The sequence below is a fragment of the Cloeon dipterum genome, chromosome 2, assembly GCF_949628265.1.
Source record: "Cloeon dipterum chromosome 2, ieCloDipt1.1, whole genome shotgun sequence".
Lineage (NCBI taxonomy): Eukaryota > Metazoa > Arthropoda > Insecta > Ephemeroptera > Baetidae > Cloeon > Cloeon dipterum.
The window spans coordinates 4478718-4547230 of record NC_088787.1 but is presented as its reverse complement, the minus strand read 5'-3'; the positions used below and the strand labels follow the sequence as shown (position 1 = coordinate 4547230).

At 39.6% G+C, this 68513-nt stretch overlaps 7 protein-coding genes across 7 annotated transcripts; 3 read left to right on the top strand and 4 right to left on the bottom strand.

Moving 5' to 3' along the window:
* The first annotated feature begins 23128 nt into the window (after positions 1-23128).
* LOC135937730 (E3 ubiquitin-protein ligase UHRF1-like) lies at positions 23129-28086 on the top strand. Its single transcript, XM_065480937.1, has 14 exons — positions 23129-23212; positions 23402-23441; positions 24637-24707; positions 24769-24884; positions 24945-25079; positions 25131-25324; positions 25470-25641; positions 25918-26116; positions 26160-26341; positions 26397-26540; positions 26597-26741; positions 27288-27461; positions 27520-27618; positions 27676-28086. Exons 2-14 carry the CDS (start codon positions 23402-23404, stop codon positions 27883-27885), a joined length of 1881 nt encoding a protein of 626 aa, XP_065337009.1. The 5' UTR covers positions 23129-23212; the 3' UTR covers positions 27886-28086.
* Positions 28087-34463: 6377 nt separating this feature from the next.
* LOC135936976 (protein yellow-like) lies at positions 34464-37048 on the bottom strand. Its single transcript, XM_065479999.1, has 4 exons — positions 36703-37048; positions 35224-35787; positions 34654-34789; positions 34464-34597 (listed from the first exon to the last, which is right to left on the bottom strand). Exons 1-4 carry the CDS (start codon positions 37024-37026, stop codon positions 34587-34589), a joined length of 1035 nt encoding a protein of 344 aa, XP_065336071.1. The 5' UTR covers positions 37027-37048; the 3' UTR covers positions 34464-34586.
* An 832-nt stretch (positions 37049-37880) lies between these two features.
* On the bottom strand, positions 37881-43563 carry LOC135937391 (uncharacterized). Its single transcript, XM_065480543.1, has 28 exons — positions 43480-43563; positions 43382-43427; positions 43216-43331; positions 43006-43156; positions 42616-42959; positions 42522-42569; positions 42445-42472; positions 42313-42374; positions 41791-41890; positions 41455-41741; positions 41364-41397; positions 41246-41310; positions 41075-41189; positions 40778-41022; positions 40654-40719; positions 40564-40597; positions 40449-40516; positions 40292-40394; positions 39536-39835; positions 39424-39488; positions 39337-39372; positions 39166-39283; positions 39016-39125; positions 38881-38955; positions 38794-38833; positions 38663-38736; positions 38508-38610; positions 37881-38451 (listed from the first exon to the last, which is right to left on the bottom strand). The coding sequence occupies exons 1-28, from the start codon at positions 43552-43554 to the stop codon at positions 38180-38182; spliced, it is 3180 nt and encodes a 1059-aa protein (XP_065336615.1). The 5' UTR covers positions 43555-43563; the 3' UTR covers positions 37881-38179.
* A 724-nt stretch (positions 43564-44287) lies between these two features.
* LOC135936975 (uncharacterized) lies at positions 44288-46845 on the top strand. The gene is made up of 7 exons (XM_065479998.1): positions 44288-44381; positions 44537-44685; positions 44747-44880; positions 44932-45142; positions 45193-45356; positions 45413-45829; positions 46027-46845. Exons 2-7 carry the CDS (start codon positions 44557-44559, stop codon positions 46394-46396), a joined length of 1425 nt encoding a protein of 474 aa, XP_065336070.1. The 5' UTR covers positions 44288-44381; positions 44537-44556; the 3' UTR covers positions 46397-46845.
* A 2-nt stretch (positions 46846-46847) lies between these two features.
* Positions 46848-48396, bottom strand: LOC135936977 (uncharacterized). The gene is made up of 6 exons (XM_065480000.1): positions 48321-48396; positions 48033-48148; positions 47830-47969; positions 47557-47770; positions 47338-47501; positions 46848-47277 (listed from the first exon to the last, which is right to left on the bottom strand). The coding sequence occupies exons 2-6, from the start codon at positions 48132-48134 to the stop codon at positions 47019-47021; spliced, it is 879 nt and encodes a 292-aa protein (XP_065336072.1). The 5' UTR covers positions 48135-48148; positions 48321-48396; the 3' UTR covers positions 46848-47018.
* Positions 48397-48641: 245 nt separating this feature from the next.
* Positions 48642-50329, top strand: LOC135937267 (uncharacterized). The gene is made up of 7 exons (XM_065480388.1): positions 48642-48904; positions 48956-49035; positions 49124-49175; positions 49233-49490; positions 49546-49658; positions 49719-49896; positions 50022-50329. The coding sequence occupies exons 1-6, from the start codon at positions 48717-48719 to the stop codon at positions 49865-49867; spliced, it is 840 nt and encodes a 279-aa protein (XP_065336460.1). The 5' UTR covers positions 48642-48716; the 3' UTR covers positions 49868-49896; positions 50022-50329.
* A 2603-nt stretch (positions 50330-52932) lies between these two features.
* Positions 52933-56756, bottom strand: LOC135936044 (E3 ubiquitin-protein ligase UHRF1-like). Its single transcript, XM_065478726.1, has 13 exons — positions 56647-56756; positions 56339-56449; positions 56159-56274; positions 55965-56099; positions 55720-55913; positions 55403-55574; positions 54925-55123; positions 54700-54881; positions 54501-54644; positions 54300-54444; positions 53574-53747; positions 53417-53515; positions 52933-53359 (listed from the first exon to the last, which is right to left on the bottom strand). Exons 2-13 carry the CDS (start codon positions 56447-56449, stop codon positions 53150-53152), a joined length of 1881 nt encoding a protein of 626 aa, XP_065334798.1. The 5' UTR covers positions 56647-56756; the 3' UTR covers positions 52933-53149.
* Positions 56757-68513: the final 11757 nt, after the last annotated feature.

Here is a 68513-nt window from a genome sequence, read left to right as displayed (position 1 = left end):
AAATTTGCTCAGTTTGCCATGAAGAAGTTACTTTACGCTATATTTGTGTCCACCTGAAAAAGCAGAAATGCCAACGCTGCAAAAGCAAATTTGACTGCTCAGGGTTATATCAAATGCACTGGAAAACGTGCAAAGAAACCCAGTTTAAGTGTGAAAAATGCGCAAAGACGTTCCAAAAGCTTTCCCTGCTGAAATACCACGTGAGAAGATCACACAGAAACAAATCGTGGCGTGGTTTGCAACACAAGAATCTCGGCTTCAAATGCAGTCCATGCAAAAAATACTTCAAAAGTGCTGTAACCCTGAAAAATCACCTGAAAAACACACACGGAGCAGCTAATTTGAAGCAATGCGCGCACTGTCCCAAAAGCTTTTCATTTCACAGCTCTTTGAAGTATCATTTGGCGATGAAACACAATTTGATCGAGGGTCAGTTTGAGTGTGATTTCTGTAAGAAGAAATTTGTCTGGAAAGGTCAACTTCCAGATCATATTCAACTATCCCATTTAAATCGCGCCCGTGGTAAATGTACATTATGCGGAAAGGAAATGCTCTTCAATTCTATGAAAAAACACCTTCGTCTTGTCCACGATAACCACTGAGCAACTTTTTCATTACAACTCTTTCAAAAATGTAATTGCTTTGAATTAAAATCTTTCACAAATATATTCACTGTTTTATTTTTATCTTTGTCAAAACTAGAAAGCAACTGACCACTAAAACGAGGTGAAAAAACATTTTCCAAAACTGATACCTGAACATTTTTCAGGTGTCCAATGATTTTTATTTAACAACTCTTTGCCACTTTAAAATTTCTTGCCATGCTGCCATGCTATGTTCAACTTCAATATTATTCATAGATAAAGCCGCTTTGGTACGATCGGCGCTGCGCTGACTGGCCCTCAGGCTTGTTGAGCTTGACGTAAATGGAAAAAAAACGAGTTGAATTAAACGACTTGTCTTTAGTCACGGCAATTAAGCAGCCGTGCTTTGGGTCAGCTGGTGCGCGGTGGGACAGATCACACGATATTTCTATAAATTTTTAAACCTATCTTCATAGGATTGAGCGTATATACAAATCGCTCTCATTATCTTCCCAGGTGTTTGAATTTTTGAGCGATTTACATCTCGCAAGAGCGCAGAGGGTGGCAAACATTGTTTGAAATGTCTATTATTTCGACGGATTGACAAATTTGAAATTAAGAGGTTTTTCGCACAGTCCTATGTTGGTTTTATCTCAGAAAATTTTGTCTTTTGAAAAATTGAAAGCATATGAAAAATTAAATTATTACATTTTTGCTTATAGTCAAGAAAAACTGTCTGAAATATCTCTTGGTCCAATTACACAGCGCCGTCCACCGTCGGACGCTCGCAAACGCGGCAGAGCGGCTTCAACAGCGGCATCACGCCGTGAATTCGAAATGGCGCGAATGAGATCAACACAGCTGCTGTTAGTCAGGGTAATCAGGTGGATTACAGGGTAAACTAAAAGGAGAAGGAATCACCGGATGACACTTAAGCAAATCTATCGTTTTTGAAGGTTAGCATTGAATAATGAAGATACTAATTTTCAATTTATTACGCATTTTTCAAATTTTTGTATTATAAATAAAAATTCATATTTAAAAAAAATTATTAGTGTTGAAGTTACTTCACCTCTCCTGACTATTCTCCCATAATAAAAAACACGGCCAGGTCGAAGGCAATAACACTCTCTCTTCTCTCTCTTTCAAACTCAATGGCGCGTCTGAGAATAGAATTGCAACGACGTTTGCCATTGGATAATTCTCCCACAACTCGCAAAATGTCACGTAACTTCTTGTTTAGTGATCTTGATTTAAATTTCAAACCCATGAAAATATAATATTTGCGGCTGAGGACTTCATAATTATTAAAACTATATATACCAAGCAAATTTGATAGAATTTTGTTGCGGTTTCCCTTGGTGTGGCTCTGCTTTTCCTTGACAGTGTTGAAATATTTGACACAATTATGATGATAGTCACACCTGATGGCGTTCTCGTGCATTTTTCTCACGTGTTTCCCAACGTTTGCGACAACCTTTCCACAGTAGTTCAAGTTCAAGTTCCACTGAATAAAAAATAAAAATAAATAAATATATCAGAGCGAATAAAATAGAAATCCACTCTGCGACCTTGATGCCATTTTTTCATCACCGTTTCGTAAATCATAGCTGCGTGGCCGACCGACGTGTTTCTTTTCGCGATTTTTTGCAGTTCCTCCGTATGAAATATTTCCCAAAGCAACCAACTCTGGATAAACATGATGATGGATGAAAAATCTCCGCCTTTTATAAGAAGTCTATGAGATAGCAATCAAGTGTAATGCGGACCACAGCCGCAAAACCAAAAGTTTCCACCTGCAGCTTTTGTTTTGCTCTTTAATTGGCAGCGGGAATAAACCAATACAACACCGGCAAAGATTATAAAAAATTTTTAGAGAAAAAGCAATGGACTAGAAAATAATAAGGCAAAAAATTCTATCCTGATTAAGTTTATTTTTAAAATGTCTGACAATTCCTAGCAAAAGCCAAGGAGAATAATTCGAGTTTATTATGGTTGTGGAGCTATGAAAGAGCATGCCAATATACCAGTGGCTGCATTTTTGGATTTTCAGGCTTGTTAAGAAAAATAATATTTTTTTAATTCTATTGTTGCTAAACATTCGTTTTTTCATACAAATTCAAGTGTTGATTGTATACATCTCAAACTTTTCATTTGCATATTTTTACGAATTGACCTAAAAAGAAAACATTTATTTTTAAACGTTTTTCTAGCAGATATACACTTACTGCTGCTATATATTCTTCTTTCAAAATAGCTGTACGAAGCTTTTTCTTCGTGGAATTTTAAAATCTATACAAATTCTAAAAGATGTTACACGTTTTATATTTCTAAATTACTTTCCAATTCATTCGTACTGCGCAAATTGGATTCTGGTTCAATTTACACCTTGGCGAGAGCATTACATTTTTTTCCAATCCGGCTTAACTGGATGTTTGTGATATTTCTTTTGATTGGATGTCATTTTTTGATTGCACACGCGGCATTCCCACTTAATGGCATGACATTTTGATATGTGTTGCTTCAGATTTTTCTCTGTCGCAAATAATTTTGTACAATGATCGCATTTTATTGTTTTTTCCAGAGCTGGAAAATGCTTGCTTGCGATGTGATATTCTAAATAACCCTTTAAGTATGTTGAGTATTGTGCACAAATATCGCACTCGTATATTTTCCCTGGCTTTTCCATCTGCCCATCGGTCTTTAGTACACGTACCAATGTTTTTACTCCGTTTTTATATTCAATCTTGTGTGTATAGTTTTTTTCGTCTTGGTCTTCCGATTTTTGTGCTCTATTCTTGTGAACCTTCAAGTGAACAAAAATGTTGGCATGTTCCCTGTCATTGCACTCCTGGCAGACGCCCTCATGACGATTTCGTTTCTTCTCCTGACTCTCATTTGCTTTCCTCTTCTTGGCTCTTGAGTTTTTCTTCGCCTCCGCTGAATCGGTATTCGCGTTCCTCTTTCGCTTTTGGCCTGAATATCGACTTTTAGAAGGCTCTGGAATGTGAAAATTTCACAAATTAAATTTTGAAGAACAGAATAAATGCTGTGAAAATGTGTTATTCTTTTTTGCCATCTACATATCAATTGAAGAGAGGCTTTCTATCTTTACTGACGAATAGAATATCACGAAAATATTTCTCACCAGGTTCAATCCTGCTGACTGAGCCTGTAGATTCAACTGTCGAATCCGTAATTTGACCTTTAATCGCAACACTTTGGCTCTCACAAATGCCCTCTAAAATATTATTTTCCCTTAAAAAGAATTCAATAAAATCATTCGAATGAGCTAACCTGAAGCACCAGAGTTAGAGGAACCAACCGAAGTTGATTCTTGTTCGAATATCTTTGGACATTCGGGCGGTAAAGCATTCGCGTCCTCCACGACAACCACGTTTTCATTCGCACGCGGAACCTGTCTTGCGGTCTGTTCGACTTGTGGCCAATTGACAGCCACGCTCACCGCTGCCCAAGTTTCGTTCTTCGACAGCTGGTCGTCCGTTTGCTCAGAATTCTGTTCATTCGAAGGTGGTGAATTATCCAAATTCAACTCGTGATCCCTGAAACATTAATATAATATCTGGAGTTAATTTACCTCATAAAGGCCCTGGATGATTCCTTACAGTATACATTGAGCGCATTCGTCACCGACTATCTTCACTCCTTTCAGACATTTAACGCATTTTCTTTCTGCTTCCATTTTAGCGAGCACAACTCGACGCATTTTCCTTCAAGCGTAGCCCGTCTGAGAATGAAAATCTTTGCGGGAGAATATCAGCTCACGGACTCAGGGGAAAGAGTGTTATTTGTATTTAGCTGAAAGATTCTCGGAAATTCTCAAACGTTTCACATTGTATGGCTCCAATTCCTGGAATTGTTCTCTACCACTAAAACCCTCTCTTTCTAAAGAAATACCTTCTTCCTGCTTTTTTGACACAATGATGGATCGAAATTTTTATCTTGATAAATTCTCTCGTCATTTCAAAAATTATAAAAGAAGTTATTTCTAATCATACCAATACGCTTGATGTGGTTATTATTCTCTAGTTGCGAAAAATCCGATTAAAGCGTCCACTACCTGCCCCAAAGAAATTCAAATCCTATAGCTGCCTTTTCATAGAGCCACGCGATCAAAGAGTTTCCCTTTTTTCTTAGATTCTTTCAGAGCGGAATTTTACGTTGCGTTTAACCAACTTTGGTTTTTTTCTACGACCAATAGCAGCCGAAATATTAATTTTTAAAAGCTAAAAACATGGTTTATCACATTTTAAACGTTGGTGTTTGGGGCCCAGGTAAGGCCCTGTGGGCCGTAGGGCGATGATCCCGTGCAAAACAGCTCTTCAAAAGTGCGGATCCTCTTCTGTGTTTGTTCTCAGGTCGGTGCTAAGAGCTTTTCGAAGGGCGAATGCAAGAAGCTGATGCGCGGGAGAGTTTCCATTCCAGCTTTGATGTGATTGAAATCGCAGACGAAATAAATAATTTAATTCTTTTATTGAACACAATCACTCAAAACGTAAAAAAGGACACGAAAGCCGGCCAATCGACGCCTTTCGGTGCGAAATGAAAGGTCGAGTAGTCAAAATCACCCTCCGGCCCAAAGGTGAAATAAAATAAAATTGAAAAGAAATGGTGTCTTTTAGCGCGGGTTTTGTAGGCTTAAGGAACATTGCGTTCTGGTCCCGGCAAAATTGCGCAACGTTCAACAAACACCCAAATTTTCACTGTCGAATTGATTGTTGACCTTTTCTTGCAAGAAGGAAATTCGCGTTTGGTTGTTGAAAGTTGCGCAATTTTGCCGGGACCAGGACGATTGCTTCAAATAGGAGCAGTGTTATCAATTCTTAATTTTCAAAGTTTTGGTTTTCAGGGTCCAGCCTGGTCCCTATTGGCCGCAGGGCAATGTTTCAGGCACCATTCAAATGCCCCATGCTAAGACAAAAGACAACCGTGTTCAGATTTTCAAAATTGGACCAATTTTAGAATTACGAGAATTACTAAGGATTTACAAACAGCCGATTTTGGACATTGACTTAATCCTGGCATGAATGAAAAAACAAGGATACAAACTCCTTTCCGCACTAACCAAATTCGTATCTACGCAATCTTTCCTAAACGCCTGCTCTTTCTCATTGGAATTTCATTCATTCAGTGGCGGCGCTGTCGACCTTCTTCTACCGCCCCCTCTTCCAAACCATTCATTGCCGCTGACGTCATTCCAGTCGCGTGCCACTTTTGTTGCGGGTTGCGTAAGCTGTACGATCTGATGACGTCAAACTGAACCGAAAATAGTTAATCAATTTTGCAAGTTTAGAGTGGTTATTATAAAGAAATTATACTATGTCTTTTTCACATACTTTTATTAGGAACTTTAGTTACTAACGCAGGAATTTACACTAATTAATTGATTTTGAAAATTGATACAAAGACAAAATATACAGAATTTCCCGAAACCTAGATTAAACAGCTAAAAATTGCTTGTCTACTTGATGAATGTGGAGAAAATAATAAAAAACGAAAGGATGGAATTACAAATATCAGTTCGGTAAAACAAATTTATGCTATTTAGCATTTTAATCATTTCTATACTTGATGTTATCGATTTTTCTACAGCCTTACAAAAATGGGCACAGCTAAGGATTTTATATGCCATGAATTGTCACTAAATGTATTTTCATACAGTTAGCAGTCATTGATTTTCCGCAAAACTCGCACATTTCCAGAGTTTTGTTTTTCAGATGTGAATATCTTTTATGGTGAGCCAGGAAATACGAGGAAACAAATTTTCTTTCACACTGGTCACATTCAAATTTGCGTTCAATCAAAAAATGTGTCATGGCCAAGTGGTTTTTTAAGTATTCAACACGAGTGAAGCTTTTGGGACAATGTGCGCAGTACTTCAAATTCAGTCTCTTGTGAAAGTGATTCAAGTGGATTTTCAGTTGTTTTTCACTTTTGTAGTACCTTTTGCACGGCTCGCACTTGAATCCAAGATTTTTGTACTTCAAGCCATACCAGAAATTGTTTCTGTGTTTCCTCTTCACGTGGTACTCCAACAAAGAAAGTATTTTAAATGCCTTTGGGCACTTGTCACATTTGAAAAGCAGAGATGATTTGCATGTTTTCAAGTGAGATTGGTAAAAACCTGAGCATTCAAATTCATTCTTGCAGCGCTTGCATATAATTATTTTCAAATGGCGACTCCATTCTCTAACAATAACATCAGAATTGCAAATTGAGCACATCCTAGACTTATGACTCTGTTTTACATGTATTGCCAGATTCTGCTTAGTAGAAAACATTTTGTGGCATTTGTCGCACTTGATCGTCTTTGGCAAATGCAAACAAGAAATGTGAAGTGACAATTCCCTTTTAGATTTAGATTTGCTCTCACAATGGTGGCAATTGTAGACTTTTGCCTCGTCTTCTTCCTTGTGAACAGCATCAAAGTGGTCCTTCATTTCAGGTTCAGATTTGAAATAACATAGGCAACCAAAGAATTTGCATCTGACGCGATACTCGGCATGAACACGACGAATATGCTTTCTGAATAGATCGGACCTTCGAAACTGTTTCTCGCAAAAATTGCACTTCAGATTCTTTGTCTGAGACTTTTCATGCACTTGCATGGTGTGGCTCTCTTTTTTCTCGACAGTCTGGAAATATGTGACACATTTATGATAGTCACACCTGATGGCATTCTCGTGCATATTTCTCATATGATCTCTAATTTTTGCGATTACTTGTCCACAGTAGAAACATTTCTTCTTGGTCTTTCCACCGTAAGACTTTGTCTCATGCTTTTCAAGTTCATCAGTCTCGCTTTTCGGCAACTCAATTTTCTCCAGCTGCACCCAGCACTGCTCTGCTCTTCCCTCTGCAACAATCCGAACCACATAGAAGTAAATTTTAGCCATTGATATTGATTTAATAAAAGACAATGAAACTATTGTTGCTTGCAATTAATTGAAAAGGATTAAAATTACCAAAATATTTTTCGCGTAATTCCTTCAGGGTGCCGTCCAGCTGCACATTTGTTGACCACCAAGCAAGATTATCAAATTCTGGTACGTTTCTAGCTAGAAACCTGGGGGAAAACAGTTAGTTGGGGAAAAATAATAGCAACTGAAACTCACTCTGCGTGCCAGATGCAGAAATTGCAAATCAGATCGTTACCCTGGATTTCCTCTGCCAATTCGTAGCCGCATACGTTCAAGAACCAAGTCTGCAGCTTCTCCTTGTCCAATTGGACAGCCTGGACAGCGCCGTCCGCCGTCGGACGCTCGCAAACGCGGCAGAGTGGCTTCACCAGCGGCATCACGGCAACTGAAATGGCGCGAATGAGATATCGAAACAGCTGCAGTTCGTCAGGTCGTCAGGTGGAATATATATGGCGAACTTAAAGGAGATGGATTTTCTTTGGCTAAAACTTGAGCAAAGTAATTGATTGCAAAGATTCAGTCATTGTTTATATGAAATTTTGTGCATTTAATATTTTAATCTTTCACACAATTTGAAATGGTTGTCAAAGTATTTGCTTTTGTTAACTTAGATTTAATCTCCCAATCTATATCTTCTATTATAGTTATGTGGCAAGCTTGAAGGCAACATGCAGTGCTCTCTTTTCTCTCTTTGAAACTGAATGGCGCGCAATTGAGAAAGTAAATAAGCCACGACGGTTAAACGGTGGTTATCGGGTGCACTGCGCAAAGCCCCGGTTGGCCGCAGCAAAATTGGCCGCAGAGACCAGACAAACACGAAAAGGGTCAATAGCGGTGGCTTGGGTGAATATTTTGGTTGCCATTAATTATAATTTAGGTCGCTCTATTCGTCTTAAATCTCATTTCCAAGGAACTAAAATATGGTTTTCATTGAACATTGAATTCAAAGATTTTTTTATTAAACGAATAGTTAAATTTTTAAATGTGTTATTATGAAATTGATATACATTTTTGGGCATTGCAAATGTTTTTAGTAAATTTTAAAAATCAATTTCCAAACAATTTTATTTGTCTTATTTTACATAAAAATCCCCTTGACCAGACACGTGTATCAATTGGCTTGTTATTTATTTCTGAACAACTAACTACATGATATTTCAATGAAAGGTCCTTGAAAATCTAATTTATTACGAAGTTTATAATATAATAAAAATTAACATCCTCTATGTGCTGAAAAATAGAGCTAAATTTTTTAATTTTGTTAGTTTTACCATAAGTAATAGAAGAAAGATTAATTATTATCGCTTCAAATGTTACAAAATTATATTTGAACTGTTTTTAGTTAAAACGTGTCACATTTTCTTAAAAGTAATGCAAAAATAGGTCTTTAGAATAACTCGTTTGCGAGTCAAAATCAATTTTTTATTCCAAATTTGTCCGCAACACGCCAACTTTTTACTCAATCAGTTTTCCACCTTCTGACTAAGAATGTCATTCATTCGTGGCGCATTTGGCTCTACCCCTCTTCCCCCTCCTCCAAGCCATTTTGCCGCTGACGTCATGACAGTCGCGTGCCACTTTAGTTGCGGGTTGCATAAGCTGCTCGAGACCTTCAATCTGAAGGCGGCAAAGCGCACCGATTGCTCATTTTTTCTTTTTTAAGCTGAATGTTTAGCATTTTTTCTTTGGCCACTTTTATTTGTGGTGAGACGTAAAATTAAGACGAGAATAGTGCTGAAGGAGAGAAAACGTGTCACACAGCATTGGCAAAATTTTGTTACAATCGTGGCGCTGTCAACCGCCTGTGAATTCCCCCTTTTCCATTCCATCCATTGCCTCTGACGTCACGCGAGTTGCATTCAATTCTTGCTGCGGGTTGCGTCAGCTGCTTGTTTTGCTGGCGAAAAAGTAGTTAGTCAGTTTAGAAAAAAATTACATTTGTTTTCGACTATTTTATTAGAAAGTGAAGTAGTTACAAACCAATTCAGAAACCAGATTTTACTCGTATTAATCGAAAGAAAAATTCAAAATTACAATTTAGTTACAGGATTGTACAAAGCTTTGCATTTGCATCACTTGTTAAAAAGTGCTTGTCTACTTAACGTATGAGGGAGAGAGATGATAAGAAAAAAGGACAGAATTACAAATATCAGTCTGGAAAAAAAACTAGGCTAATACGTCATTTAGATCGTATCTGCACTTGAAAAACGTAAACTCTTACATAGCCTTTTATAAAAAGGTGCAGTTAAGGATTGTCTATGCCATGAATTGTTTCTAAATGTCTTTTCATATAAATGCCAGTAATTGGTTTACCGCACAACTCGCATGTTTCCAAAGTTTTGTTTTCCACATGTGTTTGTCTTTTATGTTTAGCCAGGAAAGACAATGAAACGAATTTTCTTTCACACTGGTCACATTCAAATTTGCGTTCAATCAAAAAGTGCGTCATGGCCAAGTGGTTTTTCAAGATAGCAAAATTTCTGAAGCTTTTGGGACAGTGAGCGCAGTGCTTCAAATTCAGTCTCTTGTGAAAGTGATTCAAGTGTATTTCCAAATGTTTAGCACTTTTGTAGTACCTTTTGCACGGCTCGCACTTGAATCCAAGATTTTTGTACTGCGAACCACGCCAGCAATTGTTTCTGTGTTTCCTCTTCACGTGGTAATCCAACAAAGCAAGAAATTTAAATGTGTTTGGGCATTTGTTACATTTGAGAAGGGTAGTTTTGCATGTTTTCCAGTGTGATTGGTACAAACCTGAGCATTCAAATTCATTCTTGCAGCGCGTGCAGTTCTTTTTCTTCAAATGGCGACTCATCTCTCTCAGAATAATATCTGAATTGCAAATTGAGCACACCCGCGTCTCATGATTCATTCTTGCATGTGTTGCCAGATGCTGCTTGGTAGAAAACATTTTGTGGCATTTGTTGCACTTGATGATTTTTGGCAAATGCAAACGAGAAATGTGCAGCAACAATTCCCATTTAGATTTAGATTTGCTCTCACAATGGTGGCAATTGTAGACTTTTGCCTCGTCTTCTTCCTTGTGAGCAGCATCAAAGTGGACTCTCATTTCAGGTTTCGATTTGAAATAACAGAGGCAACCAAAGAATTTGCATCTAACACAAAACTCGGCATGAAGACGACGAATATGCTCTCTGACGTTATTTGACCATTGAAATTCTTTCTCGCAAAAACTGCACTTGATCAATTTCTTCGCTTTTGACTTTTTATGCATTTCCTTGGTGTGTTTCTCCTTTTCCTCGACAGTGTGGAAATATGTGACACATTTACGATAGTCACACCTGATGGCATTCGCATGCATATGTCTCACGTGACTACTAATGTTTGCGACAACTTGTCCACAGTAGAAACATATCTTAGTGCTCTCTTGCCTGTCATACTTTGCAACGTGCTCTGCATTTTCTTCCGTCACGCTTTTCGGCAACTCGATTTTCTCCAGCTGCACCCAGCACTGCTCTGTCTTTCCTTCTGCAACAATGCAAATTATAAAGAAGTCAAACTTAGGCAATTTTTTTATAAAAATAGAACCAGTGCAAATATTGTTTACTGCATTTAATTAAAGAAGCAAAATTACCAAAATAGTTTTTTCGTAACTCCTTGAAGGTGCTGCCCAGCTGCTCATTTGTTTGCCACCAAGCAAGATTTTCTAATTCAGGTACCTCTCTGGCCAGAAACCTAGGGAAAAGGTTAATATCGGGGGAAAAATTCGAACTTAATGATCTCACTCTGCGTGCCAGATACAGAAACTGCAAATCAGATCTTCATCTTCGATTTCCTCTGCCATTTCTTGGCCGCAAACATTTAAGAACCAAGTCTGCAGCTTCTCCTTGTCCAATTGGACAGCCTGGACAGCGCCGTCCACCGTCGGACGCTCGCAAACGCGGCAGAGTGGCTTCACCAGCGGCATCACAGCAACTCGAAATGGCGCGAATGAGACCTGAACAGCTGCAGTTAGTCAGGGTAGCCAGGTGGATTACCGGGTAAACGAAAAGGAGAAGGAATCGCCGGAGGAAACTTGAGCGAATCTATCGATTTGAGACGGTAGAATTAAATACGGAAGTGAAGATTTATCGATTTTTTAATATTTCTGTATTAATCATCAATTTTACATTGTGATTTTTATCAATTTTAAAAGTGTTTTGAAGTCAATTCAACTCCAGATCAATCTCCTATAAAAATAGAGCGGCAAGTACAAAAGTACTCCCTGCTCTTTCTCTTCTTTTCAAACTCAATGGCGCGTCTGAGGAAGCGAAGTGGCACGACCTTTGCCATTTGTTAATTTTATCTCAAGTCGTAATTCTCTCTGATGTTCATTATTTCCTAATTACCTTCATTGAAATTTCTAATCCACAAAAACTACATCCGTGGCTGGTTTATTAAAATTATTGAGCCGACAAATGAGGTTTAAATTTTTACTGTTTGCAATAGAGTTGCATTTGCGGTCATTTTTAAGAAAATACTTCTTCTGATAGATTCCTTCGCTAAATGTTAGAGAAAAACGTGGAATAAAAAATGTGATTACTGCTTTCCTCGAATAGTTATCTACAAAATACATTGGTAATTTTGAAATTTCAAATTGGCATTAGAACGATTTATTAATATTTTTCAACTTTAGGGTTTGTCTTTTCGCTCGCCCCCGAATTCAAATTTGCATTGCGGTAACAGAATTATTTTCTTCCCGAACGTCGAAAAAATAGCAATCATCGATTATCAAGTTTTAATCTTGCTGGAGAAGTCGTTCATTTCATTGGTGGCCGTCTTTCTCCTCCTCCTCCTCCTCCAAACCACTCATTGCCGCTGACTTCACTCGAGTCGCGTGCCGCTTCTTTAGAGAGTTTCATATGTATAAGCATGAGCTAACTATATATAGTGTTGCTGGCGGCAAACTAGTCAGCTAATTTTTCAAATATTAAGTGACTTTTATCATCAAGAATCATGAAAAATTAAATGTGAGCGTTTTCAAATATTTTATAAAGAAATGAAGTTGCAATCGACGCAGAAATAAGAAATTACGCTTCATATTTGATTCAGAAAAATGGAAAAAAATCGATATAGTTGGAGGATTGCCGGATAATTAGCAATTCACTTGCTATAAAGTGCTTTTCTGTTTAATAATTTAGATACAAATTAATAGAAACAATAATGCAGAATTATAAATAATATCCAACAAGACAATTCCTGATTTTTTATAATTTTGTCCAAAACAGCTAATAATGTCGGGATTAATCTCCTTGAAAATCAAGCGGAAGGGTATAGAGAGCATTTTGTGTTGCGCAAATAAAGGAGTCAGGTGAATAAACCGATTGCATCACGCGACTGGACAGGTGTGCAAGGCTAATATGATTATAAGCAATTATAATTATTGCTGGATTTGCCGATTAGTCAGAGCCAAAATGGAATTAGTTGGCTGATTTTGAGTCAAAATGTAAAAACAAAATTAAAGGGGGAAAAAGTCTTTAGACTTTTGTGCACTTCATAAAATAGTTAGCAGTTTGCGTATGCCTTATAAAATGCTTAGCTTCCAACTGGCTGGAATTGAGCCAGCCACCGCTTCAAAACTACGCGGCTGAGGCCTTTATTGCTTTATTGAGTGTCAAACCTCCACCCTCTGTTCCAAATTTCAACATAAAACCTAGAGATGGCGCCAAAATTTATTCCTGGCTCAGGAGATTTGGAAGAAACAGCTGTCTCTTTGCTACACAAGCTGAAAACTGGATATTTTGGGTAATATCCGTCCTAAAAACTAATTAAGTGCTAAAATAAAGTGTTTCGAAACGCTCAAATAACTCAATAGGCTGGTGAGCCTAGATTATAAAAAATCTTCAGAGAAAAAAGCATTAGGCTAGAAAAGAATAAGGCAAAAACGTCTATCCTGATTTAGTTTATTTTAAATATGTCAGACAGTTCCAAACGAAAGCCAAGAAGAATAATCATAAAAAATTGGGTCCCTGTGCGGCCTGGTGCGCCCATGTTATCCGTTCGCGGTGTTATTGGGACCCGGGTTTCAGCATTCGTGCTAGAGCAGTGCGCGCCCTTCCCGGTCCTCCGGTCCTCGGACAGGGATAAAAAGAGCAAAAAAAAAATTATTATGGTTATGGGAGTTATGAAAAGAGCACACCAAAATACCAGTGGCTGCATTTTCGGATTTTCAGGCTTGTTAAGAAAAAATAATTTTTTTCTATTGTTGCTAAACATTTATTTTTTTCATACAATTTCAAGTGTTGATTTTATACAGCACAAACTTTTCATTTGCATATTTTTACGTCCTAAAAATTCTCTAACTGATATACACATGGTTTGCTATATTTTACAGTTTCAAAATTGCTGTACAAAGCTTTCTTCATGGAATTTTAAAATCTTTAGCTAAATCTAAAAGTTTTTTGATTCCAAATTTCTTTTTGGTTCAATTTACACCTTGGCGAGAGTATCAAATTTTTTTCTAATTCGGCTTAGCTGGATGTTTATGAGATTTCTTTTGATTCGTTGTCATTTTTTGATTGCACACGCGGCATTCCCACGTAATGGCATGACATTTTGATATGTGTTGCCTCAGATTATTCTCTGTCGCAAATAAGTTTGGACAATAATCGCATTTGATTGTTTTTGGCGGAGCTGGAAAATGATTGCGTACGATGTGAGCTTCTAAATTACCCTTTAAGTATGCTGAGAACTGTGCACAAATATCGCACTCGAATTGTTTCACTGGCTTTTCCATCTGCACATCGGTCTTTGGTACACGTACCAATGTTTTCACTCCGTTTTTATTTTCAATCTTGTGTGTATAGTTTTTTTGTTTTGTTCTTTCGATTTTTGTGCTCTATTCTTGTGAACCTTCAAGTGAGCATAAATGCTGCTATGTTTCTTACTGTCATTGCACACCTGGCAGACGCCCTCCCAATATCTTTTTTATCCCGACTCCCGTTTGCTTTCCTCTTAATGGCTTTTGAGTGTTTCTTCGCGTCCGCTGAATCGGTATTCGCGTTCCTCTTCCGCATTTGGCCTGAATATCCACTTGTAGAAGGCTCTGCAATGTGAAAATTTCAAATTAAATTTTGAAAAACAAACAAATGGTTTGAAAATTTGTTATTCTTTTTTTTTGTCATCTGAATATCAATTGCAGAGGCTTTCTTTCTTTACTGACGAATATCACGAAAATATTTCTCACCAGGTTCACTCCTGCTGACTGAGACTGCAGATTCAACCGTTGAATCCGTAATTTGATCTTGAATCGCAACACTTTGGCTCTCACAAATGCCCTCTAAAATATTATTTTCACTTAAAAAGAATTCAACATGAAATTATTTGAATAAGCTAACCTGATGTAGGACAAACACTAAAGTTAGAGGAACCAACCCCGTTTTCATTCGCACGCGGAGCCTGTCTTGCGGTCTGTTCGACTTGCGGCTCATCGGCAGCAGCGTTCACTGCTGCCCAAGTTTCTTCCTTTCCTAGCTGGTCGTTCGCTTCCTTAGAGTTCTGTTCGTCTGGAGGTTGTGAATCCTCATTCAAGCTGAAACAATTATAAAATATCTGAATTCAATTTACCTGAATAAATGCAAGCAGCTGTTTAGCGGGAGAGTTTCCATTCCGGCTTTGATGTGATTGAAATCGCAGACGAAATAAATAATTTAATTCTTTTATTGAACACAATCACTCAAAACGCAAATACGGACACGAAAGCCGGCCAATCGACGCCTTTCGATGCGAAATGAAAGGTCGAGTAGTCAAAATCACCCTTCGGTCCAAAGGTGAAAGAAAATAAAGTTCAAAAGAAATGGTGTGTTTTAGCGCGGGTTTTGTAGTCTTAAGGAACATTTGGTTTTAGCCTCTGCGGCAAATAAAAGCCGCGTTATCAATTTTCAAAGTTTTGGTTTTCAGGGTCCAGCCTGGTCCCTATTGGCCGCAGGTCAATGATTCAATCACCAGTCAATGCCCCTTGCTAAGACACGTGCACTACTTGTTACTTCGGACCAATTTTAGAATTACTAAGGATTTACAAACAGCCGATTTTGGACATGGACTTAACCCTGAAAACCTTCCGTACAGTTTTAAATTCCAAAATCAACAAAACGGGCCCTCTATGGAATTTAATTACGTGTCTTTTGACTCAAAATAAAATAAACGAGCAACGAGAATGGGTTAGCGCAACATCAAACTGGTTCCAAAAATCATAAAAACGTTTTTTTTAAATACTTCAGGGTCAGTGTTATAACCCAGGGTTTTGTAATTGGTCTCATGTAATTGTATCCATCGTTACGCATTTTTTGCTACCAAATTTTCCAAGATTTAAGGGTTTGAAGTCCGAAAATTAGTATTTTTTTTCTAAACCTTTGCTTATGATTAACATGAAAAGCGACAATGTTTCCAATTTTTTGCATTTTTTTCTGACTTACCGAAATTGGCGCTGCCTCTTTACTTGAGTAAACCTGGTCAAAATAACTCAAAATCGACTTTTTTTAAAAGAGAACGTGAACAAGACCGATTAATTCTTTCTATCTCACGCGTCTTGAGATTTCGGTCTTTCACAATTATGTAGATTTGTTCAGTTCATTGGTGGCATGAAAGGAAAAACAAGGAAATAAACTCCTTTCCGCACTAACCAAATTCGAATCTACGCAATCTTTCCTGAACGCCTGCCATTTCTCACAGGGAATGTCATTCATTCATTGGTGGCGATGTCGGCCTTCTTCTACCTCCCCTTCTTCCAAACCATTCATTGCCGCTGACGTCATTCCAGTCGCGTGCCACTTTTGTTGCGGGTTGCGTAAGCTGTACGATCTGAAGGCGTCAAACTGAACCAAAATTAGTTATCAATTTTAATTTTTTTAATTGGTTATTATAATGAAATTAAACTATGTTTTTTCACATATTTTTTTCAGAAACTTTAGTTACAAACGCAGGGTTTACGCTAATTAATCGATTCCGAAAATTGGTACAAAGACAAAATATACAGGGAATTGCCCAAAACCTTGATTTTACAGTTAAAAATTGCTTGTCTACTTGATGAATCGGGGGAAATTATAAGAAACGAAAATATGGAATAACAAATAACAGTTCGGCAAAACAAATTTATGCTATTTAGCATTTTAACCGTTTCTGCACTTCAAAAGGTTATCGATTTTTCTACAGCCTTACAAAAATGGGCACAGTTAAGGATTGTCTATGCCGTGAATTTGCAGTAAATGTCTTTTCACATTCTGGCAAAACATCGTTTTTCTGCAAACCTTGCATGTTTCCAGAGATTTGTTTTCCACATGTGTTTGTCTTTTATGTTTAGCCAGGAAAGACAAGGAAACGAATTTCCGTTCACACTCATCACATTCAAATTTGCGCTCAATCAGAAAGTGCGTCATGGCCAAGTGGTTTTTCAAGTGAGCAAAATCAGTGAAGCCCTTTGGACAGTGCGCGCAATGCTTCAAATTCAGTCTCTTGTGAACGTGATTCAAGTGGATTTTCAACAGTGTTTCACTTTTGTAGTACCTTTTGCACGGCTCGCACTTGAATCCCAGTTGTTTGTGCTGCAATCCACGCCACAAATTGTTTCTGTGTTTCCTCTTCACGTGGTAATCCAACAAAGCAGGTTTGTCAAACGACTTTGGGCAAATGCCACATTTGAGAAGGGTAGTTTTGCATGTTTTCCAGTGCGATTTGAACAAACCTGAGCATTCAAATTCATTCTTGCAGCGCGCGCAGTTCATTCTTTTCAAATGGCAATTCATATTCCCAACAATAACATCTGAATTGCAAATTGAGCACACGCGTGACTTGTGATTTAGTCGTTCATGATGTGCCAGATGCTGCTTGGTAGAAAACAATTTTTGGCATTTGTCACATTTGATGGTCTTTGGCAAATGCAAACGAGAAATGTGCAGCAACAATTCCCATTTAGATTTAGATTTGAACTCGCAATGGTTGCAATTGAAGACTTTTGCTTTGTCTTCTTTCTTGTGAACAGAATCAAAGTGGGCAATCATTTCAGGTTCGGATTTGAAATATGAGTAGCAACCCAAGAATTTGCATCTAACGCGAAACTCAGCATGAAACTGAAGCATATGTCTTCTAACGTCACCGGACCAATGAAACTCTTTATCGCAAAATGTGCACTTGATCAATTTCTTCGTTTTGGACTTTCCATGCACTTCCTTGGTGTGGCTCTCCTTTTCCTCGACAGTATGGAAATATGTGGCACAATTCTGATAGTCACACCTGATGGTATTCTCGTGCATTTTCCTCACGTGTCTTCTAATGTATGCGACGACTTTTCCACAATAGAAACATTTGTTCTTACTCTTTTGACAATCAGACTTTGCATCTTGCTCTGTATTTTCTTCCGTCTCGCTTTTCGGCAGCTCAATCTTCTCCAGCTGCACCCAGCACTGCTCTGCTTTCCCTTCTGCAACAATCCAAATAATTTGCAAGTTACATTTTGGCATTTGGATCATTTTTCATAAAAAATGAAACTATTTTTGAGTCCATTCAATTCAAGTAGAAGCAAAATTACCAAAATAATTTTCGCGTAATTCCACGAGGGTGTCGTCCAGCTGCACATTTGTTTGCCACCAAGCAAGATTGTCAAATTCAGGTAGTTGTCTGGTTAGAAACCTTGCGGGAAAAATGTCAAGTCGGGGAAACATAATCGCATTTCAAAACTCACTCAGCGTGCAAGATGCAGAAACTGCAAATAAGATCTTCATTCTCAATTTCCTCTGCAAATTCGTAGCCGCTAACATTAAGGAGCCAAGTTTGCAGCTTCTCCTTGTCCACGTGGACAGCCTGGACAGCGCCGTCCGCCGTCGGACGCTCGCAAACGCGGCAGAGTGGTTTCACCAGCGGCATCACGGCAACTCGAATTGGCGCGAATGAGATCGACACAGCTGCAGTTCGTCAGGGTAGTCAGGTGGATTACAGGGTAAACGAAAAGGAGAAGGAATCGCTGGAAGAAACTTCAGCAAATCTATCGTTTTTGAAGGGTGTGGCATTAAATAATTCGAAGCTAACTACCTTCAATTTATAAAGCATTTGGCGAATTTTATTGTAATAAATAAAAAACACATTAGTGATTAAGTTATTTTACCTCCAGACCTATCTCATATAATAAAAATTGAGGCCACTCTCTCTTCTCTTCCTTTCAAACCCAATGGCGCGTCGGGGAACAGAATTACCATTGGTCAATTAACTCCCAAGTCACAAAGCTCATTTACGTTCTTTTTTAATGTCCTTGATATAAATTTCTGATCGATGAATATAGAGTACACCTAAGCAGATGGTGAATTCATAGTAATTAAAACTATTATCAAGCAAAAGAGCCGGAATAAGAATCTTCGGTGAATTAAAAGAAACAAAACGATGCTTCGCCGTATAATGAATGATGCATTGTTAATTATGCAATAATAAAATGTAGCAGACAAAAGTAATTTGAATAATTATTTCTTGAACACGGGAGTTTGTTTTCTCACACTCTCCACCAAATTTCAATTTCCAGTGCGATACCAGAGACTTATTTTCTTCCCGAACGTCGGAAAACTGGCAATCATTAAAGTCGAGCAATAGTTTAGATTTTAATTAGTTTTCTGACTGGGAGAAGTCATTCGTCCTTTCCTTGGTTGTTCTGTCGGCTGCCTGCCTTTCCCCTCCTCCAGTCCATTCATCAATGCCGCTGACGTCACATGAGTCGCGTGCCACTTTGTTGCGGGTTGCAAAAGCTGCCCGAACTGAAGGCGGAAAAATACACTTTTGCATATAATGAATAGTTCGCGGTTAAAAAGGTGTTTAAAAAACATTTTATGAAATCAATCGATTTAGAAAATTGAAAAATGGAAATGTACTTTGCTGATTTTGAGTCAAAATGTAAAAACAAAATTAAAAGGGGAAAATCGTCTTTAGACTTTTATGCACTTCATTAAATAATTTGGCTTAAAAATGCTTCGCTTCCAACTGGCTGGAATTGAGCCAGCCACCGCTTCAAAACTACGCGGCTGAGGCCTTTACTGCTTTATTGAGACTGTCAAACCTCCACCTTCTGTTCCAAACTTCAACATAAAACCTAGAGATGGCGCCATAAAATGAAACAAAGAGCAGGCTTAAAAATATCAATTGTTGAATCGGAAAAATTTCATTTTTAAATGGAAGATGTGAATTATTGGCGAGAGAGACCGGCCATGCTCTCAAGCGAAGCGCAAATGATAGAAAATATCTCCGTCTTTTATACAAAGTAAACGAGATGGCCAAACACGCTCGTCAATTATTCTTACCTGCGGCCTCTTGCTCCTCGGCAGCTGCGATAAACCAAAACAACAAAGGCCAAGATTGTAAAAAAATCTTTAGAGAATAAATCAATATGCTAGAAAATATAAAGATAAAGGCGAAAAACTCTATCCTGATTGATTTTATTTTAAATATGTAAGACAGCTCCTAGGAAAAGCCAAGGAGAAAGAGTCTAGCTTACAGTGCGTGGTTATTAAAAGAGAATACAAAAATAGCAACGGCTAGAAAACAGTACCATTCTAAGAATAAATTACAATATTTTATATTTCATTCTAATTCAAGTGTTGATAAAATAGCACAAACTTTTTGTCATAAATTTTTAAATTATTTTCTTACGGACATGCACTTGGCAGCTTTATTTTTCACTTTTAAATTAAATGACCATCAGTATAATGGCTGTAAAAAGCTTTCCACGTGCAATTTTAAAGTTTTAACTTTTCTAAAAGATATTAAAAGTTGATTAATTCTGAATTTCTTTTCCATTTCAGTCGTGCTGCGAAAATTGGATTCTGGTTCAGTTTACACCTTAACGTGAGAGTATTAAATTTTTTTCTAATTCAGCTCAACGACTGGATGTTTGTGTTTTCTCTTTTGATTGTATGTCATTCTTTGATTGCAATCGCGGCATTCCCACGTAATAGCATGACAATCATTTACGTGTCTCCTCAGATTTTTCTCTGTCGCAAATAATTTTGTACAAAGATGGCAAGGAATTATTTTTTCCAGAGGTGGAGAATGCTTGCTTACGATGTGATCTTCTAAACGATCCTTTCTAAATGAAAAGTAATGTGCACAAATATCGCACTTGAAAATTCTCACCGCTTTTTTCATGTGCCCATCGGTCTTTGGTACACGTACCAATGTTTTCACTCCGTGTTTCTTTTCAATCTTGTGTATATAGTTTTTTTCGTTTTGGTCTTTCGATTTTCGTGCTCTCTTCTCGTGAGTGCTCAAGTGAGTATAAATGTTGCCATGTTTCCTGCTGTCATTGCACACCTGGCAGACGCCCTCCCAATATCTTTTTTTATCCTGACTCTCATTTGCTTTCCTCTTCTTGGCTCTTGAGTGTTTCTTCGCGTCCGCTGAATCGGTATTCGCGTTCCTCTTTCGCTTTTGGCCTGAATATCCACTTGTAGAAGGTTCTGGAAATTAAATTTTGAACAACAAAAAACATGCTTTGAAAATATGCTATTCTTTTTTTGTCATCTACATATCAATCGAAGAGAGGCTTTCTTTCTTTACTGACGAATATCACGAAAATATTTCTCACCAGGTTCACTCCTGCTGACTGAGACTGCAGATTCAACTGTGGAATCCGTAATTTGATCTTGAATCCCAGCACTTAAGCTCTCACAAATGCCCTCTAAAATATTATTATTTTCACTTAAAAAGAATTCAATGAAATCATTCGAATGAGCTAACCTGAAGCAGGACAAACTCCAAAGTAAGATAAATTAACCGTAGTTATTTGTTCTTGTTCGAATGTATTTGGATATTCAGGCGGTAAAGTAATCACGACAAACACGATTTCATTGGCACGCGGATCCTGTCTTGCGGTCTGTTCGACTTGCGGCTCATTGACAGCCACGCTCACCGCTGCCAAAGTTTCATTCTTCTCCATTTGCTCAGAAATCTGTTCATTCGAAGGTTCTGAAATCTCCAGCAAATTCAACTCACGCGCTCTGAAAAACAATAATATAATATCTGAAGTTAATATATATCTGAAAAAGGCCCTGGACGGTTCCTTACATTATACATTTGAGGCACTCATCGTCGAGTTCCTTATCTTCTATGAGGCATTTAACGCATTTTCTTTCTGCTTCCATTGTCGCGAGCACAACTCGACGCGTTTTCCTTCAAGCGTAGCCCGTCAGAGAATGAAAATCTTTGCGGGAGAATATCGGCTCACCGACTCAAGGGGAAGAGTGTTATTTCTATTTTGCTGAAAGATTCATGGAATTTCTTATAAAGGTTTACATTTTTTGGCTCGAATTCCTGGAATTGTTCGCTACCACGAAAATCCTCTTTCTAAAGAAATACCTTCTTTCCTGCTTTTGTTGACACAATGATGGATGGAAATTTTTATCTTGATTAATGCTCTCCGTTATCTCAAAAATTATAAGAGAAGTTATTTCTAACCATATACCAATACGCGTGATACGGTTATTATTTTCAAGTTACAAAAATCCGATTTCAGCGTCTATACTGGCTGCCCCAAAGAAATTCAAATCCTAGCCGCCCTTCATAGGGCCGCGCGACCTAACAGTTTCCCTTTCTTCCAAACCCAAATTTTGGCGCAAAACCCGGTAAATCAACGCCTTTATATGCAAAACGAAGTCTGAAGTAACCAAAATCACCCTCTGGCCCATTAGCTGATTACAAATATTAGAAGAAACAGGGATTTTTTGTGCATACTTTGGGGGACTTTCGGACGGCGCTGGGACCAGAGCAGAATTTTACGTCGAGTTTAACCAACTTTGGATTTTTAATCTACGACCAATAGCAGCCGAGTTAATAATTTTTTAAGGCAAAAAACCTTTGTTTGTGACATATCAAACTTTTGTTATCGGGGCCCAGGTGGGGCCCTGTAGGCCGTCGGACGATGATTCTGGCACTGGTCGAAGCCCCTGGCTGGGGTACGTCTCTGCAGTTTTCCAAAATCAGACTGTTTTTCGCGTTTTTCGAATTACTACGACTTTTCCGTCAAAATATCGAAAACAAATTAAATCAATTGTTCTTCCGGAAAAGCACATAATTTAAATTACCTAAATTACTGCCTCTGTGCATATATTAATTATTTTTGCATTAATCCAATTGAATTTTAAAATCTAATATTTTTTAACTTATTTTGTTTGCATTGTTCAGGCAATTTTTCACAATATTTTATCAATATGCCGGGAGATAGTTGAGCATTTCAGGGAGATCTCTAATACTGTGCCCGTCGTCGGACAAAATTACACACTTAAAAGGCGTTCAATCAGTAAAGCACATTGAAACCTGATGAATTAATTGGCAAGTTCGGCAATTTCATGAGCCAAAAAGAATTATATATTGCAGAACGTGACGTCATAACAAAAGGTTTGTAAAGGAGTATAAAAAAAAATTAAAAAGTAGTCCAAAAAAGAGTAATAACGTAAACAATTTGAGTTTAAAACCAAGCAAAATATATTCTTCAAATTATGTAAGCGGAACTTGAACTCTTTGTTGGGATTTAAGTCGAAATAAACACTTTAGAAAACCAAGTTCTTAGCTCCTTTTCTCGCTCCCCTAATGATTGCGCGCCATAATCTCGTCATTGTTTCTAGAAGCTTACAGATGAAAGCGTACAAGCGTAGCAGTAGCAGGACTGACGCAGCCAGAAATTGACCTGAAACACGGAGTCTAGTCTCTGCCAGCAGCAAGGTTAGTTCTTTTCAGGTCTCTAAACCCTCAGGGTACTCAAGAATCGTCTAAAAACGGGGTGCGCTCGCAATAAAATGCCTTTTAGAACGTTTAGAACTTGAAAAAATTCTTGCGGCGAGGCGACGTGCGTGTCAACTTTCCGATTTTGATCTTTGATTTTTGACTTTTGGGTTCAATTTAATTACGCAGATGAAGCGAAATCAGCGTGTGCCGTTGCTTGAGGCAGGAGGTAGTGATGGGAATCTTTGAGAAAGTACCTATCGAGAACCGATAGGTAGTTTTTTTTCACTACCGAAAAAATATCGATAGGTTAACCGAAAAACTATCGATAGTCAATTAATCGATAGTTTTTAAAAAACCTTTAAAAATGCGTGTTTTTAATCCCGGAAGTAAAAAAACCGGTTAAATTTGGGCGCACTGGTTTCAGCTGGTAAAATAGGCGCGCCGGTTGCAGCTGGTAAAATGGGCGCGCCAGTTGCAGCTGTTTAAATGGGTGTGCCGGTTGCAGCTGGTAAAATGGGCGTGCCGGCTGCAGCTGGTAAAATGGGCGTGCCGGTTGCAGTAAATTTAAAGTTCGCGCCTAAAATTGTGGAAAACTGTTTATTTCATTTATTTATTAAAGGTGGCAGCACTCGAGCACTCATGATTGCTCCCTCTACCCTTATTTAGAAAATAAACAAAACAACTATGACGTCATGCCATTTCTTTTGTCTTATTAATGATGACTTTTAATTGATCAATTACTTTCAATTTGTAATTATAGAGATAAATTGCTCAACAGGAAACTCATATAACAATATTAATTTATAGTATGTATAATTGATCAGGATTTTAAGTGCATGCAATTAGCCGCCTTTCTAGAGTTGATGTGACTTGTTTACCGCATTAGTGTCAACCACCTGTCTCGGCTGTCTCTAGCTGTGTTGTGATTGAGTTTATTATTGCTTGATTTGTTATTATTTATTTTGTTACTGTTGTGTTTGTTTTAAGTATGTGCAATGTGGGAGTGACGAGTGAGCGAACGACAGCTGTTAAAATGGGCGCGCCGGTTCCAGCTGTTGAAATGGGCGCGCCGGTAGCAGCTGGTAATATGGGCGGGCCAGTTCCAGCTGTTAAAATGGGCGGGCCAGTTCCAGCTGTTAAAATGGGTGGGCCAGTTCCAGCTGATAAAATGGGCGGGCCAGTTCCACCTGTTAAAATGGGCGCGGCGGTTCCAGCTGATAAAATGGGCGCGCTGGTTGCAGCTGTTAAAATGGGTGTGGCGGCTCAAAAATCATAAGATATTTTTTCCGATAGGTTTTGACCAAAAATATCTAAAATCGATAGGTGATTGAGAAAAAATACCTATCGAAATATCGATATTTTCACCGAAAAATATCGATAGTTCAAACTATCGATAGGAAAATTCCCATCACTAGCAGGAGGGAAAGGGAACAGCTCGGGAATGGCGACGAGGAGCAAGAAAAACGCGGCGGCCAGCGGAGGCTTTTTTGAAGTGGGCTTTTTATTTAGTGGAATTAAATAGTCGTTGGGCAATGACTCTGCAAATTTCACAGGTCGAGGACGCTGTGCTCTGGCAAGACAGGACGAGCGGCGAGTGGCACGAGGCCTCCATCGTGGGCGTCACCTCCGACAGGGAAGGAAATCCGACCTTCCGCGTCCGTAACAAACGGTCAGTTTGCTTAAAATATTGTTTATATTTTTGCTAATTATTTAAATGGGACACAAAAAGGTCTGGAAAGGTGGATAACTCTGTCGGGCTGGAGTTTCTGGCTCCAGGCAGGAGCGTCGAGCTTGCCGCCAAGGACCTGGAAAAGGGCGTGTGCCTGCTGGCCTTCATGCCAACGACAAAGAATCAAAGGGGATGGTAAATAAGACCTTAAATCAATTTTAGAATGGTTCAAATTGCTCTTTTCAGGTTCAAGGTGGTTGTGAGCCGAGTGGAGAAGTCGGCGAACGTCGTCAAAATGGCGTTTGGAACGGTGTGTGTCTCGTCTCGGGAACAAATCAAGGACCAGCGCATCTTCTTCGTCCACAATGCGCTCAAATTTCCAGAATTGGTGCCGCGCGAGCAGTGGACCAAGGAAGGAGACTGGATCAGCCTCAGGAAGCGTGAGTATTTTTTATTTTATTAAAAATTCTCTTCATTAGAGAAATAGGATTTTTTAAATATTAAATACTTTGCATTTGTTAGGCTAATTATTGAATTTAAATTGAAGAATCGTCAAAATAAAAAAATGTAACGATTAAATTTCAGCGTGCGATCGTTGCTTCGAAGACCCGAGTGTGAAGTGCCGAGCGTGCTGCTGCGTTGTCTGCGGCGAAAAAAGTGGAGAAAAAGCGCTAATCACGTGCGGCGATTGCATAAACTCATGTCACGTGGCCTGCGCCGACTCAGCATCCAAAAATCTCGACACTGACAAGAAGTGGTGAGTCTCTTTTGACTAATGTAATCGCCAGATTATCTTTTTGACTGTTTATCAGGTAAAGCGTGCCAGGAAATAACCCTATTCCCTCGATTATATCAGTTACGCCCCTTTTTGACGTTCAGATTTAAGCATTCCAATGAATTTCTCATAGACTTTGATGAGCGTGAAACTGAAATGATCCGCAGGCGAAGAGGGGGGCGTAACTGCTGATTTTTTTTATTCAGAAGCACTTTCCAAGAAATCAAACTCATCTTATATTGTTTCTATTTGTCTCAGGTTGTGCACAGGTTGCTGCTTTGTGGAGGAAGAAATGCAGGCCATGTTCGGCAGCAAGGACGGTTCCAAGGCCAAGGAGGAACCGAAGACTCCAAAGACGGCTGTCCCGCCTGTCAGTGCGGCCGTGGTGGTGCCAGAAAATCACTTTGGGAAAATCCCTGGCGTGCCCAGCGGCCGACTCTGGGCCTCCAGGAAGGACGTGAGTGTTTTTAGCCTTGAATTTGGTTTTAATTGGGTGTCAGGTGTGCTTCTGGGGCGTGCACCGGTCGCTGGAGGCGTCCATGTGCGGCGCCATCAACGTCGGAGTGCAGAGCTTGTGCCTGTCGGACAGCCTCGAAGGCGACTACGACAACGGACACTGGCTCGAGGTGTCGGGCGGCCGCGACTCCAAGACCAGACCCCGCAGACTGGCCGGACTAGATCTGTAAAATTGGTTTTTGGCCAAATTATGCGTTTACTGGAGTTTATTTCTTTCGCAGGGCGCTGGCGCAGTCTTGCTACGCTGGACTGAACGCGAAAGAGGGCGCCGTGTCCGTCGACTGGATGAAAGGCCTGCCCATCAGACTCGTCCGCGGCCACAGATTCGGACAGGTGTCCCGATTCGCCCCTCCTGAGGGCTACAGGTCTGCTTTTTTAATTTCTTTTGTGATTTAATTTGCATCCAACGCGGTTTAAACAGGTACGAGGGTATTTTCAAGGTGAAAAGGTACTTCAAGGAGGGCGCAGTGTGGAGGTTTGAGCTGAGGAGAGACGACAATGAGCCTCCTCCGTGGTCCTTGAGCGGCGTGAATTTCATGATCAGCAGGAGCGTCGGCTTCCTCGAGGTAATATTTCACTTTTTTTCTTTAAATTCACTCCATTGTGCAAGAAATATTCTACAATTTAACCCTTTGAGTCGTTTAGAGTCGGCACAACATGCAATTCTGCTAAAAATGTTTAAAAAAATAGATAAAATTGAGTTGCATGTTGTTGCTTACCATTCTCCTTTTTCTGATGAGTAGAAAACCAAATTTTTTGGTCTCTTATTGCAGTTGCAGAGACGGTCTATTGATTTAAAACTGCGTCAAACACATTATTTATCAGTATAACTGATTGAAATGAAAATATATAAAACTACAAAACAAAATTTATTTTCTCCAAGAATTCCCGACGCTGATTGGCTGAACGCATGACAGAATCTCCCGCGCAATACACTTACGCCGTTGCTAGGCAACCGTGGAAGTTGCTGACATGCGCGTTGCGTCCAGCAATCAGCGGTGAGGGTATTTTTACAAAAGAAATATCGCTCTTTTCTTCGATTTGCTTGTTTTTATTTATGTATTACTCGATTTTGCTGCTATAAGACCTTAAAAATGATTTCCGTTTTCCAGGGTATCATTGACGAGAGGCCACTGAAGCGAAAGCTGCCTGTGGAAGGAGTGACGTTGAAGAAGAAAAGGGTGGCCTACGTCCTTCCCCCGACCGTCAACGCCCTGATCAAGGAAGACCTGGCCAATGGCAGCAACTGGGAGGACCTGAGAGCCCACCTCCAGTTTGGCTACCCTGTGAGTTTGAATAGAAATATTCTGTCCTTGAAATCCCTCTAAATTTAAACCTTTTCAGGACTTCATCGCTGCCCTGGTCAAGAAGTTTGCTTGCTGCGTCTGCAAAGGGGTGGTCAAAGAGCCAATCACCCTTTCCTGCAGCCACAACGCTTGCCTCGTGAGTTTTAAATCATTTTTAATCAAACTGAAAACTGAATGTTAATTGTCTTTGTAGCTCTGCTACCAAAAGTTGGTTGCCGAGGCTTTGGACAAGTTGCGCTGCCCTCGCTGCACTCGCTGCAATGCAGTTGTCCAGGAGGAGGATGCTGGGGTCAATCGCCACCTGGACCAGATCCTCAACGCCCTTCTGCCAGGGTACAACCCAAAGGAGGCGGCGCCCAAGCCATTCTCTCTGCTGCTCAAATCCAAGCAGCCCAAAAAGTAGGAAAAGCATCTCGTTTCTTTTGTAGTCTAGTTTTTCATCTGTGAATGCAAATGAGAGTCAACTTTAATTTTTATAAACAAGCAAGGACATGATGTCCTGAGACATTCTATTATTATGCAAGTTCAAGAATCTTTACACCAATATTGAAAGAAGTATTTGACTTTTTGTTCTTTCAAATATGTCTGACAGTTGTAACGAATAAATCGATTTTTGTTTGATAATTTTGACTTATTATTTCAAATTGAATGTCTTAAGATTGTGGAACTAATCAAAAGGAACATTTGATTTGCTATTTTCTGGTTCTTAATATTTTAATTTAGAATAAAGGACGCTTTCTTCCTTAAGATTACATTGAAATATGAATTATTTCAGTGCTGGATTGAAAATAGACAAATTATTACTTCTGAAAATTAAAAAAATTTAAGAAATTGCTAATGCCGCACCGGATCAGACGAAATCTCCAACCTCTAAAATAACTAGGAGAATGATTTCTTTTCTATAGTTTTTGGAAAAGCCGTTCTGACTATTCTAAATATTTTACCCAGCCAAAACAAAGCTTGGTATTTCGAAAAGCAACGGTTTTTGGTTTGAGCCATTTCCAAAAGTGGTACAACAGCTTCGTCAACCAATCAGAAAAAAGCAACGATTGTTCTAATTGGCTTATTCTTGACACTGTGCGTTTCTGCCTATTGCCTCTCGCGCTGCTTTCTCGATCTCCAAAGAAGTTTGGCAACCTAGCACGCTTTTCATAGATCACGGACACGAATATTTGGGCCAAACAAACGAATCAGGAATATTTTTCTAGCATTCTCTCTGAAATATTCCAAATAACCAGGATATCTTTCCTCTCACGAATCTATTGAGTTCAGTTTTGCGGCAGCAGAGTCAAGTTAAAACACGCGAGTCACTCCTCAGGAAGCGAAAAAAATGCCGTTGGAAAAGTTCATAGAGGACATTGGATGGGGAATTTGTTTTTTTTGCAAACACTTCAAGCACTGCTACTCTTTGCCCCTTCTGACGCCTGTTCCACTCTGCAAGGCCTGCATAGACAAGTACATTATTGGGAGAATTATTTTTTAAAAAATTGTTAATTCTTTTCTTATTAGTGAGCCAATTTCGGACCCCAATTTCTGCCCAGGTTTCTTCACGTATTTGCAAAGCTTAAATCCACTGTCCGCGATCAGTAAGCGAAAATAAATCAAATTTAATATAAAGCGATTAATTAACTATTAAATTAGCAAATAATGCGGAGGAAGACAGTAGGAAAATGTGTCGTCTATGCTACGTAGCCAAGGGTACCGTGCTCGTGTCCGATTGGGACAACCTCCATCCGACGCCCGACTTGTACAATGATAAAATGGTCAAGCTCGAACCTGGCGACTTTCTTTGCAGCAACTGCTTTCGCATCCGTGGGCAAGCACTAAAGTGAATAAAACTCTTTTAAAAGCTGACCATTTTCTTATTTAGTTCCAGAGAGATGGAAGAAGCTCCCATTATGGACGTGGAACCTGCCGCTGGTATTAAATTAAATAACTTAATTTATATTTTAAAGTGACGTGTGTCATGCTTTTCAGCTGTTGCTGAGCCGTATGAGGGAGAAATTAATTTTTCCCTTCCCGCCCCTCAGCAGCCATGCCGTAAATTTTCGGAATCTTCTGTTCCTTGCTTTTACTGCGGACTAGACGCTAATGGAAAACCAAAACTAATGACACGCCGGAGTATACCGTACCACTTTTACATACGCCACAAGTTTGAAGATGCATACAAGTGCCTAAACCGCACCATGTGCTCGATTTACTTTGGGACATTGGAAGAGAGAAAAGAGCACACGAAACTCCGTTTCGAGCAATACCTGCGAAGGCAATTCGAATGTTTCTCGTACTGTGATATCAGATTTGACAAAATTTCTAGATTAAACAAACATCAAGTGGAAATGCACAAGGATGAATTCAAATGTTCACAATGTGACCGGAAATTTCAAAATGAAGAAAAGGTTCGCAAGCACGAGCAGATCAGTGGACACGAAAGCAAATGACTTTCCTGCACAGATATTTTGGTTTCGGGGACTTAGGATTTTATTACCTTTGTTCACGCAATAAAATTGTAAAAAGCAAGAAGAAATTCCACACGAATGGTGCTTAATGCGAGGTTCTTATTCACCCCTCACATCAGCAAATTGTATTATGATTATGGAATAATCTAGATTCAGAGTAAATTGCGTTCGCCATAAACGAATAATTTGTTTGCGTACTCAAGAAAATGCCCATCGTCAGCTACCGTAATTGAATTTCAGTCTTTATGGTACTTTTTAAACTCAATATGTATGATTTCGTCTTTTTTTTTTGGAAGAGTAAATCAAATTATTGTAATAGTAAGCGAAAACGCTACTAAAAATATTCTTTTCGTAAATAACGAAAAGAAGAGTTTACAAAAATCACAGTAAAATATTCTGTATTTTCACCTCAAAACTGAAAACAATTAAATATATTTAATTTGAGTAGTGAATCGATTCCTGTGAGGTTAATTAGATGAATCACTCGTCCGACAGTTTGGCAATCAAATATTTGCCGAAAATCAGTGAAAACCGTCATTTTTGGCAGTGTTTGCGGTCTGAACCAATTAAAAAGTGACACAAGGACGCCAGCCACCAATCAGGAGAAGGAAGGAGCTCGTCTCTGATCTCTGGTTGGTTCACCTGAGTTCTTTGTGGCACTTTAAAAACAATAATTAAGGAGCATTCGATTAGCTTTGCCGCAGAAGTCCATGTTATTGAATGGCCGGTGAACAATATTAAATAAAAAAAGGGGGGATTAAGATGTTGGGTCATGTTTATTCGTCTCTAATTAAAAAAATTTAATTTTTCTATTTGGTTAGACTGACAAATTCAATTATAAGAGAGTGCGATGGTTTTATTTTATTGTGATTTCTTTTCCTTATTTACACCCTGAATCCCCGCGCTCCTTTAGCAGTTGAATTGACAGTTTCGTCTTGAATTTGAATGATAAAAGAATTATTGTACATATCTATCTGGCTATCTAATCGCAACGATTTTACTCTAAATAGGCAGTCGTCCCTTAAGGTTTCCTTAATCCTCTGATTTTCCGCGATGCGTTTCTCTTTCGATGAAGCTGTGAAAGAATCGATTTTGAATTTTGATTACGTCATATAGGGAATAAGAAAGGGAACTTGCCCGCGAATGATGATGCAGCCGATGCAGAGAACGTCGTCCATTTCCAGGGTGACCCAACCGCTATGCTATTGTACAAGTTCTGCATCGGCAGGTAAATATATTGATTGTCCCTTGTGCAATCCTGCAAATTGGCCACAAGCACGGTGCCTCTCTCTCACCACTCCGCAAAGACGGCACATTCTCGCTGGTTGCGAATTACTCATCATTTTATTTCCTCTGCACGACGACTTTTGTGACGAGATGAGTTTCAGGAACAGGCAGGTGGTGAGAGATTATTGAGAACTAAAAATGAGAGATTTCACCTGGTGGTGGCTTCTGAAATTATAATATTATGGCGGGATAAAACGACTTTTTATTTTTCGATGAAAAAGTGATATTTCTTGAGGCTGGACTGGACACTACCCTTTTTTAATTTTACGTCCATAAATATTAATTCCAATTTATCTAGATTAGCGGAGTCCAGATGGCGTCCGGTGGAGCATGGCGCGAGATAACGGTCACGTGAACATGCGCGAAAAGAACAAAGATTTCGTCAATATTATGACTTGTGACATATAATTTGCATTACTTTTATTAATTGTGTCTTTTGGATAGTAAAATCAAACTCTAGCAACCCCAAGAGATTTTTTTGTTTCCAACACTCAGACGCCATCTTGGACCTGCGCAGTGCAAACCAATTTTATCGCCCATCTGGCTGCCGCTGAATGAAATGCACAGATGAATTCATGCTATTTATTTGTGTAGAGACAAATACATTTCTTTCTCTTAATAATCTTTGTCAGCAAATTGAATCGATTTGAAAACGCAGTAAGTGTCATCAGCCGGTTTTTTGATCTCATAATATAGTGAACCATATTCCCTATTAAAAACGAATGCACCGATGGATACACGAGCAATGGCATTCATGGTGGCTTCCCTGTTGATGCTTTTCAGGATTTCCTCAGAGAAGCTCAACCTTCTCAGGTAAGCATTATTGGTCAACCACGCCTTCAAAGTGAAAGTTGCGCCCGCAGGAACTAGAGTAGAGAGCCTGATGTAAGACCAACCACCGCAATTTGTTGTTGAAGATTCATCCTGCGAGACCCATTGATCAACTATAGCAACTCTCCCAACTCTCTAGGACTTGAGACATAGCACTGGAATGTGTACTTTTGTGATTTTGGAGCAATACTGAAAACATGATAAGAGTCAGTACATTAGTTCACACGGTAGCCGAACGGCGAAGCTCTTGTCTTAAATCAAAATTCGAAACAAATTACATTTCGGAACTTCCAGAAGAAGCTATGTGAGAAAAGTTCAAGTCGTTGAAGGTTTCAAAGCCCAACATCTTAATGCCTATTTTAGGCCGTATAGACAAACTGAAAGCATTGTGGGCACTGGGCTGATAGAAATAATGCACGACATGCCGTTCAAACTCTGGCAAGTCCAGAAATATCTCTCTAGGGTCGAGGATTTGGCTGTCTGGAATCAAAGTCAGCGTGTGCGAGCCGACAATCTTTTTCACTTCCGATCTCCCCTCTGAAATTGGGCAGAGGCTGGGCGAAAGCTGCAAGGCTTCTCTAGATGTCATCAAAGGACTCGTGAGGCTGGCGAAGCTCAATTTTTCCTCTCGAGTAAGAAAACGAGCCAGCTTAGCAAGGTCGACCGAATCAAGAATAAAAATTCGAATGGCGCGGAGAAAACATCGGCGGAACACACCCCTGCAGGTATTAAATTTGCTTAATTATAGTATACCGCATTTAATTAATTAATTACCTTTCATCCTCTTTGCTTGATGCGTACCAAAGACACGCTGCCAAGAGTTCAGACTCTGAAGAAAAGTACATCTTTGGGAGAGTAAAGAAAAGCTTGATGGCCTCCTCGCTGGCATCAAGAAAACTTTGGTGCTTCAAACACTCGCTTGTTTCCAAACGCAAGAACTGCAATTTATAAAAATATAATTCGTGCGCCATGCAATTTATTTCCACGCGACTCACTTGCAGACACGAAGAGGCGATGCCCTTGACCAGGTGGTGTTCGCTGAGCACATTCCACACGTTGTCCACCTTGAGGAACTTGTCCTCAAGCAGCTTGGAGCAGTGCTCAGCTAGGTCGTCCATCAAGTACTCCTCAGCGGCAGAGGCCAGCATCAGGCAGGTCTCCAGACTGTCCACGTCGGACACCAACTGTTCACTCAGGTAAGCAAACCTCAAATTTTAAAAAGATATTATGTAGGGCCAAAATTTAATGATTTTAAATCCCTCACTTGACGATCAATTTGAAGATTTTAGGCTCAATGTTCTTCAACCTGAATTTTTCTCCAATTTTCAGGGTCAGTGGGCTGTTCAATAGGTTCGCGAAATACATGCTGCTCACACTTAGGTCAAAACTTACAGCATGAATTTCCTAGAATTTTTTGAATTTTTAGAATTCCTTTCGTTTCCATTTATGTGATTTGAAAAAAGGTTGCATTACATACCTCCGCCGATTCGTCTTTTTCACCCACAAGGAAGACAACGTCGGTGTAAAGCCCAACTTGCAGGGCCTTCAGCTTCTTGGAGGCCACTTTCCCCAGATTTCCATCAGCCATAATATCGATTGTTTTCTGTCAGAAGCCAAAGAGATCGAAAATCGAAAAGCTTGCTTTAGTTTTTTGCCGTCTGTTGTTCTCGTCAAACCAATTCTGAAATGTGGCGGACCAAACGCTGACGATCTAACTCACACGCTAAGGACTGGCGGACACCGCCATTTTTACTGACACGGGATTATTTCCCCACTCTCAGCTATACGGGGCAGATTGTGAGCGCTGTGTACCTGAGAGAGGGGAACAGAAAATCCGTCTGTAAAAATGGCGGTGTCCACCAGTCCCAGTTATATAGTCCTTATCACGCGCATGCGCCATTCGTCAAAACCGTGAAAATGATTGAGGTGTACAAAAAGAAGTGCGACTGGCATTGCATAAAACAATATTATTTCCCTTTAGAGCCAATAATATTGAACTTCATTCTTTAAATATTTCTTTACGTTAGTTAAAAATAGTATATTTTACGTAAATTAAATCTATTTAATCTAAGTACAAAATTAACTTTTCCTCTCCCGATCGCACGCTCCTGTTGCAGCCGCTTTGCAAGAGCGCGGTTGAGGCAGCAACCTCCTCGCTCCTCTAAGTCTAAAATTGGCGCGGGGGAAATCGTAACTTGAGATTCGAGCTCATTATTTAATGATTTGCGTCTACACACAAATAACGCGGAGGGTAAAATCATGGGGTGTGCATAGAATTTTGGGGATTTTAGTGTGGTCGCTTTGTATTCTACTACTTGATTGCTCCTGTCCGAATGTTTTACCCACGGGCCACGCCTGACGGCCGAAATTGAAGGGTTTGAACTTTGCAAAAAAAAAAGGAATTAAATTTAACTACAATCAGGTTTTTGAATTTTATTTAAAGCTCAATAAACATTGGAAAAACTACTCGTTTTCAAGGTCCAAAGCCTCCCAGGGTTGCAGGTGCCGTGGTGGCAGCCAGGGCCAGTTTTTACTCCGCACCTTTTGGTATTAAATAGATATTTCACAACAATTGAGTGAATTAAGAAGAAATTTACCTGGCGAGGCATCGGAGACAACAGCCTTCAAAAGCCTGCATTTGGGCCATTCGACAGGCCCAAACACCGTCATCCACAGAGTGTCATTTTGGTCCAAGGCAAGAACGAATGGCCAATAAGAGTCCAGGTTGTCAAACTAAAACCACCATTATGCAAAAAAAACTCAATTTAGTGAATTTAATTGTGTCTTTGACGAAGTGTCTGAGCAAACCAATCGATTCTTGAGGGTAGAATTCAGTAACTTGGATATTTTTCCGACCAAAAAGTGCAGTGCAAATAAGAACTTTTTTCCCGCCAAAACAATAAGAAGTGCGCATGCGTCAGAGCTGGTTTGAGCATTTGCAGAGAGACCGCCTGTAGGAATGATTTCTTTTTCAGATCCTCGCACGCGCACTTCTCGCATTCATATTGTTTTGGCGGGAAAAATATCCACTTTCCCTAATTCGACTCTGAAAAATCGATTGGTGTGCCCAGAAACTTCGTTAAAGCCCAAAGACGGTCTTAAATTTCATGAGATTTAATTTTTGTAAAATTAGAATGAATTATTAATTATGTTCTTGAGACGTATACCTCATGAAAACGCTGCTCCTGAAATTTCCGGGAAGTGTTATAAGAAGAAATATATTTCTGATCATGAAAAGCGGAATAGAGTGTGCCGGCGCTGTCGATCAACATTCGATAGGAATAAAATGCATTCCAGTTTCCGATTGCTTCCAAATTCGCAGTTTGATCGCGCATCAGGGCGTCCACGGAAACCGAATATAGGTCATAGAGGTTGTTTCTGCTCAGGTACAGCTGTTTCGGTTCCTTTTTCAGGGCGATTGAAGTCCATTGCAATGCGGGCGTTTCCACGAGCCGCGTCTCCTTGGTCTTCAAACTGAAGACGACGATGTGTTGTGCGCCCGTGCGCGTCATGTAGGCAAACCATCCGTCCGGCGTCTCGTCCAGCACCAGGTCGTGCAGGTTCGCTTTGAAGGTGAACTCGTGCGTGTCTTGCAGTGTGTCGTCGGCCAGGTTGAAGATCCACAGTTTAGCTGGACACTTTTTGCTCGGACTGTCCAGCACCCACAGCCGTCCAACGGCGTCCACTTCCAGCCCGTGAGCTCTCTGGATTTTGCTGCAGTTTTCCTCTTCCTGTAAACAAATTTCACCCTGATTTACTAGGAATAATACGGATAAAATTGATTATTTCGACCTCTATTTTATAGCTTTCTCTACCAAAAAATTAAAAATTGTGCACTATGGGAAAGGTTTTTCTCGAGTTATATCTTCCCGTGTAATAAATTCGGCGCTAGGTTTCCGATTTTAGCACAAAACCAGAGCAACCGACGCGTTTCGTCGCGGAGAGGCGTGTGTGAAGGTCAGAATTCCCATCCAGCACGTGAGCAAATTTAAAATAAAATAAAACCAAAAACTGTAAAAATATTCTGCTGATTTTTCAGCCGTTGGGGTGGTGGTGGGAACCGGGTGGAGGGAAAAACAAAAAGACGCAGAATTTTATGGCAAGTCTGATAAACTTTAATTTTTTGTCGTGCGATCCTAAGGAGCCGGGTTATAAATTTTTAAAGTCGAAAAAACGCGATCTATGACCCTTGCCAATTTTGTTTTTTTGGGGCCCGAAACCAAAATTTTTTTTCAGAACGGAATAAAATAAAGGGATCTTACCGATTACATTGCACGGCCATTATTACCGCCGATCTGGAAACCGATTTTCAGGTTTTTCGCGCTCATAGAAAAATTAAAATGAATTTTATTTCATAATTTTCGGCTTTGCAACACGCGCGCCAAATGATTTATTTTTGTTAAAATTCGGCCGTTTTTTCGATCATCGATCACGACCCCTCATCAGACAGGTCTTGGACGGGGCTTTGACGTGCGGTACCCTAACGACCTTTTTCAGGGTATCATTACCTGAGATCTGCTCCCAGACTTATTTTTAATGTTTTTTAAATAATTTCGTGCACATTTGGCAATAATCGGCAACGATTTTCACCCTAGCCAGTCAACGACCTTTCTCAGGTCACATGACCTGAGATCGGGCATACTTACATGCATGTCCCAAGAAGGATATGGAGTGAGTTTCGGGGGCACAGAGGACGTGTTTGTGGTCGGCAAAGTGACCAGAGTGACGGGAACGCCGGTGCCGATCCATTTTAAAAGGCTGATGAAGATCCGTCCTCCGTGCACGGCCATGAAAAGAGGTTGGATCGTGTTTGGTTTGAAAGTTCCGTCCTCCAAGGCCTGCGTCCTGCCCGCCTCGGAGGGCCACTCGTAGTCCAATCCAGCGGGCCACTCGAAGACTCGAGTGAAGTTGGCGGTGACGGCCACGGATGAAAGGCCGAGCACGAAAATGGCAAGGAAGAATGGAGTCATGCTCCTGGCCACTTCTATAAAATCAGTGTAGCCATATATAAACTGTAATATGTACTAAATTCATTTTTAACACTCAAACAATTAAGTTGGAAGCTGCATGAGGGTGAATAAACACTATCAAAAGAAAGAAAAAAAAAATAATTATAAAAAAACACCTGCAGCCCTGCTAATAATTGTCAAATTTGTCGCTTATTTGGTATTATTTTTTATGAAACGAATAAAAAATTAGCACTCACCAGACGGGATGATTCGCAAGAGATGCAGCTAGCCGGCAAAGACTGCGCCTTTTTATTCAGACAAGAGACGCAGGGGAAAGGGAAACCGCATGATGATAGTTGTTGACAAGCAGATAAAAAACATCATTGGACATTAATTTGGGTTAGTTCAATATTGAAAAAAAGCAAGGAAAGAATTTAACCTTAGAGAAAAGAGGTTAAAAAGCATTCTCATTGGCCTATTTTTGTTCCAAAAATATTAAAATTAAAAAAATGCGTACGTGCCGTAAAAGATTTGAGCAGCATAACGCTAGAGCATGAGAGGCCGAACAGGCTATCAGTGTTATCGGTTTGTTCTTGACCTCTTTCCGTCTCTCAAAGCGAAAAACAACCCAATTGATGTTAAGGTTATTCCAAGAATAACAGTGCCCCAAAAATTAGCACAGCAATTAACACTGGCCGCACATTGGCTGCCAAAAATGTTTTTTTCATGCCTATTAACGTGCTTCTGTGCGTGTGTGATTGATTTTATCTGTTTGGTGTTGTGCTGGCTGACCGAGAAAAATGGTTAAGGATTGAAAGTGAAAGAAAATTTAATTGATTTCATTTTATTGCATTGCTCCACGTGTAGGCAGACTCGTCGGCTGAAATTAATTTTACCCATTGATTTTTTTAATTATAGGCCCTGCGATTTTTTACACTAGAGACAAAGACCTTTTCAGGATACGTCAACTTTTTCTTATTGCATTTCGACAGTTTTATAAATCAAATTCTTTTAATAATACAGCTTTTTGTCAATTAATTAAATAACATGGGTATATTTTTGGCATGCATGCACCAAATTTTTTTTTAAATCAGATGATTTTTATTCAATTAACAAAATTGGTGCAAGTCCATCGCAAACGAAGGTGCATTTTGTATTTTGGTAAAATTTTCCTTTACGGTTGCTCACATATAAAGGCGTTAACGCCAGTTACTGCGGTAGGATCATTTTGTGTCTTGATGAATCCGTCGTAAAAGTCGAAATTGACATTACCCGCCTTTATCAAATACGATACAGAATTTATCTTGCCCGAAAAGTGAACGAAGGAAGAGATGCAGTATGATTTAGGCACGAAGAATAGTTTCGTACGACTACCGCACCAAACTTCGTCAGTGAGGGAGTTGTTGACGGTGAGAATATCACCAAACATCAAGAGGAGAGCCGAGTCTGCAACAAAAACTAGTGAGCATATATTTATGCATGCATTTGTTTCATTCTTTTACTGTTATTGTACGTGATGAAAGCCCATTGCGCATCTTCAAGAGTTTGAGGTTCGAAAAGCCGCATTCCGAGTCCGCAACAGTGTTTGTACGCCAAAATTGGATTCTGGAATTTACTCCGTCAGCAATAAATTGAAATTATAAACTCGACCGCTCACTACTCGCGAACCACTGTCGATATTTCGAACGTAGTATTTCTTGTTTTGATACGTTACCATCTGCCCATTGCCATCTTGACAAAATATTCAGCGAAATTAATTAGAAAATGATATAAAAACCCTCTGCTCACCTAAACCATTATTGGCGCTCATCGCATCAATCGCAGTTTGCTACAAACTCGATATATACAAAATTTTATTTATTTCTTTGTAATTACGTTTATCTCGCAGGGAAACATGTTCGAGAGCCAGCATGATCTGCGGATGGGAAGGCACGGCACTGGAGGAGTAAACTATATACAAACCGTAACATCATGAAATCGAAAAATGCTGCTTCTTAATTTTATAATTACCACAGTCGCGTTGCCAAAATTATTCGATACGATATCAGAGACCAAATTCGGCGTCTTCTCAAGGCCGCACTTGTACGTTTCGTAGGCAGTCACGCACTCGTCGTCAAAATCTGATTAAATTAAATGAAATATTCTGAAAAGCAGACAAACTTTTTCCACTGCATTCGTCAAAAGCATCGAATCCCTGTTCCATCTTGACAGGATCCTCTTGCGACGCGAATTCTATTTCCCGCAACATTGCTAAGCTGTTCAAACCTCCCAAATTAAACTTAAAAAATACAGCGTAATAAATTAAAAATATAATTGATTATTTCACTGTACCAATCCGACTTCAATCCCGACGCATTTTAGAAAGCACTTTATATGTAAAAATTACAATTTCAATTAAATTAAAAAAAATACGAAAACCTTCAAATTCAAAGAGATGTTGGCCGTGAGAAACGCGCTGGTGTTCAGCAACAGGTCAATTTCAGCTGCCACCAGGATTTATTAAAAACACCGCCTTTGAAGGTTTAAATACCGGGAGTGATGCCCCAAATGTCGGCGCACTCGGTCTGCATGGCCTTTTGGGTCGATGCCTTCTTCCGCACGTCGCACAAAAACGATTTCTTCTCAGCGCAGTCCGAAGTTGCCAAAAGCACGGATCCGTTTCTCGTCACTTCGAGATAAACGCAGCCCAGACCCGCCTTCGGATGTCCGGCCTTCCACCTGAGCTCAGGGTTAACGAATGCCCTGTTCAGAGAGCACCAGCGGAAGTTGGATGGACACCCGAGGTCCGTCCCGGAGAGCCAGAAGTCTCCCACAGTGTCCGGGAGGAATCCTTTGAATTAATTAATAACGAGGAGAGTTAAAATAAATAAATTGGCGTAAAGACAGTCTTTGACGACGTTTCTGAGTCCACCAATCGATTCCTGAGGTTCGAATTAGGTAAAGTGGATATTTTTTCGAACCAAAAAGTGAAGTGCGACGTGCAAACTTTTTTCCCGCCAAAACATTTAATGAATGCGAGAATTGCGCTTGCGTCAGAGCTGGTTTTAGGACTTGCAGAGAGACCACCTGTACGAATTACTTCTTTATTGTCAGATCTAGCCAGCTCTCACGCATGCGCACTTCTCGCATTCAAATTGTTTTCGCGGGAAAAAAGTTCGTAAGTGACGCTGCACTTCTTTAACGGGAAAAACATCCTCTATGCCTAATTTGACCCTCAGGAATCGATTGGTGAGCTCAGAAACTTAGCCAAAGGTGGTCTTTAATTAATTAAATTGATTCAATATACTGAAGGCGAGTTTTGAAAAGCAGCTCAATTTTCCGGCCGAGTCCAAAGACGCCAGAGTCAAGCCAACGTCGCAACAACGTTGCCAGGCACCTGACCAGTCCATCTAAAATAAGGTAATTTCAATCGGGACATTTTTGGAAAAGACGAATTTATTTACGGAAGCAGAGGTGTGGAACAAATAATTCCGGCCGCATGAAGTAAACCAGTAACCAAACGTGGAAAAATCTGATTTTTGCCTTTTAATTCATGCGTTAAATCGAAAGAAAGTCTACCAATCAGTTTATTTTCAGCGTCGAAACGGCTGGCCTTTTTGGTTTTGAAATAAATTAGTTTCTAGCATCCCTATATAAATAAATTATCACATCTCGTTTGCAGAGTAGAGAAGGGCACGAAGCGACGCACGGCTTTTCAGTCGTTATTCTTGACGTCTGATTTTTTTTTAAATATATTATTCTATAGTGTCTAAAACTAAATAAATTTAAATGCCTTGCAAGCGAAAATGTATTTGCTGTTGCAGTTTCTATCAGTCAAAATCGCGCCTGTGGAGTTGAAAACCAAGCGGAAGTGTGCACAGCTCTCGTTTCCTCCGCGGTTGTCGGGCTGGCCTGGTTCCCACGCGACGCCGGGGCTGAATATTGTCGGTCCCGTCGGCTCACACCAAGACCACTGTCCTGCTGGTGCCCCCTTGCACGTGCCGGACGTCCAGTAATTGAAATTCCCCTTCCAGTCGGCTGAAAGGGGATTATTTAAGTGAAATTTCTTAACCTTGAAATCCAGGTTAACTAATATTGTAGACGACAGTCAAGTTTGTCAAGCCGAGTTGCTCGGAAGCATTGTCTAAGTTTAGTGCCTCCATCCCCAGGGCGCAGCACTGACGAAAGCTGGACATCCAAGTCATCTGACGTAGTATAAAAAGCGATTAAAGACATAAAATTGAATTTTTAAAAGTTAAACCGGTTTGTTTCCCAATAAATAGGTGTAGTTTCCGATGTCAATCCACAATCCGTAGGAAGTTTTGTCTAAATAAATTATATCATAGGAATTAAATCCCAGAAATCTTGGCGTTTTTTACTTATCAATTTCCCAGATGCATCAAATAAAGAGTTCTGCGTTTCATTTTAAAAGCAGAGTAAAATGAGAAACATTGTCAAAATAAAACAGACGTTTTTGGTGCAGGAATTGGCGCTGGGACAGTCGACGTTTGTCTGGCAAACGAAGGGCAGGGCATCGGCGCAGTTTTTCAGCACCATCCCCATCTGTAGGGGGTTGGCGGACGTGACGACGGCCAGACAGCGCTCCAGGGCTGAAGGCATGGCGTTGGTCGACAGCCAGAATTTTGCCGAAGAAGTGAGAGAAGTAGAAACGTTGAAGCCCGTCGAGCACCACGCGAATTTCTTTTCGGCGTCGCAATTTTCATCCTCGTTTGAGCCACCCGTCCAAAAAGTGCCGACTGATTTAAGTTGAATTAAATAGTTGATATTAAAATCGGTGAGAGAGACCTTTTAAACTGGCCAGACAGTCGAGTTCCTCGAGAGAAGTGACGGCCAAAAGTGCCATGCTCAACGCCTTGCACCGCATTCCAGCCTCGTTTCTCGAAACCTTGACGTTTTTATATGTTTTTATGACTAATTAAACTTTAAAGACCGTCTTCAACGAGATTTCTGAGCACACAAATCGAGGGCCGAATTAGGTAAAGTTGATATTTTTCCGTTAAAATCAGTGCAGCGCGAAGTGCGAACCTTTTTTCCCGCCAAAACAATATGAATGTGAGAAGTGCGCATGCGTCAGAGCTGGCTGGATGTGACAAAGAATTCATTTTCTCTCTGCAAGTGCTCAAATTAGCTCTGACGCATGCGCACTTCTCGAATTTACGTTCATTTTGTTTTGGCGGGAAAAAGTTCTTCGTCGCGCTGCACGTTTTAGTAGGAAAAAATATCTTTTTTACCTAATTCGACCCTCAGGAATCGATTGGTGTGCTCAAAAACTTCGTCAAAGACAGTCTTTAATGGTAATTTTCATACAGCTACGGTTGAAACGTAGTATTGCCTGTTGCACAATTTGGCCGTTAGCAATGTACCATCCGCTATTTTAGAGAAAGAAAAAATGGTTAATTTAATTTCTCCCAAAATGTTCTTTTAAGAAAATTCTTTTACACTGCGATGGCTTTGGTGTTGCGTCATTCTAATTAACGAAGAATTAATTAATAGAATTGAATTTAGAATGATTTTACCACCAGAAAATTGTTAAAATCCTTGCACCCCATGCGGCACGGAACAGGCTGAGCAAAGGTTTAATTTTAATTTATAAAAAATTAATCATTTAACTGTTGTGGAAGATGTCGATTTTGCAGTCGTGGTTGTCATTAATTCCGAATTAGTTAATATCGTTACAGATCCTTTAAGGGTTGTCCCCAATTGTTTGGGGGTAGTTTCTGTCGCTTTATTAGATGTGCTTATCGCTTCTTTAAAGATTGTTGTCTGCAAAGGGGCTGCTCGCGTCGACGCCGACGAAATAATTGCCGTCAAAATAGTATCAAACGCAGTAGTTGTCGCTGCTCCACCTGCACCTGTGCGAACGTCAGTTGTTGCTATTTCGCTCGAAATGACGTCTCTAGCTTCCGTTCCTTCCGGTCGGCGGCTAGTTTCCGCTCCAGCATCTGCGTCAGAGGCTTCGTTTCATTTTTAATGAGAAATGTTCTCATCATTTTTATTCACCAGCAGTGCCTGACTCTGTACCAACTTCCGGCACAGTCGGCGGTTCGTCATTGTTGCTGACGTCAGAGGCAGCTGTGCTTCCTTTCACTGCGCCCGTTTTGCTCGCAAGCTGAATCAAAGTTGACGAAATCGGACCATCGGCCTGGTCCAACTAAAATAAAATATAATTCATTCTCTGCAGTCTGCACGATTTTTCTAAAGTCGAAATACATTTTTTGTTCTTTTCTTTGAAGTTGCGTTGAATTTCGGCATGCATTTTTTGAAACCGCAGCACTTGATGATGTGTTTTCGACGGAGCTTCTTTGGGACGTGCAGTTTAATCGGAGCTGGGAATTTTAACAGCTTAAAAATTAATAAAAATAACTCGACACTATACCAGAGTTTGCTCCTGCAAGCCTGATTTTCAAAGCATGTTTCCTGTCCTGCAGTGAAACAAAATTATTAATTAAAAACTTTAAAGTATACAAAATTTACCCGTCGCTCTTGAATTTTCGTCTCTCCAATCCACACCAGCAGCAATAAAATAAGGCTGCAGTAGCACACGTTCATCGCTTTCGAAACGACTATGACAAGTGAAGGCAAATTCAAATGTATACTTTTAAAACTCCGTGCAACGATTGCCGGATGCGCGTCATCCGCCATTGCCGCTTTTCCTGTTGAAAGCAATCATAAAAGTGGAGCAGGGATGCGTTATTATAGGCATAGGCAGCTCCTGTTCCTCCGAACCAAACAGGGAGCCTCTAGAAAAGTTTTGTGCGTGAAGAGTTCTACGAAGGAATTTCAAATCATTAAAATCACTTCACTGAAATGAGGTTATGCAATTTGTTCGTCTTGAGAGTCACGCAGGTTGATTAAAATTATAGCCCATATTGTGCCTTTTTTGTGAAGGCAGAAGCAATAATTAACCGTCAAATGAACTAGAACTTCAAATTACGGGAAAAGAAATAGGGCTACCATAAATTCCCCCGCGCCAATTTTAGAGGTTCCAGGCTTAACCGCGCTTTTGCAAAGCAGCAGCAGGAGAGTGTAATCGGGAGTTAATTTTGTACTCATCTTAAATTGATAGAAATCATGGAAAAAACTATTTTTGATGAATTTAAAGTAAATTTGAACAATAAAAATTCATTATAAAATGCTCTAAAGATATAAATTTAGTTATTTAACATGGTTTTATGCAATGTAAGCTTGTACTCCTTTTTGTACACCTCAATAACTTTCTTGGTTGTTTCACGATTGGCGCATGCGTGTGCGATAGATTCCAGATTGTCAGCGTCTGGTCCGCCATATTTCAAAACTGATATGACGGGAGGGAACAAGGCAAAAATCATTGAATATCGTCTTCATCAGCTGCGATAATTAGCTCATTTTCTCTCAAAGTAAGAATCGTGTCTCCTACCGTGTATCTCCGTTAGAAATTTTGCTGCTTTTGCGATTTTAATCAACAAATTCCTTTATCAGTGCTGATGTGAATATCTTGGACATTTTTGTTGAGAAATAAATATGTTTTAATAATTATTTAATGAATTTTCAGCTCAATTATCATATTTCGGCATGGAAATGAACGGAGAAGGTGGAAATCAAGAGCGAAAGATCGCCACCAAGAAGCTGAGGGCATTGGAGGAGGGTAGGCTGCCCACTGACTGCGTCTTCCTCGTTGGCAGGAATGACCATAGTGCACAGGTATGCGATAACTTCAATGAAATCCTCTCAAAGTCTCATGTTTTTTCACATTGGATGTTAGGAGGTTCGAGCATTCAAGCACGACCTGCAGGTGTGCAGCGAGTGCTTTGATGGCTTCTTCAATACTTTTGTGACTGACACTGCTCTCATCAGGCTGAGGAATGTTGAGCCGAATATCTTCAAACTTGTTGTCGAGTAAGTTAAATTCTACCTTTTGGTGTTATAAATTTTGAAAAATAATGTTAGATTCGCCTATTTGTCTGGACAACTTGTGACTGAAGTTTCCTGTCTCGAAGAGTGTCTGCATCTGGCCCAAGCAGCAGATGAATTCATGATTGACGAACTGAGCGATCTCTGTGTGAAGATCCTCGAGGAAAATTTTCTCACTGTAGACAACGTTCGGAGAGTGCTGAACGCCTGGCACCACGTGACAGCTGTTGGTCTGGCGTGTCTCAAGGTATCTATTTGATTCCAAGCCACTTACTGACAACTAGTTGAATGTTGCAGCTGCTGAGTTCCTCTGCTAGAGAGTGTTTGAACCCCAAAAGATTTTGTGAAGCCAACGAACAGGCCCTCAAGCTGTTTTTGAGCCTTGACAACGTGAACTACAAATCTGAAGTGGAGGTGTTTCGAGCTTGTATTGCTTACGTTGAGAGCACCTCGCGAGACAAGTAATATTAAGCATATTTAAAGTAAATATTGTAAAATGGTTGTTTTTGGAAAATAGGGTCTGCCTGCCTCGACATCGAGCATTGCTCCTGTCGGAAGCCGGTCCCCTTGGAGAATTGATGCCCTTGTTGAGTGAAAAGGATCAGCATCGTGTAACCATGTTCACAAATAAACTGACCTCCTTGGAAGCCAAGCAAGAGACTGGTCTGTGTCTGAAAAGTGAAGAGAGGCGCTCCCGCTGCCAAGAGTTCCACCTGTTTCCTCGCCTTAAAATGCTGGACATGTTGTCAGTCTTCAGGGAAGGACGTGCTGAAGAGATCATTGACGTCTCGTATCTCGCTGGCATTTGGAGATCTCTCTATTTCAAGCTCTCTTTGAAAACGAAGAAGTGCATTTCCATCTTGGGGTTCGACCTTTTTAGTCAGGTGATGAACATCAAATTTGAAGACTACCTCAGCAGCACTCCATTTCGCAGGTATTTTGGAAGATGGATTGTTCTCTTTCATGTGAAGACGGTAAAGGATAAAATCGAATTTATAAGTATCTCATTTAAAATATTGCGAATTGATTTCTTTTCTTGAAGATGTAAATTTGCTGATGCTCATCGCAGCATTCCGTGCTCTTATCTTGATTCATATTATTTAAGTTATTTAACAAAATCTTTTTGTGCAGGTTGATGCTTGGCGACACTTACAAAAACAACATGTGTGTTGCAGTCCGCGCCACTTCTGCTTTAGGAGGCGAATTGTCTCCCTTGGTGCAGTGCCCTGCCACGCTCACCAAGAACTCGTGGGCTCGCTTTGACACGTTTGTCACCCTCCCCAAAGGTGGTAGTTTGGAAATCACCGTAAGCATTTACGACATCCCTTACTCCTATACGGGGGGCATGTTTCTGCGAAAGGTTGGCAACCTGAACCAAAACTCTGACCACTTCAGTCAAGTCAAAGTGGAGATGGCTACAGTTGATATTTACAAGTTGTTTGACAATTATAGCGCCACTGATGTGGGCGTCTTCAAGAGCATCTACTTTGAAGAAGTGTGAACTTGTACGTGGAAGCTTCAAACGTTTCTTTTTTCACATACTGAAATATTATGTATTTTGGCCAGATGGTCAACTTTTTTGATAGTATTTAAAATTGCGTTTCGTAATTTTGTGCGTAAGAAATGACGGAAACTTGAAACCTTGCTTTTGATTTAAAGGTTTTATCGTGGTCTACAAATTTACCATTGTTTCATTTAAAGTTTGAAATCAATACCAATCCGCCTGTTGTGAAAACCTTAAATTCGAACGTGAAGATTCTTAAAAATTTGCTAAAATTTTATTTGTGAATTAAATAAGAAATAGGGGTTATGAATTCATTGAACAATTCACCTGTAATATTTAGCTGACAAATTGATTGCTGTTAAAACAAACGACCAATTTTTGTTGATTATCAAAGACAGCTGTGAGTTACGGACTAGAAAGTCGATAAATAAATGCTAATAAACGATCCTGAATTGTTTTAGTTTTATTTATCTTGAAAAGCCAACATTCCCATAAGTTATCTACGTCTTGTAGCTCTCTCTATTTAATTTGACAAAGATTAGAGCGTATACATTATTATGCGAGCGATGGGCCAATTTGCCGCGACACGAACAAATATGCAATTTCGATTCATTTCAACTTAGTAGTAAGGTGTTGGGTAATACGAGGCACAATAAGAATCATAATCTTCTAGCGTGACTCTGGCACGGCTCTTGGTGAGGGCGGACAGGGTGGGCACGATCTTTGGACACCAGTTGCGCCTGAGAGGGTGTTTGAAGGCAGCCAAGCAAGTCAACTCGTCATTCGTGAGAAGATGCATTATCTCTTGAACGAGATCCATCTTGATATCATCAGCGAAGAGTCGAAGATCCGGCAGACAAATCTCACGAAAAGCACTTCTGTAACGTGAAATTCACCTTTAATTTTGAGCTAATCTCCCGATTATATTCATAATTAACCTCTGGTCAGCAAAGTTTCCAGAGTACTTGACACATGCTCTCAAGAGCTCCGACTCCGAGGAAATGGCCATCTCGTCCAGAGATAGGAAAAGCTTCAAACCGTCATCACTGATCTGGAGAAAGCTTTTATGCCTCAGACAATCTTCCGTCTTCAGACTCAGCAGCTGAATGTTAAAAATTAATTCTCATGAATGCACTAAATAAGACTTATCCTTTCACTTTGAGACAAGGTGAAGCGATGGCGTTGACCAGGTGGTACTTGTGAAGCATTGCCCACACGTTGTCCACCTTAAGGAACTTGTCCTCGAGCAGCTTGGAGCACAGCTCAGCCAAGTCTTCAATCATGTACTCTTCAGCGGCAGATGCCACCTTCAGGCAGGTCTCCAGATTGTCGACCTTTGACACAATCAGGTGACCGCACATGTGAATAAACCTGTAATGATTTAAAAGTGTAATTAAAAAATACGAATTTTCTAAAATAAAATTCCCTACTCGATGACGATTTTGAAGATTTCCGGCTCTATGTTCTTCAGCCTGATCTTTCTATCGCTTGTCTGGGTCAAAGGGCTGTCCAACAGTTTTTCAAAGAACTCGCTGCTCACAATCAAATCTACACGAAAGGCTCGGATCTCCTGAAATACACATTTTTGTTTTCACAAAAAAATTCGCCTCAAACAAATAGGCAGTTGTTGTACCTGAGCAGTTTCGTCATTTTCGCCAACGAGAAAAATGGTGTCCGTCAGGGAACCTTCTTCTAGGGCCTTCAGCTTCCTCATAGCAACCGTCCCCTTGATCATCACGCAAGCTGGAGCTGCGAAGATGCCCAAAAGATGAATTTAATTTGGTTAAAATACGCTCTAGAAAATGATAGCGATGACACTATGCAATCAGCTGGAGTTTGTATGAAAAGTGAGAGAAGAGAGAAGGAAAAACCAATTTTTTCAGAACCCTCAATGGCTAATGGCTTTGTTTTCTCAAGTCACCTGAAGATATCAGGAGCGAGGAGCGGTTGAGGAAATTCAGACAGGAAACAGCTGGTCGAAGCCATGCAGCGGCAGTTGGTTCGTGGGTGTTCATAAGAGAGTTAGGTCTGTTGAGCGAAAACCTCAAGTTCCTGAATATTTTAAAACGATTAAGATATCAAATTTCATAATTTAATAATGAATGAATAGAAAAATTGAGATTGAATTGCCTTTATTACGATTATATTATGTCTTTATCATTAAGGTTTTTAACTCTTTTCCTCACTATCCTCTGGCAGCCTCAATCGCAAATCGCAATCACCTGATCACCTGTCAAAACAAATCATCTCTCACACTAAACTTTCTAGCCGCTCTTCTTGGTGTTTTTTAGGGAAAAGGCCATCAAGAAAGAACGCAATGTGGAAAATAACATGCTGGGTGTGCAAGCAATCGGTGGAGCAGAGCAAAACTGCTTTGGCCAGCGATGTGCACTTCTTTCGAATTGATATTTGGGCGAACACCCACTGTCGATACGAGCGGGAACTTGGAGATGTCGGAAATGTCGACTACCAGAGAATCTGCCAATCTTGCATTAGAAAATCCCTGTAAATATCAGAATATTTTGCTAATTTTTCTAACTTTACCAAAATTTTCAGGTCTCTTGGGTATTTTGATTTCAAAAATGAAATTCCGCAACCACTCGCAAGAAGCATGATTAGCGATGCTGTTAACTCAAGTATGATATTTACATTAGACTTTCCGTTTAATGAATTTTCCTAATGTGTTTTGCCGCAATTAATTTCCTCATTTCCCTCGTCTATCAGGGCTTGATGGCGTCTTGGACGGAATCACTGGCGCCACGATGGTAACACCGAGGTAATAAAAATGCTTAAGGGAAAAACGCATTAATTTAAGATTATATTTTCTATAAAGGATTACCTGGCTAAGTGTCAGTGATTTGATGAAATACGGAGCTGTTGGCCTGAAGGAGAGCGGTGCCTGGTTGATGGAGTTTCGGCTGCCGCACCGTAACGTCAACTTCTGCCACCTGCGCTTCAGCAACAAGCTTAGAAGACACCTTTCCCCTATCATGCTTGAACGCATTGAACCTGAGCTGGTTGGAGGGTTTTGCTGCGCAACAATCCTGAGATTCCTCGTTCGTCGCGCGGCCTGTGTTTGGTGCATTTATCGGTGAGATTATAATTTCTGAACGTTTGTATTAATCACCAAAATTCCTCCATTTTAGATTTGGAGCTGCTGGTTGGCGTTATAACTTCAGAGAAGCTTTAGTGGGAACTGCTTCTCTTGCAGCAGGCTACGCTTGTGGCTCGCTTTTTGACAGATTGACCCCTAGCATTGGTGAGGTTTTTCATTGTGGATTGAAATCACTCTATCTAACAAAGATGATATAATTCCCAGTTGATGAATTCATCTCGCCTCCATACAGTTCATCCAAAATTATCGCAGGAGCATGTTACATCGTGTGCAACAATGTCGCCTCAGCTTTGGTTGGAGGAATGGCAGGGATGTGGATGAGGATCTGGCTGAATCAAAATGAAAAAGATTGAGGGCTCCACTTGGTTTTCTAACTCTTTAGGCAAGTTGCAAATAAATATAAACAAAATATTTCTTCTATCTCTTTTGCACCATCATTCGCAGGCAAGTTCCCTTCCTTATTCCTATATATGACGTAATCAAAATTCAAAATCGATTCTTTCACAGCTTCATCGAAAGAGAAACGCATCGCGGAAAATCAGAAGATTAAGGAAACGTTAAGGGACGACTGCCTATTTAGAGTAAAAACGTTGCGATTAGATAGCCAGATATAGATATGTACAATAATTTTTTTATCATTCAAATTTAAGACGAAACTGTCAATTCAACTGCTAAAGAAGCGCGGGGATTCAGGGTGTAAATAAGGAAAAGAAGAAATCACATTAAAAAAACCATCGCACTCTCTTATAATTGAATAATTTGTCAGTCTAACCAAAAAGAAAAAAATAAATTTTTATAATTAGAGACGAATAAACATGACCTAACATCTTAATCCCCCCTTTTTTATTTAATATTGTTCACCGGACATTCAATAACATGGACTTCTGCGGCAAAGCTAATCGAATGCTCCTTAATTATTGTTTTTAAAGTGCCACAAAGAACTCAGGTGAACCAACCAGAGATCAGAGACGAGCTCCTTCCTTCTCCTGATTGGTGGCTGGCGTCCTTGTGTCACTTTTTAATTGGTTCAGACCGCAAACACTGCCAAAAATGACGGTTTTCACTGATTTTCGGCAAATATTTGATTGCCAAACTGTCGGACGAGTGATTCATCTAATTAACCTCACAGGAATCGATTCACTACTCAAATTAAATATATTTAATTGTTTTCAGTTTTGAGGTGAAAATACAGAATATTTTACTGTGATTTTTGTAAACTCTTTTCTTTTCGTTATTTACGAAAAGAATATTTTTAGTAGCGTTTTCGCTTACTATTACAATAATTTGATTTACTCTTCCAAAAAAAAAGACGAAATCATACATATCGAGTTTAAAAAGTACCATAAAGACTGAAATTCAATTACGGTAGCTGACGATGGGCATTTTCTTGAGTACGCAAACAAATTATTCGTTTATGGCGAACGCAATTTACTCTGAATCTAGATTATTCCATAATCATAATACAATTTGCTGATGTGAGGGGTGAATAAGAACCTCGCATTAAGCACCATTCGTGTGGAATTTCTTCTTGCTTTTTACAATTTTATTGCGTGAACAAAGGTAATAAAATCTAAAGTCCCCGAAACCAAAATATCTGTCATTTGCTTTCGTGTCCACTGATCAGCTTGTGCTTGCGAACCTTTTCTTCATTTTGAAATTTCCGGTCACATTGTGAACATTTGAATAGATCCTTGTGCATTTCCACTTGATGTTTGTTTAAATGAGAAATTCTGTCAAATCTGCTATCACACAAGGAACATTGGATGGGCCTTTGTAGGTATTGCTCGAAACGGAGTTTCGTGTGCTCTTTTCTCTCTTCCAATGTCCCAAAGTAAATCGAGCACATGGTGCGGTTCAGGCACTTGTATGCATCTTCAAACTTGTGGCGTATGTAAAAGTGGTGCGGTATACTCCGGCGTGTCATTAGTTTTGGTTTTCCATTAGCGTCTAGTCCGCAGTAAAAGCAAGGAACAGAAGATTCCGAAAATTTACGGCATGGCTGCTGAGGGGCGGGAAGAAAAAAATTAATTTCTCCCTCGTTCGGCACGGCCACAGCTGAAAAGCATGACACGCCACTTTAGAAGATAAATAAATATGGTTTTTTAATGTTACCAGCGGCAGGTTCCACGTCCATAATGGGAGCTTCTTCCATCTCTCTGGAACTAAATAAGAAAATGGTCAGCTTTTAAAAGAGTTTTATTCACTTTAGTGCTTGCCCACGGATCCGAAAGCAGTTGCTGCAAAGAAAGTCGCCAGGTTCGAGCTGGACCATTTTATCATTGTACAAGTCGAGCGTCGGAAGGAGGTTGTCCCAATCGGACACGAGCACGGTACCCTTGGCTACGTAGCATAGACGACACATTTTCCTACTGTCTTCCTCCGCATTATTTGCTAATTTAATAGTTATTTAATCGCTTTTATATTAAATTTGATTTATTTTCGCTTACTGATCGCGGACAGTGGAGTTAAGCTTTGCAAATACGTGAAGAAACCTGGGCCGAAATTGGGGTTCGAAATGGGCTCCCTATTAAGAAAAGGTTAATTAAAAATTTTTAAAAAATAATTCTCCCAATAATATACTTGTCTATGCAGGCCTTGCAGAGTGGAACAGGCGTCAGAAGGGGCAAAGAGTAGCAGTGCTTGAAGTGTTTGCAAAAAAAACAAATTCCCCATCCAATGTCCTCTATGAACTTTTCCAACGGCATTTTTTTCGCTTCCTGAGGAGTGACTCGCGTGTTTTGACTCTGCTGCCGCAAAACTGAACTCAATAGATTCGTGAGAGGAAAGATATCCTGGTTATTTGGAATATTTCAGAGAGAATGCTAGAAAAATATTCCTGATTCGTTTGTTTGGCCCAAAAATTCGTCTCCGAGATCTATGAAAAGCGTGCTAGGTTGCCAAACTTCTTTGGAGATCGAGAAAGCAGCGCGAGAGGCAATAGGCAGAAACGCACAGTGTCAAGAATAAGCCAATTAGAACAATCGTTTTTTTTTGTGATTGGTTGACGAAGCTGTTGTACCACTTTTTGAAATGGCTCAGACCAAAAACCGTTGCCTTTCGAAATACCAAGCTTTGCTTTGTCTGGGTAAAATATTTAGAATAATCAAAACGGATTTTCCCAAAAACTATAGAAAAGAAATAATTCTCCTAGTTATTTTAGAGGTTGGAGATTTCGTCAGATTTCGTGCGGCATTAGCAATTTATAATTTTTTTTTTCAGAAGTAATTATTATTTGTCTATTTTCAATCCAGCACCGAAATATTTCATATTTCAATGTAATCTTTAGGAAGAAAGCGACCTTTATTCTAAATTAAAATATTAAGAACCAGAAAATAGCGAATCAAATGTTCCTTTTGATTAGTTCCACAATCTTAAGACATTCAATTTGAAATAATAAGTCAAAATTATCAAACAAAAATCGATTTATTCGTTACAACTGTCAGACATTTTTGAAAGAACAAAAATTCAAATACTTCTTCCAATATTGGTGTAAAGATTCTTGAACTTGCATAATAATAGAATGTCTCAGGACATCATGATGTCCTATGTCCTTGCTTGTTTATAAAAATTAAAGTTGACTCTCATTTGCATTCACAGATGAAAAACTAGACTACAAAAGAAACGAGATGCTTTTCCTACTTTTTGGGCTGCTTGGATTTGAGCAGTAGAGAAAACGGCTTGGGCGCCGCCTCCTTTGGGTTGTACCCTGGCAGAAGGGCGTTGAGGATCTGGTCCAGGTGGCGGTTGACCCCAGCATCCTCCTCCAGGACAACAGCATTGCAACAAGTGCAGCGAGGGCAGCGCAACTTGTCCAAAGCCTCGGCAACCAACTTTTGGTAGCAGAGCTACAAAGACAATTAACATTCAGTTTTCAGTTTGATTAAAAATGATTTAAAAGTCACGAGGCAAGCGTTGTGGCCGCAGGACAGGGTGATTGGCTCTTTGACCACCCCTTTGCAGACGCAGCAAGCAAACTTCTTGACCAGGGCAGCGATGAAGTCCTGAAAAGGTTTAAATTTAGAGGGATTTCAAGGACAGAATATTTCTATTCAAACTCACAGGGTAGCCAAACTGGAGGTGGGCTCTCAGGTCCTCCCAGTTGCTGCCATTGGCCAGGTCTTCCTTGATCAGGGCGTTGACGGTCGGGGGAAGGACGTAGGCCACCCTTTTCTTCTTCAACGTCACTCCTTCCACCGGCAGCTTCCGCTTCAGTGGCCTCTCGTCAATGATACCCTGGAAAACGGAAATCATTTTTAAGGTCTTATAGCTGCAAAATCGAGTAATACATTAATAAAAGCATGCATATCAAAGAAAAGAGCGATATTTCTTTTCTAAAAATACCCTCACCGCTGATTGGCTGGACGCAACGCGCATGTCAGCAGCTTCCACGGTTGCCTAGCAACGGCGTAAGTGTATTGCGCGGGAGATTTTGTCATGCGTTCAGCGAATCAGCGTAGAGAATTCTTGGAGAAATTAAATTTTGATTCGTAATTTTTTAAATTTTCATTTCAATCAGTTATATTGGTAAAAAAAAGTGTTTGGCGCAGTTTTAGATCAATAGACCGTCTCTGAAACTGCAATAAGAATAATTGGTTTTCTACTCATCAGAAAAAGGAGAATGGTAAGCAATAACACACAACCCAATTTTATCGCTTTCGTTGATTTTTTAGAAATATATTTAGTAGAATTTCAGGTTGTTCCGACTCTAAACGACTCACAGGGTTAAATTGTAGAGTATTTCTTGCACAATTAAGTGAATTTTAAGATAAAAAAGTGAAATATTACCTCAAGGAAGCCAACGCTCCTGCTCATCATGAAATTCACGCCGCTCAAGGACCACGGAGGAGGCTCATTGTCGTCTCTCCTCAGCTCAAACCTCCACACTGCGCCCTTCTTGAAGTACCTTTTCACCTTGAAAATTCCCTCGTACCTGTTTAAACCGCGTTGAATGCAAATTAAATCAAAAAAGAAATTAAAAAAGCGGACCTGTAGCCCTCAGGAGGGGCGAATCGGGACACCTGTCCGAATCTGTGGCCGCGGACGAGTCTGATGGGCAGGCCTTTCATCCAGTCGACGGACACGGCGCCCTCTTTCGCGTTCAGTCCAGCGTAGCAAGACTGCGCCAGCGCGCTGCGAAAGAAATAAATTCAAGTAATCGCGAAAATACGGCAAAAACCAATTTTACAGATCTAGTCCGGCCAGTCTGCGGGGTCTGGTCTTGGAGTCGCGGCCGCCCGCCACCTCGAGCCAGTGTCCGTCGTCGTAGTCGCCTTCGAGGCTGTCCGACAGGCACAAGCTCTGCACTCCGACGTTGATGGCGCCGCACATGGACGCCTCCAGCGACCGGTGCACGCCCCAGAAGCACACCTGACACCCAATTAAAACCAAATTCAAGGCTAAAAACACTCACGTCCTTCCTGGAGGCCCAGAGTCGGCCGCTGGGCACGCCGGGGATTTTCCCAAAGTGATTTTCTGGCACCACCACGGCCGCACAGACAGGCGGGACAGCCGTCTTTGGAGTCTTCGGCTCCTCCTTGGCCTTGGAACCATCCTTGCTGCCGAACATGGCCTGCATTTCTTCCTCCACAAAGCAGCAACCTGTGCACAACCTGAGACAAATAGAAACAATATAAGATGAGTTTGATTTCTTGGGAACTGCTTCTGAGAATAAATAAAATTCAGCAGTTACGCCCCCCTCTTCGCCTGCGGATCATTTCGGTTTCACGCTCAACAAAGTCTATGAGAAATTAATTGGAATGATTAAATCTGAACGTCAAAAAGGGGCGTAACTGATATAAACGAGGGAATAGGGTTATTTCCTGGCCCGCTTTACCTGATAAACAGTCAAAAAGATAATCTGGTGATTATATCAGTCAAAAGAGACTCACCACTTCTTGTCACTGTCGAGATTTTTGGATGCTGAGTTGGCGCAGGCCACGTGACATGAGTTTATGCAATCGCCGCACGTGATTAGCGCTTTTTCTCCACCTTTTTCGCCGCAGACAACGCAGCAGCACGCTCGGCACTTCACACTCGGGTCTTCGAAGCAACGATCGCACGCTGAAATTTAATCATTATATTTTTTTTATTTAGACGATATATAAATTTTCATTCAATAATTAGCCTAACAAATGCAAATTATTTAAATTTAATAAATTCTATTTACTTAATGAAGAAAATTTTTAATAAAATAAAAAATACTCACGCTTCCTGAGGCTGATCCAGTCTCCTTCGTTGGTCCACTGCTCGCGCGGCACCAATTCTGGAAATTTGAGCGCATTGTGGACAAAGAAGATGCGCTGGTCCTTGATTTGTTCCCGAGACGAGATGAACACCGTTCCAAACGCCATTTTGACGACGTTCGCCGCCTTCTCCACTCGACTCACTACCACCTTGAACCTGAAAAGAGCAATTTGAACCCTTCTAAAAATGATTTAAGGTCTTATTTACCATCCCCTTTGATTGTTTGTCGTCGGCATGAAGGCCAGCAGGCACACGCCCTTTTCCAGGTCCTTGGCGGCAAGCTCGACGCTCCTGCCCGGAGCTAGAAACTCCAGCCCGACTGAGTTCTCCACGTTTCCAGACCTTTTTGTGTCCCAATTAATAATTAGCAAAAATATAAACAATATTTCAAGCAAACTGACCGTTTGTTACGGACGCGGAAGGTCGGATTTCCTTCCTCGTCGGAGGTGACGCCCACGATGGAGGCCTCGTGCCACTCGCCGCTCGTCTTGTCTTGCCAGAGCACAGCGTCCTCGACCTGTGAAATTTGCAGAGTCATTGCCCAACGACTATTATTTAATTCCACTAAATAAAAAGCCCACTTCAAAAAAGCCTCCGCTGGCCGCCGCGTTTTTCTTGCTCCTCGTCGCCATTCCCGAGCTGTTCCCTTTCCTTGCTGCCTCAAGCAACGGCACACGCTGATTACGCTTCATCTGTCGAATTAAATTGAACCCAAAAGTCAAAAATCGCAAAAATCAAAGATCAAAATCGGAAAGTTGACACGCACGTCGCCGCCTCGCCGCAAGAATTTTTTCAAGTTCTAAAAGGCGCATGTTGTTGCGAGCGCACCCCGTTTTTAGACGATTCTTGAGTGATACCCTGAGGGTTTAGAGACCTGAAAAGAACTAACCTTGCTGCTGGCAGAGACTAGAATTCGTGTTTCAGGTCAATTTCTGGCTGCGTCAGTCCGGCTACGCTTTCATCTGAAAGCTTCTAGAAACAATGACGAGAGACGAGATTATCAGATTATGATTATGGCGCGTTAACATTAAGGGAGCGAGTAAAGGAGCTAAGAACTTAAGGACTTCAAAAGTGTTTATTTCGACTTAAATCCCAACAAATAGTTCAAGTTGCATTTGAAGAATATATTTTGCTTGGTTTTAAACTCAAATTGTTTACGTTATTACTCTTTTTTGGACTACTTTTTAATTTTTTCTTGTACTCCTTTACAAACCTTTTGTTATGACGTCACGTTCTGCAATATGTAATTCTTTTTAGCTCATGAAATTTCCGAACTTGCCAATTAATTCATCAGGTTTCAATCTGCACAACTGATTGAACGCCTTTTAAGTGTGTTATTTTGTCCGACGATTTGCACAGTATTATAGATATTCCTGAAATGCTCAACTATCTCCCGGCATATTGATAAAATATTGTGAAATGCGAACAAAAAAGTTAAAAATATTAGATTTTAAAATTGAATTGCATTAATGCAATAATGATTATTTACACAGAGGCGGTAATTTAAATTAGTACGTGCTTTTTTCCAGCAGATAAATTTATTTAAATATTTTGCAAAGTTTTGGCGTAAAATTTGTAGTGATTTGAAAAACGGTCTGATTTTGGAAACCCTCACACGGACAGACGTGCCCCACCAAGGGGCATCGACCAGTGCCAGAATCATCGCCCTACGACCCACAGGGCCCTACCTGGGCCCCAATTACAAAAGTTTGAAATTGTAACATACCACGTTTTTGGCTTTTAAAAATTAATAATGCGGCTGCGCTATTGGTCGTAGAATAAAAATCTAAATTTAATTAAACGCGACGTAAAATTCTGCTCTGAAAAAAATCTAAAGTGGCCTCCGTCCCACCGCCGGCCGAGAGGCCCCCATAAAAGTCTGCACAAAAATCCCTGTAATGGGCCGAAGGGTAATTATGGCTGCTTCAGACTTCGTTTTACATCGAAAGGTGTTGATTTACCGGGTTTTGCTCCAACATTTGGGTTTGGAAAAGAGGGAAACTGTTTGGTCACGCGGCCCTCTACTGAAAAGGCGGCTAGGATTTGAATTTCTTTGGGGCAGCCAGTATAGACGCTGCAATCGGATTTTTGTAACTTGAAAATAATAACCACATCCCGCGTATTGGTATATGGTTAGAAATAACTTCTTTTATATTTTTTGAAATAACGAGAGAATTAATCAAGATAAAACTTTCCATCCATCATATTGTGTCAACAAAAGCAGGAAGGTATTTCTTTAGAAAGAGGATTTTCGTGGTAGAGAAACAATTCCAGGAATTCGAGCCGACAAATGTCAAACCTTTATAAGAAATTCCATGAATCTTTCAGCAAAAAATAGAAATAACTCTCTTTCCCCTGAGTCGATGAGCCATTATTCTCCCGCAAAGATTTTCATTCTCAGAAGGGCTACGCTTGAAGGAAAACGCGTCGACTTGGGCTCGCGACAATGGAAGCAGAAGGAAAATGCGTTCAATGCCTGATAGAAGAAAAGGAACTCGACGATGAATGCCTCAAATGTATAATGTAAGGAACCGTCCAGGGCCTTTTTCAGATATATATTAAACTTCAGATATTATATTATTGTTTTTCTGAGCGCGTGAGTTGAATTTGCTGGAGATTTCAGAACCTTCGAATGAACAGATTTCTGAGCAAACGGAGAAGAATGAAACTTTGGCACCAGTGAGCGTGGCTGTCAATGAGCCGCAAGTCGAACAGACTGCAAGACAGGATCCGCGTGCCAATGAAATCGTGGTTGTCGTGATTACTTTACCGCCGGAATATCCAAATACATTCGAACAAGAACAAATAACTACGGTTAATTTATCTTACTTTGGTGTTTGTCCTGCTTCAGGTTAGCTCACTCGAATGATATTTCATTGAATTCTTTTTAAGTGAAAAAAATAATATTTTAGAGGGCATTTGTGAGAGCTTAAGTGCTGGGATTCAAGATCAAATTACGGATTCAACGGTTGAGTCTGCAGTCTCAGTCAGCAGGATTGAACCTGGTGAGAAATATTTTCGTGACATTCGTCAGTAAAGAAAGAAAGCCTCTCTTCGATTGATATATGTAGATGACAAAAAAAGAATAGCATATTTTCAAAGCATGTTTTTTGTTCTTCAAAATTTAATTTCCAGAACCTTCTACAAGTGGATATTCAGGCCAAAAGCGAAAGAGGAACGCGAATACCGATTCAGCGGACGCGAAGAAACACTCAAGAGCCAAGAAGAGGAAAGCAAATGAGAGTCAGGATAAAAAAAGATATTGGGAGGGCGTCTGCCAGGTGTGCAATGACAGCAGGAAACATGGCAACATTTATACTCACTTGAGCACTCACGAGAAGAGAGCACGAAAATCGAAAGACCAAAACGAAAAAAACTATATACACAAGATTGAAAAGAAAAACGGAGTGAAAACATTGGTACGTGTACCAAAGACCGATGGGCACATGAAAAAAGCGGTGAGGATTTTCAAGTGCGATATTTGTGCACATTACTCTTCGTTTAGAAAGGATCGTTTAGAAGATCACATCGTAAGCAAGCATTCTCCACCTCTGGAAAAAATAATTCCTTGCCATCTTTGTACAAAATTATTTGCGACAGAGAAAAATCTGAGGAGACACGTAAATGATTGTCATGCTATTACGTGGGAATGCCGCGATTGCAATCAAAGAATGACATACAATCAAAAGACAAAACACAAACATCCAGTTAAGGCGAATTGGAAAAAAATTTAATACTCTCACGTCAAGGTGTAAACTGAACCAGAATCCAATTTTTGCAGCGCAACTGAAATGGAAAAGAAATTTAGAATTAATCAACTTTTAATATCTTTTAGAAAAGTTAAAACTTTAAAATTGCACGTGGAAAGCTTTTTACAGCCATTATACTGATGGTCATTTAATTTAAAAGTGAAAAATAAAGCTGCCATGTGTATATCCGTAAGAAAATAATTTAAAAATTTATGACAACAAGTTTGTGCTGTATTTTATCAACACTTGAAAAAGAATGAAATTTAAATATTGTAATTTATTCTTAGAATGGTACTGTTTTCCAGCCATTGCTATTTTTGTATTCTCTTTTAATAACCACGCACTGTAAATAAACTAGACTCTTTCTCCTTGGCTTTTCCTAGGAGCTGTCTTACATATTTAAAATAAAATCAATCAGCGATAGACTTTTTTGCCTTTATCTTTATATTTTCCAGCATATTGCTTTTTTCTCTAAAGATTTTTTTACAATCTTGGCCTTTGTTGTTTTGGTTTATCGCAGCTGCCGAGGAGCAAAAGAGGCCGCAGGTAAGAATAATTGACGAGCGTGTTTTGCCATCTCGTTTACTTTGTATAAAAGACGGAGTTTTTTTCGTTCATTTGCGCTTCGCTCGAGAGCAGGCCGGTCTCTCTCGCCTGTAATTTACATCTTCCATTTAAAAATGAAAGTTTTCCGATTCAACAATTAATTGATATTTTTAAGCCTGCTCTTTGTTTCATTTTATGGCGCCATCTCTAGGTTTTATGTTGAAGTTTGGAACAGAAGGTGGAGGTTTGACACTCTCAATAAAGCAGTAAAGGCCTCAGCCGCGTAGTTTTGAAGCGGTGGCTGGCTCAATTCCAGCCAGTTGGAAGCGAAGCATTTTTAAGCCAAATTATTTAATGAAGTGCATAAAAGTCTAAAGACGATTTTCCCCTTTTAATTTTGTTTTTACATTTTGACTCAAAATCAGCAAAGTACATTTCCATTTTTCAATTTTCTAAATCGATTGATTTCATAAAATGTTTTTTAAACACCTTTTTAACCGCCAACTATTCATTATATGCAAAAGTGTATTTTTCCGCCTTCAGTTCGGGCAGCTTTTGCAACCCGCAACAAAGTGGCACGCGACTCATGTGACGTCAGCGGCATTGATGAATGGACTGGAGGAGGGGAAAGGCAGGCAGCCGACAGAACAACCAAGGAAAGGACGAATGACTTCTCCCAGTCAGAAAACTAATTAAAATCTAAACTATTGCTCGACTTTAATGATTGCCAGTTTTGTGACATTCTGGAAGAAAATAAGTCTCTGGTATCGCACTGGAAATTGAAATTTGGTGGAGAGTGTGAGAAAACAAACTCCCGTGTTAAAGAAATAATTATTCAAAATTACTTTTGTCTGCTAAATTTTATTATTGCATAATTAACAATGCATCATTTCACCGAAGATTCTTTTTCCACCTCTTTTGCTTGTTAATAGTTTTAATTACTATGAATTCACCATCAGCTGAGGTGTACTCTATATTCATCGATCAGAAATTTATATCTAGGACATTAAAAAAATAACGTAAATGAGCTTTGTGACTTGGGAGTTAATTGACAAATGGTAATTCTGTTCCCCGACGCGCCATTGGGTTTGAAAGGAAGAGAAGAGAGAGTGCATGCTCTTGCCTTCGCTCTGGCCTCGATTTGTATTATATGAGATAGGTCTGGAGGTGAAATAAAACTTAATAATACTTAATAAATAAGTTAATAATTGTAAGGCTGTAGAAAAATCGATAACTTTAAGTACAGAAATGATTAAAATGCTAAATAGCATAAATTTGTTTGCCGAACTGATATTTGTAATTCCATCCTTTCGTTTTTTATTATTTTCTCCAGATTCATTAAGTAGACAAGCAATTTTTAGCTGTAAAATCTAGGTTTCGGGCAATTCTTCTTTATATTTTTGTCTTTGTATGAATTTTCTAGATCGACTAAGAAGCGTAATTCCTTCGTTTGTAACTAAATTTCTAATAAATATAATTTAAAACAACATAGTGCGTTTAGTACCCATACTCTAAACTTTCAAAATTGATTTTCTATTATCAGTGCAGTTTTCCGGCTACAGATCAAGCAACTTATGAAACCCACCACTAAAGTGGCACGCGACTCGAATGACGTCAGCGGCAATGAATGGTTTGGAAGAGGGGGGAGGGTAGAAGAAGGCCGACAGCGCCACCACTGAATGAATGAAATTCCAATGAGAAAGAGCAGGCGTTCAGGAAAGACTGCGTAGATTCAAATTTCTTTAGTGCGGAAAGAAGTTTTTTTCCTTGTTTTTCCTTTCATGCCACCAACGTGTTGAACAAACCTACATAATTGTGAAAGACAGAAATCTCAAGACGCGTGAGATAGAAAGAATAATTCGGTCTTGTTCACATTCTCTTTTTAAAAAAAGTCGATTTTTAGTTATCTTGACCAGGTTTACTCAAGTAAAGAGGCAGCGCCAATTTCGGTAAGTCAGAAAAAAATGCAAAAAGTTTGAAAAATTGTCGCTTTTCATGTTTATTATAAGCAAAGATTTAGCAAAAATGCTCATTTTCGGACTTCAAACCCTTAAACCTTGGAAAATTGGGTGTAAAAATGCGTAAAGATTGGGACAATTACATGAGACCAATTACAAAACCCTGGGGGTTATAACACTGACCCTGAGGTATTTTTAAAAAACGCGTTATTAGGATTTTTGGAACAAGTTTGTAGTTGCGCTAACCCCTTCTCGTCCGTCGTTTATTTTATTTTGAGTCGAAAGACACGTAATTAAATTCCTCAGAAAGGAATTTGTTGATTTTGGAATTTAAAACTGTACGGAAGGTTTTCAGGGTTAAGCCAATGTCCAAAATCGGCTGTTTGAAAATCCTTAGTAATTCTAAAATTGGTCCGAAGCAACACGTAGTGCACGTGACTTTCGAAAAGCTCTTAGCACTGACCTGAGAACAAACACGGGAGAGGGCCTCTGGGTGAAGTGGGCTTCCGCAGGTTTGTGGCAGGGCCAGGTCTGGGGGTGGAAGCATTTCTGCTCATTTTCAGCACATTTTGTGGGCTTCGAGCTCATTGTCAGCGGCGTCGCTTTAAGGTGCACGTTGAGCCTATATATTTGATTATGTAAAAAAAAACTGTCAGCTATTTCCAAGCACATTGATAATGTTGTGAAGGATCCCTCAACAATGCGAGCAAAAAGAAACATTAGATATTTGGATTTTAAAATTCAATTGGATTAATGCAATAATAATAATACACAGGTGGTAATTTAAATAAATATGCTTTTTCCAGTAGAAAATTGGTTAAAAATTGTTATCAAAATTTTGGCGGGAAATTTGTAGTGAGGTGAAAAAGGTCTGATTTTGGAAAACCGCACACGGGCAGACGTGCACCACTGAGGGGCATCGACCAGTGCCAGAATCATCGCCCAATAACAGCTTAAAGAACACCGGCTTGGCCCCGAAATAAAAGGTTTGAATTGGCACAAACAAGGGTTTTTTTTATGAATCAGATTACCTCCGTCCCATCGTTGACCGAAAGTCTGCACGAAAAAATTTCATTTAATATTTTTAATCAGCTATATAATGGTCCGGAGGGTGATTTTGGCTGCTTCAGACTTCGTTTTGCATTGAAAGGCGTTGATTTGCCGGATCTCACGCCAAAATTTGAGTTTGAAAAAAGGGAAACTGTTTGGTCGCGTGGCCCTATGAAAAGGCGGCTGGGCTTTGAATTTCTTTGGGACAGGCAGTGGACGCTGCAATCGGATTTTCGTAAGTAGAGAATAATAACCACATCACGCGTGTGTATTGGTATGGTGAGAAATAACTTCTTTTATATTTTTTGAAATAACGGAGATCATTAATCAAGATAAAAATTTCAATCCATCATTGTGTCAACAAAAGCAGGAAGAAAAAGGTATTACTTTAGAAAGAGGATTTTCGTGGTGGAGAACAATTCCAGGAATTCGAGCCAAAAAATGTCAATACTTTGAGAAATTCCATGAATCTTTCAGCAAAATACAAAAAACACTTTCCCCTGAGTCGGTGAACCAAATATTCTCCCGCAAAGATTTTCATTCTCACAATCAGACGGGCTACGCTTGAAGGAAAACTCGTCGACTTTTGGGCTCGCCACAATGGATTCAGAAAGAAAATGCGTTCAATGCCTGAAAGGAGTGAAGATAGTCGGTGACGAATGCGCTCAATGTATACTGTAAGGAATCGTCCAGGGCCTTTATCAGGTATATGAACTTCTGATATTATGTCAATGTTTCAGGGATCGCGAGTTGAATTTGGAGAATTCATTACCTCCAAATGAACATAATTCTGACCAAACGGACGACCAGCTGGGGAGGAATGAAAGTTGGGCATCAGTGGTCGTGGCTGTCAATTGGCCGCAAGTCGAACAGACCGCAAGACAGGTTCCGCGTGCGAATGAAAACGTGGTTGTTTCGAACGCGAATGCTTTACCGCCCGAATATCCAAAGATATTCGAACAAGAACCAAATTCAGTTGCTTCCTCTAACTTTGGAGTTTGTCCCGCTTCAGGTTCGCTCATTCGAAAGATTTCATTAAATTCTTTTAAAGTAAAAAAAAATAATATTTTAGAGGGAATTTGTGAGAGCCAAAGTGTTGCGATTCAAGATCAAATTACGGATTCAACGGTTGAATCTGCAGTCTCAGTCAGCAGGAATGAACCTGGTGAGAAATATTTTCGTGATATTCGTCAGTAAAAGAAAGAAAGCCTCTCTTCAATTGATATGTAGATGGCAAAAAAATGAATAACACATTTTCAAATCATTTTATTTGCTTCAAATTATAATTTGTGAAATTTTCACATTACAGAAACTTCTACAAGTGGATATTCAGGCCAAAAGCGGAAGAGGAAACTGAATACCGATTCAGCGGACGCGAAGAAAAACTCAAGAGCCAAGAAAAGGAAAGCAAATGAGAATCAGAATAAAAAAAGATATAATGAGGGCGTCTGCCAGGTGTGCAATGGCAGGGAATGTGGCAACATTTATACTCACTTGTGCACTCACAAGAATAGAGCACAACAATCGGAAGACCAAAACGAAAAAAACTACACACACAAGATTGAAAATAAAAACGGAGTGAAAACATTGGTACGTAAACTAAAGACCGATGGGCAGGATGAGCAAACGAAAAAGCCAGTGAAAATGTACGAGTGCGATATTTGTCCACATTATTCTTCATTCAGAAAGGATTGTTTAGAAGATCACATCTTACGCAAGCATTTTTCAAAACCAATCAAATGCGATCATTGTCCAAACTTATTTGCGACAGAGAAGAATCTGAGGCTACACATATCAAAATGTCATGCCATTACGTGGGAATGCCTCGAGTGCAAACAAAAAATGACATACAATCAAAAGAGAAATCACAAACATCCAGTTAAGCCGAATTGGAAAGAAATTTAATGCTCTCGCCAAGGTGTAAATTGAACCAGAATCCAATTTTCGCAGCACGACTGAAATGGAAAAGAAATTTGGAACCAAATAACTTTTAAAAACTTTTAGATTTAGTTAAAGATTTTAAAATTCCACGAAGAAAGCTTCGTACAGCAATTTTGAAACCGTAAAACATAGCAAACCATGTGTATATCAGTTAGAAAATTTTTAGGACGTAAGAATATGCAAATGACATGATTGTGCTGCATAAATTCAACGCTTGAAATTGTTTGAAAAAAATAAATGTTTAGCAACAATAAAAAAAATGTTTTTTCTTAACAAGCCTGAAAATCCGAAAATGCAGCCTCTGGTATTTTGGTGTGCTCTTTTCATAACTCCCATAACCATAATAATTTTGAATCATTCTCCTTGGATTTTGTTAAGAACTGTCTGACATATTTAAAATAAACTAAATCAGTATAGACGTTTTTGCCTTATTATTTTCTAGCCAATTGCTTTTTTTCTAAAGATTTTTTACAATCTTGGCTGTTGTTGTTTTGGTTTATCGCAGCTGCCGAGGAGCAAGAGGCCGCAGGTAGGAATACTTGGCAAGCGTGTTTTGGTCCGAATTCCACGGAGTTTTTCTTCTTACATTCGCACTTGGCTTGACTTTTCCAAACAGGCCCCGGTCTCTCTCGCCTCTCATACACACCATCCATTCAAAAATTAATGTTTGTCGAGTCAACAAAGAAATTTCGCTACGTACTATATTGTTGTTTATATAAGAAGCTTTTTTTTGCTCTCTCTCTCTCTCTCTCTCTCTCTCTCTCTCTCTCTCTCTCTCTCTCTCTCTCTCTCTCTATATATATATATATATCTTTTTAAATTTATCAAAATGGTTCGTCTTGCCCTTATTCGTCTCTTGGCCGTTTTGCCCAGATGTCACCACACGCACAATTGAATTTTAAAATTTGTAATCATCACTTTTTCTTTATAATAAGTTTTAGGCCATATTTTTAATTAATGCCGGCTGCAATTTTTAGGACAGGTATCCATCACCCTATTGAATTATTACGGAATTTGAACGAAATGACGTCCGTTTTTACGAGCAAATTATTGAGGCTCAATATTTTAATTGGTAAGAAATTATAAGCAAAAAACAACTGAAGGATTAAAAAATTCACAAATATTTGCTAAGAGTGGTAAGAATTACTGTTTGTCTTTAGCTCTAAAAATTTTGAGATAAGATGAATGGAAAACCACCCGCCAGAGCATCTCGCATTTCGATCTCCGCAGGCAGATAAGAATTTAAGATATTGCGAAGCAGAGTTTGTCCTTATATCCACTGGAAATGTGCAAAAATGAGAAAATGGCGAGTCACCCAGCCTATTGAGTTATTTTAGCTTTTCGAAACACTTTATTAGCACTTATTTGCCATCTCTCCTAACATTTGTTAGCCGAAAAAAATCCAAAATTTACCTCTACTTGGTGTAATAAAGGAAAAAACAAGCTATACATTTGTTTTAGAATTTAAAAACACTACTGCCTATAGAGCGATGCATGTACTTGGTTAGTTTAGGACGGATATTACCCAAAATATCCAGTTTTCAGCTCGTGTAGCAAAGAGACAGCTGCTTTTTCCAAATCTCCTGAGCCAGGTATAAATTTTGGCGCCATCTCTAGGTTTTATGTTGAAATTCGGGACAGAAGGTGGTGGTTTGACACTCAATTAAGCAATAAAGGCCTCAGCCGCGTAGTTTTGAAGCGGTGGCTGGCTCAATTCCAGCCTGTTGGAAGCGAAGCATTTTATAAGGCACGCAAACTGCTAGCTATTTTATGAAGTGCGTAAAAGAGTCTAAAGACGATTTTCCCCTTTTAATTTTGTTTTTACATTTTGACTCAAAATCAGCCAACTAATTCCATTTTGGCTCTGACTACTCGGCAAATCCAGCAATGATTATAATTGCTTTTAGTCAAAGCCTTGCGCAGATCTGCTGTCCAGTCGCGTGATGCAATTGGTTTATTCACCTGAATCCTTTGCACAACACAAAATATGCTCTCTTTAGAATTAAATTTAAATTTGGTTTAAGCTACTTGGGCTCTTACCCTTCCGCTTGATTTTCAAGGAAAGTAATCACAACTTTTTTTGACAAAATCTTAAAAAATCAGGACTAATTTTTTGTCTTGTATAAGACTGATATTATTTAATAATTCTGTTAATTTTCATCTAAAATTTTCAACAGACAAGCACTATAGCAAGTGAATAGCAAATTATTCGGCAATCCTCCAACAACTATATCGAGTCTATTTTTCCATTTTTCAAAATCAAATATCAAGCGTAATTTCTTTTTTCTGCGACGTTTGTAACTTCATTTCCTCATAAAATGTTTAAAATGCCATATTTAATTTTTGATGATTCTTGAAGATAAACCACTTATTTTTTTAAATTAACTGCTACAAGTTAATTAAGTCAGGAACACTATAGCAGCTAATATAACTCTCAAAAGAAGTGGCCCGCGGCTCTATAGTGACGTCAGCGGCAATGAATGGCTTGGAGGAGGGGGAGGAGAAAGCCGGCCACCAATAAAATAAACGACTTCTCCAGCAAGATTAAAACTTGATAATCGATGATTGCTAGTTTTCCGACGTTCGGGAAGAAAATAATTTTGGTATCGCAATGGAAATTGGAATTCGGGGGCGAGCAAGAAGAAAAACTCCCGAGATAAAAAAATTAATTAATCATTTTTCAAATTTACATTTCTCTGCTAATTTGACATTGCATAATTGACAATGCATCGATCGTTCTTTAAATGAGGTGGGAGCAGTTATCGTATTTTCAAATGAAAACATGTTTATTTGAAATTTTGCTCAGTTGCAGAGAGTCTTTCCTTATGATTGATTCATCTCTTTTATGGAAACCGCAACGAAATTCTATCTCATTTGCTTAGTATATAGTTTTAATAATTATGAAGTCACCAGCCGCAAATATTATATTTTCATGGCTTTGAAATTTAAATCAAGATCACTAAAACAGGAACTTATGCGACATTTTGCGAGTTGTGGGAGAATTATCCAATGGCAACCGTCGTTGCAATTCTATTCTCAGACGCGCCATTGACTTTGAAAGAGAGAGAAGAGAGAGTGTTATTGCCTTCGACCTGGCCGTATTTCTTACTATTTAGGAAATAGATCAGGAGGTGAAATACATAAAATACATATGATTTTTTTAAAACAATCGTTTTATTTATGAGATAAATATTTCCAAAATTATCTTTATATTGATAATTATTTGCTTCAGTATTTAATGCTTCCCTTTAAATATGAAATATTTACTAAAGTTACATCTAGCGATTCGCCTTCTCCTTTTTGTTCACCCTGTAATCCACCTGACTACCCTGACTAACAGCAGCTGTGTCGATCTCATTCGCGCCATTTCGAGTTGCCGTGATGCCGCTTGTGAAGCCGCTCTGCCGCGTTTGCGAGCGTCCGACGGCGGACGGCGCTGTCCAGGCTGTCCAATTGGACAAGGAGAAGCTGCAGACTTGGTTCTTGAACGTCTGCGGCTACGAGTTTGCAGA

What these genes read in the sequence shown, in the direction of transcription:
- LOC135937730 (XM_065480937.1), top strand. Translation starts at nt 23,402, where the DNA reads ATGAAGCGAAATCAGCGTGTGCCGTTGCTTGAGGCAGGAG. An exon ending in CTCGACACTGACAAGAAGTG is followed by an intron (nt 25,642 to 25,917) that starts GTGAGTCTCTTT and finishes TATTTGTCTCAG; the next exon opens with GTTGTGCACAGGTTGCTGCT. An exon ending in TCTGGGCCTCCAGGAAGGAC is followed by an intron (nt 26,117 to 26,159) that starts GTGAGTGTTTTT and finishes ATTGGGTGTCAG; the next exon opens with GTGTGCTTCTGGGGCGTGCA.
- LOC135936976 (XM_065479999.1), bottom strand. Translation starts at nt 37,026, where the DNA reads ATGACTCCATTCTTCCTTGCCATTTTCGTGCTCGGCCTTTCATCCGTG. An exon ending in ATCCTTCTTGGGACATGCAT is followed by an intron (nt 35,788 to 36,702) that starts GTAAGTATGCCC and finishes ATTTGTTTACAG; the next exon opens with GAAGAGGAAAACTGCAGCAA. An exon ending in AGGAGCAGCGTTTTCATGAG is followed by an intron (nt 34,790 to 35,223) that starts GTATACGTCTCA and finishes TGGTGGTTTTAG; the next exon opens with TTTGACAACCTGGACTCTTA.
- LOC135937391 (XM_065480543.1), bottom strand. Translation starts at nt 43,554, where the DNA reads ATGAACGTGTGCTACTGCAGCCTTATTTTATTGCTGCTGGTGTGGATT. An exon ending in TACAGAGTCAGGCACTGCTG is followed by an intron (nt 42,960 to 43,005) that starts GTGAATAAAAAT and finishes AATGAAACGAAG; the next exon opens with CCTCTGACGCAGATGCTGGA. An exon ending in TGTTCCACACCTCTGCTTCC is followed by an intron (nt 40,395 to 40,448) that starts GTAAATAAATTC and finishes ACCTTATTTTAG; the next exon opens with ATGGACTGGTCAGGTGCCTG.
- LOC135936975 (XM_065479998.1), top strand. Translation starts at nt 44,557, where the DNA reads ATGGAAATGAACGGAGAAGGTGGAAATCAAGAGCGAAAGATCGCCACC. An exon ending in GGAATGACCATAGTGCACAG is followed by an intron (nt 44,686 to 44,746) that starts GTATGCGATAAC and finishes ATTGGATGTTAG; the next exon opens with GAGGTTCGAGCATTCAAGCA. An exon ending in AGCAGCACTCCATTTCGCAG is followed by an intron (nt 45,830 to 46,026) that starts GTATTTTGGAAG and finishes CTTTTTGTGCAG; the next exon opens with GTTGATGCTTGGCGACACTT.
- LOC135936977 (XM_065480000.1), bottom strand. Translation starts at nt 48,134, where the DNA reads ATGATCAAGGGGACGGTTGCTATGAGGAAGCTGAAGGCCCTAGAAGAA. An exon ending in ATCTTCAAAATCGTCATCGA is followed by an intron (nt 47,771 to 47,829) that starts GTAGGGAATTTT and finishes AAATCATTACAG; the next exon opens with GTTTATTCACATGTGCGGTC. An exon ending in TCGCTTCACCTTGTCTCAAA is followed by an intron (nt 47,502 to 47,556) that starts GTGAAAGGATAA and finishes TTTAACATTCAG; the next exon opens with CTGCTGAGTCTGAAGACGGA.
- LOC135937267 (XM_065480388.1), top strand. Translation starts at nt 48,717, where the DNA reads ATGTGGAAAATAACATGCTGGGTGTGCAAGCAATCGGTGGAGCAGAGC. An exon ending in TGTGTTTGGTGCATTTATCG is followed by an intron (nt 49,491 to 49,545) that starts GTGAGATTATAA and finishes CCTCCATTTTAG; the next exon opens with ATTTGGAGCTGCTGGTTGGC. An exon ending in CAGATTGACCCCTAGCATTG is followed by an intron (nt 49,659 to 49,718) that starts GTGAGGTTTTTC and finishes TATAATTCCCAG; the next exon opens with TTGATGAATTCATCTCGCCT.
- LOC135936044 (XM_065478726.1), bottom strand. Translation starts at nt 56,449, where the DNA reads ATGAAGCGTAATCAGCGTGTGCCGTTGCTTGAGGCAGCAAGGAAAGGG. An exon ending in CTCGACAGTGACAAGAAGTG is followed by an intron (nt 55,124 to 55,402) that starts GTGAGTCTCTTT and finishes TATTTGTCTCAG; the next exon opens with GTTGTGCACAGGTTGCTGCT. An exon ending in TCTGGGCCTCCAGGAAGGAC is followed by an intron (nt 54,882 to 54,924) that starts GTGAGTGTTTTT and finishes ATTGGGTGTCAG; the next exon opens with GTGTGCTTCTGGGGCGTGCA.